This window comes from Vicia villosa, linkage group LG4, assembly GCF_029867415.1.
Source record: "Vicia villosa cultivar HV-30 ecotype Madison, WI linkage group LG4, Vvil1.0, whole genome shotgun sequence".
NCBI lineage: Eukaryota > Viridiplantae > Streptophyta > Magnoliopsida > Fabales > Fabaceae > Vicia > Vicia villosa.
Window position 1 is genome coordinate 145,326,795 of NC_081183.1, and position 72,089 is coordinate 145,398,883.

Genomic DNA, 72,089 nt, shown 5'->3' on the forward strand with positions numbered 1-72,089 from the left:
CTCAAAAGCTTCTTGATGTTCAGCACGTCATTCAAACTTTCCTTGCTTGAGTCGAAGTAAAGGGGAAAAAGCTTACGTGCGTCCACTCAAGTTCGAGATAAATCTTCTCAAGAAATTTATCTTTCCCAGTAAAGACTGTAACTCTTTCTTCGTGGATGGAGGCTTTGTTTCCATAATAGCCTTTGTTTTATTCTGATTGATTTCTATTCCCTTTTTATGGACTACGAAGCCCAGGAAGTCTCCAGCCTGCACAAATAAAGCACATTTAAGGGGGTTCATCTTTAAGCCATGTTTTCTCATTCTTTCGAATGATTGACTCAGATGATCAAGATGACTGTAATCTGAAACAGATTTTACAACAATGTTATCTATGTATACTTGCATGAAAGTTTCTATAAAATCATGGAATATAGAATTCATTGCTCTCTGATAGGTTGCCCCAGCATTTTTCAGACCAAAAGGCATTACAACCCACTCGTAGGTACCTATTACCCCTGGGCAACGAAAAGTTGTTTTGGACACATCTTCTTCTGCAATGAAGATCTGGTTATACCCGGAATATCCATCCAACATACTTAGATATTCGAAGCCTCCGGCTGAATCTACTAGCATTTCTGCCACAGGCATGGGATATTCATCTTTAGGCGTTGCTGCATTCAGATCACGAAAATCTATGCATACTCTTAATGAACCATTCTTTTTAATAACTGGCACAATATTAGCAATCCATTCAACATACCTTGTAGTTCTTATGAACTTACATCGTAGAAGTCTCTCGACCTCTGCTTTGATCTTCGAATGAATCTCCGGTGCGAACCTCCTAGGAGCCTGCTTGACGGGCTTTTTTCCTTCTTTTATTGGTAACTTTAGTTCGACCAAGTCTCTCCCTAAACCAGGCATCTCGTCGTAGTCCCAAGCAAAACAGTCTTTGTTTTCTTTGAGTAATGCTATGACCTTTGATTTCAAAGTTGAGTCTAGTTTTGCACTGATATATGTTACCCTTCTCTGACTTTCGTCTCCAAGATTCACTTCTTCAAGTGGGTCTTGGGCTAATATTTTTATGTTTGACCCCGTTGGGTCCTTCTCGAATCCTAAAGGTTCTTCATCGTAGATTGCGTCCAGCCTTTGACTCAACTCTTCTCCAGAGATCTTTTCGGCTTGGACTGTGTCTTCAAGGTATTGAGGGATCGAATGTGCCTCAGAATCCATAGTTGGGATTGCATCAACAATCATGTTTGATAATTCGGCTTTGAGAGCCGTCTTTCTTTTGTTCTCGGCTATGTAAGCCGAAATCTTCTCGAAGAAGGATGATTCAGACATCATCAGGGTCATTGTCCCAGCCTGTTGGCCATATTCTTGGATAATGCTCTATTGGTGCGGTATCTTCAGGACCGTCCATTATCTCTCTATTCCATTGGAATCCATTTGGGTGTAAAGACAAATAGTATAAAGCATTCTTATTTGGGGTGTATATGTCTTCCGCAGCATGGCAAGGCCCTATGTTTGCCAAGTTCCTGTCGAAGCTAGTTTTATTGACTTGATTAACTTCAGCCATGTACTAACTCTGATCCCCTTCAATGTTCTCCACTATACCATCTTCCCTCCAGATGGTTAACCTTTGATGCATTGTCGAGGGCACTGCAGCCACTCCATGGATCCATTCTCTTCCTAGCAAAAGATTGTAATTTGCCTTCGCTGGTATCACCATGAACATTGTTGGCCTTGTGACCGAACCCACAGTTAAGTTCACTTGAATAACTCCTAGAGTTTACCCTATTTTGCCTTCGTAGTTAGACAAAACCATATTATGTGGCCTTATATCAGTATCGAACATACCAATTCTCTTCAGCATGTATTGGGGCATTAGGTTCACTGCTGCCCCACCATCTACTAGGACTTTGTTAATGCCAATATTTTCAATCTTAGCCCTTATGTAGAGTGGTTTTAGATGATTTCTCATACCTTCGCCAGGCCTCTCGAAGAAAGCATTCTGCTCTTCAACTGCCTCGTTGTTTAGCACATAATAACACACAGGTCTGTGTCTTGCCATCTCTTCCACGTCAGCTTCCTCACAATCTTCAACTTCTGTTTCTTGATTAAACTCATGAGGGAGTATTGACACAACATTGCAATTGAGGTTTATAGATGATACTCCGTCTGAGTCGAAATCATTTGTCATTCTATCATCTTCTTTCCAAGGGCTGGAATGCATCTTTTCGTCTTCTTTCTCATTTTCAGAATCGAACAGCTTGCGTTCCACTGGAGGTTTACTTGTCCTTGCCCCCTGCATTGGAACTTGGTTGCTACTAGACTCTCCTATCTCCCTTGGTTTGTATTCCCTTTGAGCCTTCTTCATCCTCTAGTGCCTTCTCCATTGGGATCTGGACATAGGATTTTTGCCTTTGTAATTTTCCAACTTGTACATCTCTTGATTTGAGGTTTGGAATTGCTTCCTATATGCCATTGCAGTTCTTCCCCATTGGTCCCAACTTTGCCATTTGTTGGTTCTCGCACCAGCTTGCATCCATCTATCCCTAGGTATGTCTGCAGGGACTTTGAATGTGACCCTTCGAGCTCTAGGGTGTAGGCTGTCAGGCCTCTTCGATGGGGTCCATATATCGAAACCATACAGGTTGGGACGAAGCCCCTGAGTTTCTCTACCCATGTAGAAGTATACCCTTTCGAATGATCGTGCCAGCAGTTCGTCATAGACTGCTCCACATCTGGGACACAAAGCAACCTCAGTGTTTTCTTTGTGACATTTGACCAAGAAACCCACCAAGCTTTCCTCCATCTTTGGGTACACCTTCAGCAATAAGTTCCCTCCTCTCCAGGGTTGTTCCATTCTTTCTCGTAGGGCCCTTTCGAAGTTAGCCTGAACCCTTCTATTCAGCATAATTGAACACCTTGGGCACATCAGCTGTTTTCCGCCATTCTTCTCATGGCAATTCCAGAGATAGTTTTTCAAGCTTTCCCCTCTTGGTGGGATTTCAATGTTTCCCTTCTCCCTTATCAGTCATTTTTCTAGTTCTTCTATTTCAGACAAAGGTCGTCTCACATTGACCATGTTAACAACTACTGGAGGGGCTTCAGAAATCTGAATCTACTGAAGTTTCGCCCTGAGGTCTTCAGTGGCCTCACTGGTTTTTCCTTTCAGATCTTCAGTCATCTCTGCATCGAAGGATTCTTCAACATCAGCATTGAAGACTTTGTTGTCATTTAGGCTCTCAGTAGCCTGCTTTCCAGTTGAAATTATCTCTGATTCAGCAACATCAATTTCAGATACCTCCACCATGTTGACGTCAAGTGGTTCACACAGATTAGTGTCAGCAACATTCAAAGGGTCTGTGTCAACCTTCGTATGACTCTTGGTCTTGTCAGCGAATTTCAGACGTCCGTCCTTGATAGCATTCTGAATTAGATCCCTGAAAAGAAAACATTGTGAGGTTTTATGGCCTAAAAAACCATGATATTTGCAAAAGCCTCGTTTCTTCCGTTGTTCTAACGGAGGAATTTTGGAGTTAGGAGGCACTATTGTCATACCCCAAAATTTGCCCACACTTTTCAAAAATTCGAAATTATTTTCAAAAATTGAATTTTTATAAAATGTTGGGTTCATTTACAGTGATATCCTGAATTTTATAAATATTCGATTTGAAGTCTATTTTAAAATATAATGATTTACTCTTAAATTATTTATATTTTAAAAAATAGCAAAATGTTGGCCGATTCTTCATATACTTTCAATTGGCTTTTTATTTTGAACAAATAATATAGCACAATTGGTAAGGAGGTAAGATATGTAAGTACAAGGTCACGGGTTTGAATCCTGCGCCTAACACTTTTCACTTTTATTTGTTTTTTAACCTTAGTTCTAACTGTATTTTCACTTTTTATTCAAAAAATCACTAAAAATGTTTTTTTTATTAATTAAATTGTATTTTCATTTTTTTATTTTAGTCAATTTTCAAGAGTACCAATTTTTCATTTAAATCATGATTTCATGCTCTTTTTAGTCAAAAATCCAATTTTTCATTTAAATCTTGATTTCATGCTCTCTTTAGTAAAAAAAAATCCAAAATACAAAAATATTTGAATTGATTTTTCTCCCATCTTTATTTTAGGATAGTTTTATGAAATTAATCAAAATAATTACAATTTAAAAATCAAATCAAATTTGGTTTTAAGTTTCAATTATCGTTGGTTAATTGTCATCAATATGTGATTTCATTCTATTTTCAATTTTACTAATTCTCTACATTATAAATAAGACAACGAACAAAACCCTTACACACGGCACAACACATACAGAAACCAGTCCCAAAAGCAAACAAGCTCTTTCCACGTACAGTAACGACACCCGAACAAACCCTCATTCTCATACACAAGAGCCATCCTTTGTACATATAACAATATTCACCTTTTATACATAGTTTAAATTTTCCCAACATTTTTTCAATCAAACAAAGAACAACAACATCAATGTTCCCAAAGTTTGTTTTGAACAAAATAGTTTAATGACAAACCACCGCATTTTTTTTGTGTCTGTTATCTCTTTCAGGAACAACAACAATCAGCATCAAGGCGATTTTGACGATTCCATTACGGTGACGACGCTGAAACGGAAAAAGCTATTTCCGATGAGAGTCCTCCGAGACCGCGCACACCCAGCACGTGTTAGTCGCTCAGCTATCATCTCCGATCAGCCTCCACAACAGCACAACATCAACGAAGAACATTCTCAGCGCCACTCAAATTTCACTGTTTCTAATCAATCATAAAATGTTTCTTTTGTGTATTGTTGTCCCTGTTTTGTTTTGCAGGAAAGAGAGAGACGAATCAGGAAATAAGACAATCAAAATACACCATTGATCTTTGTTTTGCAGGTAAAAAAAGATGGGAACCATAACTGACGCGATTGGATCGAAGCTTTCGAAGCCGCAAAACTCATTGCCGATCTGCACGCGGATGGAACGCACCACCATCTGGCCGCGGCGCATCTCTTCGACGGAACACACCAACCCGCAGATGATCGGCCACCGTGAGAACACAGCCACGTCAGCGAATCCATGCAGCCTCATACTCAGATCTTTCCGCCGAATCGCCCACCAACGCTCCTCTCTTCCAGCGGCACAGTTGTTCAGGTATGGCCTTTCTTTTTTTCATGTTTGTTCTCATATGTTTGGAACTGTGGGTTTGGTTTGGAGAAAAGAGTATTTGAGAGATGAAGAGAAAATTGATTTTGAGAGTAAGGAGGATAAGAACGAATATCTGATGTGTGGGTCTAAATATGTTAGTTTTGTTTATTGTTTTTTTTGTTTAATTATTAATATAAAAAGCTACCTGTCAATGTTCTGTCAATATTATACTGGCTCCTTTGGAAGTTTGAATCGGTCAATATACTGATTGTTTGCGTTATAATGATTCTATGTCTTCATATCAAATAACAAATAGTGTTTCTTTTTACTGATAACATGTCACGTGTAGAGTTTAAGTTTTGAAAATAAGATGTGGTGGTTTTACATAGAAAGTTTGGTCATTTTTAATGTTAATCCAAAAGAAAATATGTACATTACTAGAATAATTAAATTAGTTAGGTTTATTTAATTAGGCTATTTTATTGGTTATTTGCATTATTTTCTTCTAATTAATAAAAAAATGCCAAAATATTATAGTTTATTCTCACATTAAAAACTCCAAAAAATGTTAATTGTCCTCTTAGCATTTAATATATTTATTTCTAGAATTGCTTTTATTAATTTTTTTTTTTAGTCATTATTTGTTCATATTTCTTTCATTGTTCATACATCATTTTAAGTATTTGTACTAACATTCTATTTTGTTTGCGAGGTACTACACTTGAGGCCTTCAGATTGTTTTCATGAACGTTTACAAGTTATTTAACTTTGCACACTTAATCGTTTCATTTTTATCCGAGTTTGTAATAATTTTCCTATCCCCATTTTTGGTTATGTAATCCCCCTCCCCGAAGCCTTGTAATAGCGTAGGACCTTATGTTTCTGCTTTTATTTTCCGCACCCTTATAACTGCTAGATGTATGTTAGGGCGTGTATGGCAAGACTAAAATCAACCGTTAGATCACTAACTCAAAGATTAACATAACTGTAATTAACACACTCTTCTCACACACTCACCTCTAAGGTACGCCCCTCTTGGTTGCCTTCGATCATATGGTCATGTCCCTCGAATATGGGGGTACTTTAGCAAACGATGACCCTCGTGAAAATATCATCATAAAAAGATCTTAGTCCCTAAACGTCCCTCGGAGTTGCCTACGGTAAAAGATCTTGTCCCTCTGAGCCCCTTCGGAAAATGATGATAGTCCCGCTAAATTGCTAAAGTATCTCTATTTGTTGCTTTCAATGACCATCGATGACCCTTCGATGTCCCTTAAACACGTCCAATATAACAGGGACTACCTACTCCTATATAGTATGGATAGTCCTGGGAACTTTAAAAATTATAGAAAAAGACCAATTAATTAGGGTAGTTCTCTTAAACTGCCTAGCTCAATAAAAATATCTTTTCAATACTATTTCAAAAGATTAAGGCTACGCATTTACGCTAAAGTCCTTATGCTCCTTTCAAAACAAACAAACAAACATGAGCTAAGCAAGTTAAGAGCCCGTAGATAACTACGGATGAAAAGGGTGCTTGCACCTTCCCTTTTCATAACTTACCCCCCGAGCCCGCTTTCTTTCAAAAGGGTCTTTTTCTGTACTTTTTACCCTTCCTAACATTGGACAAAATAAAAGTCGGTGGCGACTCGTGCTCACCGCAACATTGTTTGCGAAATAAAAATAAAAGTCAGTTCACCGTGTTACAGAACTGGCGACTCTGCTGGGGAGTCTTTAAGAGGGGTTTACCTTAGGGCTTAGTTCATTATAAATGTTTTTAATTGTTTGTTTGTATGCTTTATTTTTAAGAGTTATTGCTTGGGTTTGTTATTGTGTGAAAGGTCCCACACCCGGATCTAGTGTACCTTAAGTATGTGGCATGAGACCAGGGAAACTGTACGACATGTATCGTTATGGTTGAACTGGTGGTCACCGTTAGTGCGACGCTTTGGTTTGTTCTGATGGCCCTTGAACATGATCGAGGAGACATTTGGCTACCGCGTGGTGTCACAAGCACTAATTCGCCCTTAGAACCTTAGTTGAACTTGACTTTGGCCTATAGGAAGTAGCGAGATAGCTGGCTTTGGATTCCTGACTGAAGCCGGTTGATACTCGATGCTACACTCATTGAGATTGGACTCAAGGGATGCTTTTGGCTGGCCGATTGAGTGCTATGTTGAGACAATGCCCACGAGAAAGATCAAGGATATGAGCACCCTAGAACCCGATCTTTGTCTAGGACAGGTTGAACCAACTAAACTTCAGTGGGGAGGGTACTTACCTTTGAAATTCATGCAAGCCTTTAAACCTAAGGCTACTTGTGTGACTTGTTTGTATTCATTATCTAACCGTTTGGTTTCCTTGCAGGATTTGTTTATACACTAACCGTTTGGATTTGTTTATACCCTAACCGCTTGGTTTCCTTGCAGGATTTTTGTGTACGCTAACAACTTGAACTCTTTACCTAACTAACCTTTTTCAAGGATCTCAAGTATTTAGGGCGCGCAATTCCAGGTGCCATCCTCAAGAGCCAGATTCCTAACAAGGAGCAAGAGGATTTATTTTCCTCTAGCCATGTGTCTTCAATTTATAGGCACCATACCTATCAAGGGGCAAGAGGATTTATTTTCCTCTAGCAATGTACCTTCAAATTCATAGGTATCCCGAATCAGAGGCTATGACCCACTGGATATGGTGAGCCTGATTCTTAAAGAAGGACGTTCAAAGTCGGAAGCCGAAGTTCTTCAACAAAGCTGCAACTACATGTCAATGTTGCAAATTGGGTTCCAAAAAGATCCTTGAAAGCATTGCATATGCATTTGCATACATATCATTGCATAACAGGTTTCCAGACAACGAGCTTCTCATTTTCTACCTCAAATCCCTAAAGCTTGATACTTACAACTCCTTTGTGGCTTCGTCAGAATCTTCTTCTTAGAAGCAATCTGTAGTTCAGATACGAACGCTTGGTTTGGTTTCCTCTCTGGGGCACTTGGTCAGTCGATCGATAATTGCCAACCAGTCCGAGATAAGGTACAAGACCTGATTGATGCAAAGGCTATCACATTCACACCTGCAGGCCATATTTGAAGTTCTCCTTCGACTCAATGGACCTTCTGAAGTAATAAGTCCATACGGAGAAAATCTCCTCAATATTGGCAATTCGTAATTTCATGCATTTTCATGCGTAATCTTTCTTGTTCTTGTTCAATACTGTCTATATGCAATACTTGTTTGTTTTTGAACTATAATAACGATGCATTGGATATGTTTGTCTTGAAAAAATTCATTCGCTCTCGCTCTAATATGTTTTTATTTGCTTATGATACCAAACTCTCAGTGATAAAACATGATGACTCTGAAGGGAGAATGACGAACGCATAATACCAATAATCTCAAATGGTGTGCTTTCGAGTAAAACCCTGTTGATGATGTACAGGCATTGTTTCAAATTCCCAAACACTGGAGATATAAGGAAGTTAATCCCTTGTCAACCCCTTTGAGCCTTGAAGTAGGAGTTTCTTTTCTATACGAAAAAACCTCACATTTAACCTAGGGGCAAGGTAGTGTTCAGTTAACCTGATCGAGCGTTCAACATTCATCAGGAATACACATCCAAGGATACAACAATGGTTATCTTTCAAAAGATTGAGGAAAAGTCAATACCACAATGGCCATCCCTCGTCAATCAAGAAATGAGGCAGTCACAATCTTTCCAAAAAGACGTCTCAGGATCATACGACTTGCTCAAAAAATAAAAAGAACGAATTAAAAAAAAAAGAGAGAAAAGAAAGCCCGCTAAGTCAATAACTTGAAAACAAATGACTAAGGCAAAAGTTAGGGCATCCCGCTGGACTTCAAACTCAGAATTCAAAAGAATTTGTCCAGGCAAAAGTTAGGGAAACAAAAAAGATCCTCAACAAAAGGGGCAAATTCGTGTGTCTATAAATTCAAGATCGTGTGATCAGACGCCAAGAATAAAAGGTAAGTGACTGTCATGTCCAAACACCTTGTCGATTCCTCAATCGTCTCAAACTCCTCTTGAAGGATGAATGCTCGCGTCGAGTTAACTGAACTTAGGTTGGAGAACATCACGAAGGGGGTGGGCACCAATAAAATTTTGAGCCTATATATCTTTTTTTCTAAAACCATTAACCTGGCCACGTTACAACCCTCAAAAGTCCTAATTGAAGCAGGGTTAATTCGAAAGCATACTATAACGAGAAAACGGTAAACCGACTCCTAGGAGTTTTGCTAAAACATTTGAGTTGGTATCACGCCACTTTTCACAAAAATCGATGTTTTGACATCCTTTCAAAAAAAAATATTTCAAGACAAACATGAACTTTGCATTAGATTTATATTTCTCATACTAAACATTCTTTGCATATGAACAAGTACTTGACACCAGGAAAACTTCCATCATGAGCTGCAGATGAAAAGTTTAACCCTCTCAAGGGACAAGTTGTCTTCGGAACTCCGTTGAGTTCGAGCATGAACATCTCAAATTATAATCACCCTCAGGGTCACAAAAACGGTTGAAATACCCCTTGGACTAAGCGTTCAGATATTCGGGGCAATCAAGCCAAGATTCAAAGGATCTCTCAAAACTGCTGAAATTACCAGGAGCCTTCACCCAAGCACAACTAGAATTACCTCCAACCCTGATCAACCAGAGGCATGATTCCTAAGTTCATGATACAGGGGCATGTTGCTTATGATAGCACAAATATCAGAAAGTCCCCCGATAGATAAAGCTGCAGAGACGTCTCGTACGCCCGACTTAGTCAGTCAAAAGCTTGTATATACAAGGGGCATGACATATCTCATTCATCAGGGGCAATCAAGTCAAGATTCCGAGAATCTCTCAAAGATGCAAAAAACAATCAGGGGCATGTATCCAAGTAAATCTTAGTCTATTTCCAATCAACATGGGGCATTGTCTTGGGCCAATGATTACGATGGGCATGACGCCCATAGTGCACATCTCATAAAGTCCTCGCGAGGCGAATCTTTCCGAAGTCCCTACTAACTGGGGCAAATCTATGCAAGTCCAGTTTGACAGCTTGATCAATACTCAGTAAGGTGTCCTAAATCGAATGGTAGTTACTACAATACTGGGGGCAATTTTCAAGACACCCATGTCTCCCCACAGAGCCGGGTTCACAAGATCATATCCCCACAGAGTAATCCTCAAAGAAGATATCTTTGAACATACTCGTCCCGACAAAGACATGGCTCCCCACTAGAGTTTACATCTTCAACACCACCGGTTCTCCGACACGTTGCTCTTCTCCAACATGGCTTACTAATATCTTTATCTCCAGTCAGGGTACATCAAGTTACTGGTTATCCCCAAGCAAGAATCATAAATTCCCAGCTGAGCATCTTCAAAACAAGATCAGACATCAAAACCACAAAGGCATAGAGATTTATTTTCTCAATAAAGACAACATAAATCATATTCACATATCATATGGCATAAACATATTCATACATTGCATACATTACCTCATAATGAATTCATCCATAACATACAAAGTTTCTCTTTTATTCTGAGGGACTCATTACATAATACATGCATCATGACATTGCATAACTATACCTATTGCAGGATACAAGCACAGACAAATGAACGAAATCTCCAACTTTCCAAGATCTAATTCAGCTACTACGAATAGTACTGACACGGTCAACGCTCGAAGATCTAATTCATTTACCACGAAAGGTAATGACACGATCACTTTCAAAGATCTAATTCAGTTACTACGAACGGTACTGACACGGTCAACGCTCGAAGATCTAATTCATTTACCACGAACGGTAATGACACGGTCATTTTCAAAGATCTAATTCAGTTACTACAAACGGTACTGACACGGTCAACTCCCAGAGATCTAATTCTATCATCACGAACGGTGTAGACACGATCACTGACCTTCCTAGTCTAATTCAGTTACTACGAACGGTACTGACACGACAAGAGAATCTAATTCTATCATCACGAACGATGTAGACACGATTATCTCTCTAAGATCTAATTCGGTTACTACGAACGGTGCTGACACGATCGACCTTTAAAGAGATCTAATTCCATCATCACGAACAATGTGGATACGATCAATTATTTCCTAAGTCTAATTCAGTTACTACGAACGGTGCTGACACGACCAACTCTCAAAGATCTAATTCATCTACTACGAACGGTAATGACACGATCAACATTCAAATACTCCTCAACACAGGGGATCAGTCTAACGCACGACTTATCCTCCAACCTAACGCACAACTCATTCCTTCAACTTAACGCACGACTCATTCCTTCAACCTAACGCACGGTTTTCCAGACATCTGCTGATGCAAGCTAGACCCAGTCTAACGTACGACACATTCTGACTCTTAAGTATATCAAGTCAGATGGCATCTTCAAGCCCATCTCCATCATACATCTTCTCGACACACCTGGATGGCATCTCTAAGCCCATCTCAGACAGTTCTCTGTTAACCTCCGGATGGCATCTTTAAGCCCATCTCATACAAAAGTCCCTCCATCAACAAGGGCAAATTTCTGGGTATTCTAGTGTTCAATCCTCTTCCACCTTCAGATTCCGATAGGCACACAAGCCAATCTACATCCTCAGGTTTAAGAAGATTGAACAGGGGCAGCTGTCATACCCCAAAATTTGCCCACACTTTTCAAAAATTCGAAATTATTTTCAAAAATTGAATTTTTATAAAATGTTGGGTTCATTTACAGTGATATCCTGAATTTTATAAATATTCGATTTGAAGTCTATTTTAAAATATAATGATTTACTCTTAAATTATTTATATTTTAAAAAATAGCAAAATGTTGGCCGATTCTTCATATACTTTCAATTGGCTTTTTATTTTGAACAAATAATATAGCACAATTGGTAAGGAGGTAAGATATGTAAGTACAAGGTCACGGGTTTGAATCCTGCGCCTAACACTTTTCACTTTTATTTGTTTTTTAACCTTAGTTCTAACTGTATTTTCACTTTTTATTCAAAAAATCACTAAAAATGTTTTTTTTATTAATTAAATTGTATTTTCATTTTTTTATTTTAGTCAATTTTCAAGAGTACCAATTTTTCATTTAAATCATGATTTCATGCTCTTTTTAGTCAAAAATCCAATTTTTCATTTAAATCTTGATTTCATGCTCTCTTTAGTAAAAAAAAATCCAAAATACAAAAATATTTGAATTGATTTTTCTCCCATCTTTATTTTAGGATAGTTTTATGAAATTAATCAAAATAATTACAATTTAAAAATCAAATCAAATTTGGTTTTAAGTTTCAATTATCGTTGGTTAATTGTCATCAATATGTGATTTCATTCTATTTTCAATTTTACTAATTCTCTACATTATAAATAAGACAACGAACAAAACCCTTACACACGGCACAACACATACAGAAACCAGTCCCAAAAGCAAACAAGCTCTTTCCACGTACAGTAACGACACCCGAACAAACCCTCATTCTCATACACAAGAGCCATCCTTTGTACATATAACAATATTCACCTTTTATACATAGTTTAAATTTTCCCAACATTTTTTCAATCAAACAAAGAACAACAACATCAATGTTCCCAAAGTTTGTTTTGAACAAAATAGTTTAATGACAAACCACCGCATTTTTTTTGTGTCTGTTATCTCTTTCAGGAACAACAACAATCAGCATCAAGGCGATTTTGACGATTCCATTACGGTGACGACGCTGAAACGGAAAAAGCTATTTCCGATGAGAGTCCTCCGAGACCGCGCACACCCAGCACGTGTTAGTCGCTCAGCTATCATCTCCGATCAGCCTCCACAACAGCACAACATCAACGAAGAACATTCTCAGCGCCACTCAAATTTCACTGTTTCTAATCAATCATAAAATGTTTCTTTTGTGTATTGTTGTCCCTGTTTTGTTTTGCAGGAAAGAGAGAGACGAATCAGGAAATAAGACAATCAAAATACACCATTGATCTTTGTTTTGCAGGTAAAAAAAGATGGGAACCATAACTGACGCGATTGGATCGAAGCTTTCGAAGCCGCAAAACTCATTGCCGATCTGCACGCGGATGGAACGCACCACCATCTGGCCGCGGCGCATCTCTTCGACGGAACACACCAACCCGCAGATGATCGGCCACCGTGAGAACACAGCCACGTCAGCGAATCCATGCAGCCTCATACTCAGATCTTTCCGCCGAATCGCCCACCAACGCTCCTCTCTTCCAGCGGCACAGTTGTTCAGGTATGGCCTTTCTTTTTTTCATGTTTGTTCTCATATGTTTGGAACTGTGGGTTTGGTTTGGAGAAAAGAGTATTTGAGAGATGAAGAGAAAATTGATTTTGAGAGTAAGGAGGATAAGAACGAATATCTGATGTGTGGGTCTAAATATGTTAGTTTTGTTTATTGTTTTTTTTGTTTAATTATTAATATAAAAAGCTACCTGTCAATGTTCTGTCAATATTATACTGGCTCCTTTGGAAGTTTGAATCGGTCAATATACTGATTGTTTGCGTTATAATGATTCTATGTCTTCATATCAAATAACAAATAGTGTTTCTTTTTACTGATAACATGTCACGTGTAGAGTTTAAGTTTTGAAAATAAGATGTGGTGGTTTTACATAGAAAGTTTGGTCATTTTTAATGTTAATCCAAAAGAAAATATGTACATTACTAGAATAATTAAATTAGTTAGGTTTATTTAATTAGGCTATTTTATTGGTTATTTGCATTATTTTCTTCTAATTAATAAAAAAATGCCAAAATATTATAGTTTATTCTCACATTAAAAACTCCAAAAAATGTTAATTGTCCTCTTAGCATTTAATATATTTATTTCTAGAATTGCTTTTATTAATTTTTTTTTTTAGTCATTATTTGTTCATATTTCTTTCATTGTTCATACATCATTTTAAGTATTTGTACTAACATTCTATTTTGTTTGCGAGGTACTACACTTGAGGCCTTCAGATTGTTTTCATGAACGTTTACAAGTTATTTAACTTTGCACACTTAATCGTTTCATTTTTATCCGAGTTTGTAATAATTTTCCTATCCCCATTTTTGGTTATGTAATCCCCCTCCCCGAAGCCTTGTAATAGCGTAGGACCTTATGTTTCTGCTTTTATTTTCCGCACCCTTATAACTGCTAGATGTATGTTAGGGCGTGTATGGCAAGACTAAAATCAACCGTTAGATCACTAACTCAAAGATTAACATAACTGTAATTAACACACTCTTCTCACACACTCACCTCTAAGGTACGCCCCTCTTGGTTGCCTTCGATCATATGGTCATGTCCCTCGAATATGGGGGTACTTTAGCAAACGATGACCCTCGTGAAAATATCATCATAAAAAGATCTTAGTCCCTAAACGTCCCTCGGAGTTGCCTACGGTAAAAGATCTTGTCCCTCTGAGCCCCTTCGGAAAATGATGATAGTCCCGCTAAATTGCTAAAGTATCTCTATTTGTTGCTTTCAATGACCATCGATGACCCTTCGATGTCCCTTAAACACGTCCAATATAACAGGGACTACCTACTCCTATATAGTATGGATAGTCCTGGGAACTTTAAAAATTATAGAAAAAGACCAATTAATTAGGGTAGTTCTCTTAAACTGCCTAGCTCAATAAAAATATCTTTTCAATACTATTTCAAAAGATTAAGGCTACGCATTTACGCTAAAGTCCTTATGCTCCTTTCAAAACAAACAAACAAACATGAGCTAAGCAAGTTAAGAGCCCGTAGATAACTACGGATGAAAAGGGTGCTTGCACCTTCCCTTTTCATAACTTACCCCCCGAGCCCGCTTTCTTTCAAAAGGGTCTTTTTCTGTACTTTTTACCCTTCCTAACATTGGACAAAATAAAAGTCGGTGGCGACTCGTGCTCACCGCAACATTGTTTGCGAAATAAAAATAAAAGTCAGTTCACCGTGTTACAACTATCATCTGGCCATCTTTTACTAGCAAATCAAATATTTCGTCACAATTAGTGACATCAAATGTATAAGTTTTCTTAGGGAATCTATCGCTTTTATCATTTTCTACTGGATTTTTTCCATTAGCAGGGGTGAGCAATTTGCAAGAATAAGGCGGTGCTTTTTTTAATTCAACTAGATCTATTTCGACCTCTTCCACGCTGTATGATTCTTCGAAATATTCGTCGTCAACGTCTTCAGCCTCGACGTAAGCCACCCTTTTTTTCTTGTAATTCTTATTCGCTCTGGCCTTTTCTGCTTTTAGTCGTTCGACTTGTCGAACCCTGTCTGCCAACTGGGCCATGTCCCTTAGGTATTGAGTATCCAATTTCTTTTGAATTGAATAATCTAACCCTCCTGCAGCCATTTCGACTAACTCATGCTCTGGGACAGTCGTGAAACATCTTGATTTCAACAAACGGAACCTGTTTAAGTAATCATCTATAGGCTCCATAAACTTCCTCTTGATGCTAGCCAGTTCTTTAAGACTTATCTTGGTTTGGCCCATGTAGAACTGTTCATGGAATAATCTCTCCAAGTGTGCCCATGCATCTATCGAATTTGGGGGTAAGGTAGTGAACCACACAAAAGCATTTTTTGTTAGCGAACTAGGGAAGTATTTAATCCTTAAATCTTCGTTCCCTGCTAAATCTCCTGCTTCCGTTAAATACCTGGCAATGTGTTCCACGGTTGACTCACTGGTGTCCCCTGAAAATTTAGTGAATTTTGGTACTTTGGTACCCCTTGGTAATTCTGTTTGCATAATATATTCTGCTATGGGGGATGTATAATTTGGACATTGAAGTCCAGTATTTAGGCCATTATTGGCCATAATTCTCTCTATCATGGCCGCTAAGTTGTTTTCCGTGGCCAAATTCTCTCTTCTAACCCTTTGAACCACTTCGTCTGGGTGTTCGTTCCTACCTACTACCCTTAACCTGGGTCTTTCCTCCGCAATCTCTTGATGGACAGGAACAGTCCTTTGACTCGAACCCTCTAAGTCTATTACTCGGTTTCTTTCGATTGCTGCTGTCCTGGATGGAGGAACTACGTCAGCGGTGGTTGCCCTAGGTGGAGTGACTATATTTTGAACACGTTCCATGATGGCTTCACCCTCTCGATATGGGGGTTGGTTACTTTTTTGCTTAGGTTGTGGAACTCCCATGAAATCCGCCATTCGATTCATTTGAGATGATATTTTTTAGAAAGTTTCCACATTCTCCTGGTTAGTCCTGGCAATATTTGTTGCTAATGGATTCAAAATCGACCCCAATTCTTTAGCAAGGACTCCTAACATATCATGATTACTTGCATCCATTTCCTGTCGAAATGCTGCTTGACTATTTGTGGTAAAAGGGGGTACTTGGGCAGAGAAGCCAGTGTTTTGTGCGCTTCGACCTATCGAACTGACATTCGGCGAAAACGCCGTCGGGTTAGTTGTAATGTACGTAGGCCCTGCTCCTCGTAATCCTGCCATGTATGAATATGGCAATCCATATGGATTGTTTGGTCTCCATCCTTCGAAAGTGGATGATGGTCCCGGGGTAAATAAGTTACTTGCAGCGTTTGTCGAGAAAGGTGGTATCTCGCTTGCGCTGATGGATGGAGGCGCGGTAGTCGAACTCGAAACTGGAACAGTCCCTGTCGTTCCTGTAGTATTTTCGGGTATATCCTGGGAACTACTTGTGGGTCCAGATCCTGTCGAACCCGGTATATCTTGCGCTCCTTGAGTAGAAGTCGAAACATGCGTAGAATTTGCCGCTCCTGTTCCTGACCCCTGTGGGGGATCTTGATCTCCCCCAGCACTGGCCACATTGGCCATTTTCTTGTTGTACCTTCGTTTGGGAATCGGTTGTGCACTGTTGGTTAATTTACCGTTCCTAAGGTTCATACAAGGTCTTGATATTGTCTAGACAAAACAAAACAATCAATTAATAACAATCTGTTTGACACTGTCCCACTGGGCGTGCCAATTTGTTTACGGTGATTTCCGGTAAACAACCGTTAGTCCTCCAAACTATAAAATATACTTTGGTTACTCGCAGGATCGACTAGATTGATCCTAGGACATAGTCAAACAATTGTCTTTCGATATGATTTGATTCATGCTTGTTTGTTCTGACTTCGAGAAAACTTGTTTATGATATGATCGAATGAATGTTCACCTAAAAACAACACTTGTTATACACATAAGTATGACTTTCGACAAAGAAATATAAGTAAAAACGCGTAAAGTGCAGAAATGTAAAGTGCAAGAATGTAACATGCAAGAATATTAAATGCAGGAATGTAAAGTGCTTCGAAATGAAACAAAACAGAATAAAAGAAGTGCAGGAATATAAATGACAGGAAGTAAACGAAAGCAATACTATTGGAAAGATACTTTGCATAAAAATGAAGTACAAATGTATTAAACTGGTGTTGGTGTCATACGTACATTTCTCAGCGAACTCGTTCTCTAAACACTTGATACTTGAGTGATTTGTGAGTGATTTGTACAAAATGAACACCCCGAATCCTAACATTAAGACCCTTATTTATACTAAATTTGATCCTAACGGTCCTACACTAATCTGGTGCCACGTTACCCACAAGAATCCCTGGGATGCCATCTGTCCTTGTGCAGTTACACAGACTACTTCGAAATTCAAATCCTCCCGCCTGAATCCTCTTTCGACGCGTGGCAACGTGATCAGAACCGAGAATACCACGAAAACACGTTAAGCTTCAGTACCTTACGTATTTCGCAAAAACGTTTAAGTCCCAAAGGTGATTCTCTTTGAATCAGCTCTAATTCTGACTATTCTCGTTTCAACTTAAACCATCATTCTCGAAACATGGCCATCAGTAGCCATTTTTAAATCTCAGAAATGGTCATCAGTAACCATCTTCCTTCGAATTCTGACTCCTCAAAGGATATTCTTCCTGAACGAAATCTCCAGCTAACAGTATCTACGAAGAATCTTTAACAAATGTTTGTATGCCTCCTCATTAAACTTTCTCATCTCCCTCACTTCCCTTTCCCATGCTTGGGGATATGTTTCCTTGTCATTACTCATATCACCTAGTCCTGTCATTCTTCATAAATATTAAATCCATGTCAGTGTGAACAACATAACTTGCAATAGCTTCCTTGAACTCCTCATTTGTTGAAAACAAGCTTCCTAATACCCACTTATAGTCATTAAAATTCTTAGGCATAACAAATGATGGATGTTTTGCCTTCCCACCCCCATCTAAATAATCACTACTCATATCATCCTCACTTATTAGCTCTTCGGTTTGATAGTCAGAATCTGACAAACCACGACATACTTTCCTACCTCTACTCCTTTGTCTAAATCCAAAGTCAATAACATCTTTCTCACTTGATGTTTCAACACCAACTGCAGTTGAACTTCCTTTATCCACCCTTTTTATTTATTTGGTCTTCCCTTTTTTCCCTTTTGTGACTTGGATCTACCTGATGCCTTTTTTGGAGTTCCATTCCCAGCCTTTTTTGGAGTTCCATTCCCACCCTTTTTTTCTTTGGTCTTCCATTATTCCTCTTTTTTTAGATGTTTCATCTGGCAGGAGTTCATCAAGAGGTTGATCATTTTGGCCAGCAATGAACCCTTCTCCTACAAACAATTCACCAAACTCATAATTTAAAATCACATCATCTGAGTCATAAAACCTGACTCCTTCACAGTCATCACCATCATGTTGTTGCTTAATAATACCTGCAAGTTGAGTCTCGGTTAGTTCAGTTGAAACTATTTCACCTTGGGCCTCGGTTGGTTCATTTACATCATTTGAAATTATTTCGTGTTGGGCCTCATTTGGTTCACTGGACACCACTTCAGGTTGAGCCTCAGTTCGTTCAGTAGACACCACTTTAGGTTGGGCCTCAGTTGGTTCAGGTTGGGCCTCAGTTAGTTTAGTTACCTCTACTTCAGGCTGGGCCTTAGTTGGTTCACTTGACAATACATCAGGTTGGACTTTAGTTGGTCCATTTGAGTCTACTTCAGGTTGGGGTTCAGGTTGGGGTTCAGGTAGGGTAACTTCTATATCAGGTTGGAAAATAGGATGAACAATATATATCAACTTTTTCATTAGTTTTGGACCAGTTCAATGCTTCTATAGAACCAAAGTCATCTTCTAGCGCCTTTATTATTCCAGCAAAGTCGTACCAAATTTCAAGAACCACTGGATACTTCATCTCATTAATAACCCCAAAATCTCAAAGTAACTCCATTTATCACCATCACACTTCCAGTTTGACACTTTCCCTTCTTCATACTTATGACCAACGAAAAAACCCCATGATGAAAATCAACGTAAAATGCATCCATATCCATTTTGACCTAATAACAATATCAACATACAAACCTAACAACTTAATGAACATCAAACCCTAACGTTGCTACTATCAACAACAGACACACATATAATGAATACCACAATTACTTTAGAAAATGTGAAACGTACCCCAGTGTCCTACTGATAACGTGTGTGTGTGTATATATATATATATATATATATATACCCAGTGTAGTACAAACTTATGATAGAAACAATCCTACCGATAACGTGTTGAGAATAATTAGATATTTGAATCTAACTTAGTTAATATTTATGAACTAATATGATAATATTCATTACTAATCAAGTTATAATAGCAAAGTAAGAGAAAATAAAAAAGAAAGTAGAATAATAACACTTATATCTTTCCATGTAAAATTAATAGGGTAATGCTAACATGTGCCCTTAGAGCACATGTTAAGAGCTAAATGTAGAAATTTTTTCTTAGAAATTGTGCACTGTTTTTATAAAAAGTTTATAATTAATGTTTGGGAAATGCTAACGAGTGCCCCAGAGGCACTGGTTAAGAGTTTAAAAAAGGAATGTTTTGTTAAATATACTTGTAATTAATACATTAAAAATAGAAATAATTGACTTCTTTTAATGAGCAAAATTGCATATTTCATTAAAATAAATTGTATTCAGTGCATTGAAAATTGAATTGATTAATTTATTTAGACAATATTTTCTTTATATGAAAACCTTAAAGAGTGCCCCTGGGGCACTAGTTAGCATGACCCTTAATGTTTTTATTACGTTTTCCAATACAAATTTACTATATTTAGGTTTCTTAACATGTGCCCTGGGGGCACATGTTAGCTTTATCCAAATTAATATTATATTCTATCTTTGACAAATTATACATCACCAATAATTTGTCATTTAAGTTTGACAATTTAGATAGATATTTCTAAATAATATAATAATAATTTTCTTAATTATATATATATATATATATATATATATATATATATATATATATATATATATATATATATATATATATATATATATATATATATATATATATATATATATTTAGATTTTAATTAGATTCCATTTATTAGGATTCCTATCCATTTAGATTTTAATTAGATTCGATTTATTAGGATTCCTATCATAAAATTACTCTTTAACTTTGACTTTAATCGGTTGTAGTCGTTGGTTCTTCATTAATTTATCAATGGTTCTTCATTAACTTGCCAAGTAAACATCTCTCTCAAGTCATAAAAAAAAACCCTCACGAGAAGAGGACTTGTCACTTAAAAAAAGTCTATTGCGCAATTGCTGGCCTTCCATTTCCTCCAACCACACACATCCCACACTCATCATCAATTGCCATTTTGCCGTATAAAAGAAGAAAAAGAAAGCATAGTCAACAATTCATGCAATTTCCTCCCACCTTCCCACCTCCACCTTTTCCTAAACACTAGGCCACAGAATCTCCCCCCATCAACATCATTACTTTCTCCCCATTCCACCTAACCAAACCTAACCTATCCATTCCACTTCATTTCCATCCAAAAAAAAAACAACCCCTCTCCCAACAATGGCGAACATCCCCTCCGACCTCTTCACCGACATCCTCTCCTTACTCCCCGTCCTCCCCCTCCTCCGCTTCCGACTATCCTCCAAATCTCTCCGCTCCCTCATCGACAGCCACAACTTCATCAACCTCCACCTCCACAACTCCTCCAACTCCACCCTCATCCTCCGCCACAACTCCGATCTCTACCAACTCAACTTCCCATCCCTCACCACCTTAACTCCTCTCAACCACCCCCTCATGTGTTACAGCAACCGCATCACTCTCTTCGGATCCTGCAACGGTATCCTCTGCATCTCCAACATCGCCGACGACATCGCTTTCTGGAACCCTAACATACGTAAACACCGGATCATCCCTTATCTACCTATCTCTCCCCGTGCTGAATCGGACACCTCTCTCTTCGCCGCTCGAGTTCACGGATTCGGTTACGATCCGTTTGGTTGTGATTATAAGCTGGTGAGAATCTCTTATTACGTTGATCTGCAACAACGGACTTTCGATTCGCAGGTGAGGGTTTTCAGCTCGAAGACGAATTCGTGGAAGGCGCTTCCGAGTATGAATTATGCTCTTTGCTGTGCGAGAACCATGGGGGTTTTGGTTGAGAATTCTCTCCACTGGATTGTGACTCGGAAGCTCGAGCCGTTGCAGCCGGATTTAATCGTTGGGTTTAATCTTACACTCGAGGTTTTCGAAGAGGTTCCTCTTCCTGAAGTTGATAACAGTGAAAGTTTTGAAATTGATGTTGCTGTTTTGGGAGGGTGTCTTTGTATGATTGTGAATTATCAAGCTAGTAAAGTTGATGTGTGGGTGATGAGAAAGTATGGATCTAGAGATAGTTGGTGTAAGCTGTTTACTTTGATTGAACCGTGTTTTATTTTGCCTTTGAAATCGTTGAGGCCTTTGGGTTATTCGGAGGATCGAAGTAGGGTTTTATTGGAAGTTGAACGGAAGAAGCTAGTTTGGTATGATTTTAAGAATGGACAAGTTGTTGATGTTCAAGGAATTCCTAGTTTGAATGAAGGCATGATTTGTGTTGAGAGCCTTGTACCACCTTCATTGCCTATGGATAATTATAGGAAGGAGATTCAGCATAAGCTGAGATGCGAAAGTATAAGCAATAGAAGGTACTTGTTGTTTATCTGAATTTTTGCTATGTAGTATAAGTTGTATATGATATGATATCTCATACCTGTGGTTGAGCTTTACATTATTGTCAAACTGAATCCCCATTGTATAATTTGTATATATACATGTTGTTATAGTACAATGATTTGAAGTTTCTACCTTTGTTGATGTATATGTATATGTATTTGACAATTGTGTATGCTGGATTTCAAAAGAAACAAATGCTACTATGTTTGTCTGTAAGAGTTGACCTTGTGACTAGCTGAAGTCCACACTCTTCTCTTTAGGAAAAAAAAAGAATCAAAAGGATTTGCAGGATTGCTTTTCTGTGAATTGGGTTAAAAATGAATCTTGTTATGTAAGGAGAAGAATGTTGTTGTTTAGAAATTTTCTCTCCATGAAATTACTTGGAAATTTTAAGAAAGATCTTGAGATTAATGATTTGAATAGAAGTATAGTCTTGGATATAACATTATAGCCTATGTTTGTGCGGTGGATGCTTTATAAACGCACGTCTATCAGAAGCTACCATTTGTAGCTTATAAATTTCACATTAAAATACATTGAAACGTGCGGTAGCGGTGGGTAGATTTATTTCCAAACATACACATAGTGAAAGTTGATTCATGCGGTCGACCTCACTTAGTGGGTTAGAGTTTGGTTGTTGTTGAAATTACTTGAAGTTTATGTATAGTTTCTTTCAAAGATTTGATTTTTTTTATTACTATTCTATAAGAGATTTTTGTTTTTTTTTTTCAGGGATGACTTCTTGTCTCAAGGATTTAAATTGACACTGTAAGGGAGTGATGGAAGAGCCAATGATGTGTAGCTTAAACCTGAAGCTCCAGTTGTTTCTGGCGATGGAGCTGCACCATTTTAATCTCTCTTGAATTGTGTGAGATTATACTTCCCCCTCTCATGTAAAGATCTCACATAGGGGGTCCATTTCCGGTAGAACTGTGAAGGCATGATCTCCGGTGCAAAAAAGCCTACGAAAATGGCACAAACATCTCAAAGTCAGAATAGAATGTTGAAGATGAAGAAAAAAGGATACTAAATGTACATGACTTGTTTCCTTTAATTTCCGATCTTGCGGCACCTGCTATACACAATACAAATAAAAATGGCCCGAATGTCGTTTGGGTGTATGTTGTTTGGGTGTAACAAAGTGTAGTAAAGTGGCTTATATGTTGTTATGGTGTACAAAGTATTGAAAAACTTTATAGTACTATGTGATTCTGTATATATGCGAGTTAATCTGGTTTTACTGTCAACTATAATGAAACTTTTACATTTGGAATCTTATACGAAGTGTATATTTACTTTGTTTGCTTGTGAAAACTCTTGCTTGTGTTAATCTCGGTTATTTTTCAAAATTCGGCTATTACTTTTAAAACTGAATTTCAAGGATATTTTTATAGTTATTCATATTTTTATCAAAATTTCCGTGTTTTGCATGAAGGAGAGAATTTAGTCAACGGTGGTTTCAAGTGGAATGCAAGGTACTAAATTTATTTAGTTGTTCACATGGGGGAGCTACAGTCCAACGAGTCCGGACACGTGTCCGGGCTCAACTCCTCCTTTCGTTGTATATTTCTCATTTAATAGTTGATTTTTAGACAACATCAGAGATAAAATTAGTAATTTTTAGACAAAATCAAGGGCAAAATTAGTAGAAATAGAATATAAAATTAATAAAGATAAGGTGTAAAAATTTTGCCCAAACTCCGTAAAATTTTTGACTCCGCCACTGACCGGTTGTTCTTATGTTTGACCTGACCGGTTGTTCTTATGTTTATCAAAGACGCTAGAATTAGAAGCTTCAACATGAAAACTTGTTTTCATATACTTTTAAGTTATATTTATAGTCCATTTCTAACATATTTAAGACATGTATCACTTTTTTAAAACTAAACTGTGATTTTAATTATATCGATTTAATGTTTATAAATTAATCAGACTTTTAAAAAGATTTATTTAAATGAAAAGGACAAGTTGTAATAGCTTTTGATTTATTTTTTTAAAGTATGACAGGATTAACAAGAATATAAAATAGAGCAATTTTTACTTATAAACAAACAAAATATGTTAATTGCTTAAAATAAATATCTTAAAATGATTCAATTGAAATTTATTATTTTTAAATTAATTTGTTTGGATGAAATGTTAAAATGATTCTTTGTTAAATTTTTGGGATTGTTTTATAAATTTTAAAATTTTTGAGCGAAATTTAAAAAAAAGAATAATATAGACCAATTTGCAATTTTTACAAATTTGAAGGAATTAATTTATAAATTTTGAAAATTATTGAGGACTTATTTGCAATTTTTAGAATTTGTATGGATGAATTTGAAATTTTCATAAAATATGAGTACTGTCTTGCAAATTTTGAAAAAAATAATAATAAATAATTTAACATTTGCATTATATAGAGTGAAGGAGAAATTTTAAATTCTTTAATTTTTGGTGTCATTTGAAATTCCTTAAATTTAACTTGAGTAAAATATATCATAAATTTATATCATTTTAATAATTCTCTATATTTTTCATCCAAACAATAAATTTTGATCAAATCATTTTTAATTTTCTCAAGAAATTACGTTCCTTCACTAAAATGCTTCATCCAAATAATTCTTAAATTTGTTTTTATCTTTAATCATTGTTGTTTTAGTTTTAAAAAAATCTGCTCTTAATAAACTATCATGGGCAGTTATTATAAAAAGGTAATAAAACAATAGACCTAAGTTATTTTCATAAATTACAAACATAAAATAAAAGCAATCCACTTAATTTATGTTAATATTGATGTCTCAAATCTAGTTATTAATTGTTAGCTTTTATTAAATTTAAATCAAAAAAATAATTAATAATTAATTAAAATTATTGATTTTATTTTAGGCTTTTATAGAAAGACCTGGTTATATTTGGATCCACATATAAAACATGGATGAATAACCAAACTATTTATTAATAAAGTGAGTATTAATATAAGAAAAATTATTTTTTAAGTTTATTAAATAATTGATATATTTAAAGATACATTTTAAAACGTAATATTTTTTTATATTAAAGAGTAGAGAGAGTAGTATTTTAGATTTCACTACATTAAATTTGGTAATGAATGCTGCATGGAAATTTTTTTGGGACAACTTCTCTCTCCATCACAAAAAATTGGGTAATGTACCTCCAACCAATTACATGATTCCATATAATTTAACACATTTAATTATTTATTAAAATATTACAAATATTTATTGTTTTCAAAGCATTTTACAAATGAGGTAACCTTACCCAACTTTTTGAGTTTTTTGACCGAAACAAACTTAACGACTTTCATTCCTTAAACAATGATCAATACAAAGAGGTACCATATTAAAGAAACTACGCATAGACCAAAAATTGGCCGCCTTTGCTAAAGTGTGGGCAACCGAATTCGCTTGGCGCTTAATGAACTTTACTTAAAAGTTCAGAAAAAGAAGCAACAAATTCTGAATATTCTTAATAATAAGACTAAATTCAGAGTTACCTACATGTTTAGTGTGAATAGCCTTAGTGACAATTTGACAATCTCTTTCAAAGGTAACATGAGATAAATGAAAAGAGATGGCATTTTGGATCACTTCTTTCAAAGCGGTGGCTTCAGATTCGATGAGGGAAAGAAAACTCACATCCCAAGCCACTCCACCTGTGATAAATCTCCCATGTGATCCCTAAAGCACCAACTTCTATTAGTAGTACCGCAAACCTTATTGAATGCTGCTTTAACATTGCACTTTACTTGGTTGACCGTAGGTGGAACCCAAACCTCTGAGCTACTAGTAGCAACGGGAGAATTTTGCTTATCTCTAGCTAAAGACCAATCATATCAATTGTGATAGGCTTGTAGACCAATCTGTATAGGATCTTCACGAGTATCTTGCCACACCACATTATTTCTACTTCTCCAAAACGTCTCAAGATAAACCGCAAATCTACCCGCATCCCTACGGTCCTCGCGATTACAAACATAAAAAATAAGTGACTTAGCATCACGAAAGGTATGTAAACGAATTCTATAATAGATGACAAACCTGCTGCCCGCCAACTTTGACTAGTAGAAACACAGCCGAAGAACACATGACTAGTATAATTTATTCTCTTTCATTTTTTATTATAGTAAATTTTGACTTTTAAATTTATTAAATAATTAATATATATATATATATATATATATATATATATATATATATATATATATGTCACATACATTAGTTATTTAATAAATTTAAAAGTCAAAATTTATGTATAATAAAGAATAAAAGATGTATATTATAATAATTAATTTTAATTTTTTAATTTATTGAAAATTTGATATATTAAACTATATATAGTTCAATCACACTAATTATTCAATAAATTTAAAAAAATGAAAATTTATTTTATAATAAAGATGAAAATTTAGATTTTAAAAAAAGTGAAATTTATAAATACCTGATCATTTATTCAAATAAATTACCAAATATTTATAATAAACTAATAAAAGTTATTTATAATATTTATCTTCCTTATATATATATATATATATATATATATATATATATATATATATATATATATATATATAAGTATTTCATATATGATGTATGATCACATAATCAATTCGGAAGGTAATCATTGTGCTAACATATTAGCAAATTTAGGCTTTAATGTATTTTAACAAGAATTTGATAGGTTTACCTTATTATAGAATTAGATAGGTTTGAGGTGAGGTGCTGTGCTTAGGGGTGGCAAAACGGGCCGCCCGTCCCGTCCGCCGTCCACCCCGCCTTAAGCCCGCCAAAAAACGAGCGGGGTGGGCATGCCCGCCAAGTGAAATGGACATAAAAATCATATCCGCCCCGCCAAGATGGCGGGTTGGCGGGCGGCGGACTTGTCCGCCTATTTTTATTTATATATATATTTTTTATTAGATTAATTGGTTTTTTTAACCTTTTAATTAAATTTTTCACTTATTTTTCAAAACAATTTTTTTGTAAAAACAACTTTTTAACAACTTTTACTTAAAAAATATTACATATATTTACATCAAGAATTGGAATTACTAAAAATAACTAAAAAATAGGAAATTTTGGAGGAGGGGCGGGCTTTGGCCGGCGGCAGGCATTGGCGGGGCGTGCTATGGCGGGCGGCGGGGTTTGGCGAGAGGCGTGTCTAAAATTCCAACCCAACCCGCAATTTTGACGGGTGCGCGGATCGGCCCGCGGGTCACAGCCCGTTTTGCCACCACTAGCTATCCTGCCCTCCTTATTTTTGTACTTATGTTCTCTTTTTATATCATGGGTTTCTGCCCCTTTTTTTGAAAAAGAAAAAAAAAACATAATGAATTCATCCATTTGTTCTAACAAAATTACACAATGTCTAACTCAGGTATTATAGTATCTCTTGCATATATCTTCCATTCACATCTAAATGTGCAACATAGTTAAAAGAAGGAGAGGATGTCTCAAGTACATGAACAATGACACAAACTCCATACATATATATCTTTCATTCACATCCTTTTTTTTTTTTTTTTTAAATTCACATCTAAATTAGCAACAGAGTTAGAAGTAGGATAGAATATCACTAGTATATTGATCAGGTTATCCATCTAGTAAATTCATATATAAATATTGTCATTCACCATAATATTCGATAAAAGATTCTTAAGACCTCAGCGACACAAAGTTGACATCACCTGTTCACTTGTTCGGGTGATCCATCCAACAAATTTATAGATAAATTTTATTCACCGTGGTGTTTGATAAAGGATTCTCACGGCCTCAAAAATCAACTAACATGATAATAATTTAAATTTTATTTTATTTAATAACAATACAAAAATAAAAAGATCACATTGATCTCATTTAAAAGAGAAATTTGTAGTATGTACTGTATAATATTTAAACTTTTAATTTAGTTTCAAATGAATTATCTAATTTTTTTTAAACATGTTTATTTTAAGAAAAACAAAGACATTTATTTTGATAGTTCATTTGAAAGAGATATTAAAATATAACATTTAATTTTTGGTAAATAATTAAATATAAGACTTGGCACATGATGCGGGTAATCTTAGAGACGAATTCCATGTTCTTCACTTTAAATAGATTTTGGACGTAAGACATGTTTTCCGTTGACACAAGCGCACCAAGCTCTTCAAGAGTGAGGGCAAGCAGAGAGAAAAGAGCAATCATTTGCATGAAGGGGATCATCTCCTCCAAAACATCGTCCTCAGAAAGACGAGTTTGTTTAGGTGTACATTCTTCTCGGGAGGAATCTTAGTCTTCGTCCCAGTCTCTCTTTGTTAAGATTTGGGACAGGAGCCCTTCCTCCAGTGTTAAAGTGGTCGCGACAGTAACAAATTGGCCGACCCTTAGGACAACAATTATGGTTTCGATGGCCGAGGTCGGAATGATAGTCGGATAAGAAGCAGCGACCGTTGGGGAAGACACCACAACCTGAATGCCTTAAACACCAGCTAGTTCATTGAACATCTGAAACTTATACATGCTATTTGCAAAATGCAATCATGCGTGTAAAAAAGAAACTAAAGGATTATGTCCTCGCCAAAATTGCTCTTTTCTCATCCCGAATGACCGCACTCAAGATGTTATTAGTGTCGATCTGCTTCTTCCTCACATTGGAAGAGGACACCTCGTCAGGCCTAAATCCTTCTTCGTAACCAAGCCCTTGAAACCATGAATGCAAGTTTTCCTTCATAACTGCCTCCTCAGGGGAAAGAAGCTTTGGTTTAGTATGGTAGGAAAGGACATTCCGACATAAATGGAATAAAGACCAATACTTCAAAAACATGCCCTTGCAGAAGCAGGAAGCTTCAAAAGGTGAGTAGCTGAAGGTAAGATGAGCCTCTGGCGTAAGGGATTTCACCATCAAGAAACGCCTCAGAAAATTGCCTCAATCCTATATGAAGGGGTCGAACTAGTGATCATTCAGGTGGAAGCTAATACGTCCTTGGTCGTGGTAGTCGTCTTAAGAAGACTTACATGAGATCATGAGCAAAATGAGGGAGATGAAAATATGGGGATACCCTTCGACAATATAAGAATTTTCGCTCTGAAAATTGCTCACTAGGTTAACAATACTAGCACTCATCTTGACTAGAAAATAGAAAATGTTGAAAGAAAAGAAAGCTTGAGTTGAAAAGGGTATCTAGATACGAAATTGATAAAGCAAAGAGCAGATAACGAATGCAGAAACTCTGATCAAGGAACAAATAATAATCGGTGAATGCTCTCTGGAATGAAGAAGACGAAGGTGTTCCAAAACTTGAATGCCAAGGATTGTGAAAAGTTTTCCGAGACACTCAACTTCTCTCATTTATAGGCAAAGATAGGTGGACAATCACTACAAGAAAATTGACAATTTGCGACGGTTATTTTGGAAGATTACGACAGTAAAAACCGCCGCAATTTGCTATCTACGACAGTTGTTGTACTGTCGCAGAAACGTGTGTCCCCAGACTGTTTCGCGACGGTTGTAAAAACAGTCGTACCAACCGTCGTTCAAGTTCATGACGGGTTGGCATACAGACATAAATTGGAAATGGCGACGGTTCAATACCGTCGTGAATATCCTATTAAAATTTGTTTTCATTGTTGATTGCGACGGTATAAAACTGTCGTGAGTGTGATATCTTGACGGTTCAAACCGTCGTAATTTGATTTAGAATTTTTAGATATAATTTAATTGGTAGCGGTTTAAAGCGCTACTAATTATTGAATTTTTTACATTTAGCAACAATTTAAACCATTATTAATTTTTATCTATTGTATTATTTCTTCTATCATATATATATATATATATATATATATATATATATATATATATATATATATATATATATATATATATATATATATATATATATATATATATATATATATATATATATTAAATATAGTATTATTCTTTTTAATATTATTTTTTCTTTGAATTATTTCTATTATAATATTTTTTTATTTTCTATTACTTTTTAATGTAGTAAAATTAATTCCAATAAAAAATATTTAACATCAAATAAGCATGATAATATCAAAAAAAAAAAAAAAAGAATTTCATAATCATGTAAAATGCGAATTCCATAATCATATCATGTAGTATAAAAAACCGAAAAACATATCAAATCCTAATATTATAATAATAAGTATCATTATCTCAAAAATACATAAGAAAGTTCATTTGTCCCTCTTGAAGTTGCATTATCTGCATTTCGATAGCTAGACTAAGACGAACGTTTACCATTAGCAAGTGATTCCAATCTCTGGAAAAAAAGGTAAAATAGAAATTACAAATCCAATATCAAGTGACAAATTTTGAACAAATAAAATTTTCCACACTTTTATCATTATGTTATTTTAGAATGGATCATTATCATAGGAAGTACGATTCACAAGAATAACAATCCACGTCCAAATACACAACTCAGAAGGAATATATACAAACTAGGTGTCAAAACTAGAAAGCATTTGAAAATAGGAATGAACCTGGTCATAAATAAGGTTGGTTTTGTCAAGCATTTTCATACTTCCTGCATTAAAAAAATCCATTATAGTGTATAATTGACTCAGAAATTTTATTGTTGAAAAGTCTATATCACTAAAACAAACATGTATAAACTAAAAAGCTTAAAATGTTACCATGAGTCACACCTACATGTATAATCATATAAAGTAATGATGCTTACCAAACTTACTCAGATGTACTGCATATTTTGGCTGGATTTGTCATCACTCCCAAAGTTCTTACTTATTCTCTTATGTTTTGTATTCATCTGCTTGTCTAACTATGTCTGTAAGCCAATATCCTCATTCCTTTTTTTGTTACTATTAGCCTTATTCTAAGCCTATAATATCATTATACACAAGTTTGAGTTTGGAAAACAAGCCTAGTGCTTTTATCAAAAGAAAAGAAACCATGCCTACTTTACAAACAAAAAAGAATGAAATTTTACATCCTTAAAATGTGCATGGTTGCTTTTGACCTCATAACGCACCCACTATAATTATAGAAAATTTAGCCTTTTCAAAGTAAGACACTTTAATACAAAAATAAAAATTTACATTATGAAAAATAAGTTATGACATTAGTGATTAAAATAGCTAGTTTTTAGAGATATACAAACTTATATGTTTGATTAAAGAAGCTCGCTCAGCCTTGCTTTAGTTTTGTATGCATCTTTAATGACAACCAGCTGCATATATAAGAACCACACCGGAGAGCAGCTTCTCTGGCTGTATCTCGAACTTCAGGCTTCTCAACTCTTTTATTCTGAATGACTTCTAGGGTAGCACCAACCATGGACCTAGAGTATGGCTTCTTGGTGGCACATCGCCTCTTCTTCACAACCTCTTGGGCAATGTCTTGCACATCACATTCATAAAACTAAAGCATGAAATAAGTTGTGAAACTATTGGACAAGATGATCTAAGATAATAACTTGGTGCACGGTAAAATCATGTGAAACTCAACACAAGTAAACTAAAAATTCTTTACTTTGTAAATAAAGATTGATTGAAATTTTATGTTCAGAAGCTTAAATTTTTATATTGTTTTTGTTCAATCTAATTAAAAACATATCAGTTTATGTGTTAAACAATCACCTTCTTGTGCTGCTTTATGTACATGGCAGTCCATGTGAGCTTCAAAGGCTTCAAACGGTTGTGGGAATACCTCTTACATTTTGAGTTCACAAATAGAAATTCCTGCAACATCTAACATGTCACTTCTGCCTATTATATTGATATAAAGGATACAATATCCTCTATAGTCGTGCAAAGGATCGTGCAAAAATATTTGGGCTGCTTTACTCTTGACACATTTGTGTGTGGTAGGCTATTAATGAAGGTGATACTGAAAGAGCAGATGCCGAAATTACTTTGACACAGCTGAACATCATATCCTGCAAAGTCCCTATCAATACATTAGTTTCTACAAAAGTCTCTCAATAATTATTTATAGTTTCTCCTGCTTATTTCCGAGGTCCAGCCAATTTCGCGACGCGTTTCTAATTCGTTCTTTCAAAACATTGGACGTCACTCTACCGTAAAGAATCTTGACTGTGAAAGTAACTCTAAGACAATGAGATCAATCTCAGTAACAAACACTAACACTAAATTCTCAAATTAGTCGAAAAACTTATAAATCATTAGAAAGGAAAGGATACACTTATCTGAGTAACAACTATTGTGATCTAGATATGACCATGATCTTTGAATCCTGCCCGGTACTGGATTTCTGTTTTCTCTAGGAAGATTAAGTCTACTTGATGCTAAGACTGCCCTAATGGTTTATCTGACCCATAAACCCCTGTTTTGTCAGACCCAACAAGGCTCAGTATTATTGAATCTCCTCCCTACCCCGTACAAATACGGGTTTGGTTACCGGGATCATAGTCGTCATGGATAGAATGTCGACGAGTTACAATCCCTTTGGCTTACCCATAGAAGAAGATAAGCTCATAGACAAATTCATAAACAATATCGACAAGGACCTCAAGAGCATAAGCCAAACCTAAATCGTGAATAACCCTGCCATATTCACATAATATCCAAAACTGATGAAGGAATTTATAACTTCTAATTTACCAGGATTTTGTTCAAAATTAATGTAGGATCGAAAAAACAACTTATCTTTCATTGATGTATATCAGTGATGTCTCTTCGGGTGGGGTAAAAAGGCAAAGGATCCTCAAAGTTTCCTCTGATGCGAGGTGATAATCAATATCTGGGGTTCTTGAAAAGTAGGTCAATGGTTCTAACAAATAAGGGTTTCGCGAGAAGGTTTTGAAAATCAAAGTCATAGTTGAAACCCTAACCCTCAATTTGCAGAGAAGAGTGAAGGATGAAAAGGTGAGGGTGAAATTGACAATGGTGAAATTGACGGAGGTGAAATCGACAAGGTTTGAGATTGTGATGGCGAGGGGTAAGTTTGAGTACTCGGTTCGTGACTTTTGATTTCGTGAAATCGAGGGTAAGTTAGAGTTCTCAATTCTTGAAGTTGAATGTGATTTGCAACTCAGAGTTCGATCGTGAGGGTGAGAACGAGAAATATGAGTTGACAGAATAATATTAAGAAATTGGGTTTTTTTTATTTGGTAAAATATAAGTAAAAAAAAGGTGTTCTTTTAATAGGTTACATTACAACATGAAATAAAAAAGCGCTTATTTTTATTTGGAGGCGACGGGTGTTTTACTGTCGTGAAATGAGTTTTAGGACGGTTAATTTTACCGACGTGATATAACTTTTGGTGATGATGAAAGGTTAAGGGGCGCGACGTGTGTTTTACTGTCATGAAATGAGTTTATGGGCGGTTAATTTTACCGTCGTGACATAGCTTTTGGTGAGAAACTCGTGTGATGAGAGGTTAAGTGGTGCGACGGTTGTTTTACAGTCGTAAAAACAATATTAGGACAGTTAATTTTGCCGTCGTGACATAGATTTTCGGGACGGTTGGTGTCAACCGTCGTAACCACTGTCTCTATATGCCAATTACGACAGTTATCAAGCAACTGTCACAATTTTTATGTCGTAAAACACTAATTTTCTTGTAGTGAATCCAGATAAGCAAAGAAGAGGAGTTACGAGATTAACGATTGGATTTCTCCTTGAAAATACATGCAAACTCAAGTACACTCGAGTGCTCTGTAAGTCGCACTATATCCAAACTTGTTGCATCATCACACATGTTAGAAAAAGACAATGAAACTTTTCAAAGATGGAAGTGCGTTTAATGCACTTGTTCTCCACTCCTATCTCAAATGATTCCAAGCGTTTCAGTTCCAATTCCCATCAGACGACATCTTGGAGGCCGACCAACATCACTTAAGACTTCCCCGACCCTCTCAGTGCTCAATAAAGTCTCGAGGGCAACCATTCAGACCGACGAAAAAGGCCCAAATGGATGAGGCCAATTCATCTCCAATCCACTTCACTTGACTCAATGTATATACGTCAGTTCACACTGAAAACAAGATATCTCCACTTTTCACTACACTATTCTTGAATTTTGAACTTACTTAAGCAATGGAATGCTAACCATGCAAGTGTACCTCGCGCCGCTGTAAATCATCGAATCATCAAATTGTCCATTACATCTAAAATTGAAACATAATTATGAAATTTGAAAAAAATGAAATCTTTATTACAGTATTAGTACTTTTTCACATGGAAACTCAAACTGCATTATTATCACTGCCCAATTAGACTTGTACAAGACTACACACAACATATACTAATATAACAACAACTCAACAACTTTCATTTCATCACTCACTCACTGTAACCGTCACCGGTAACTTAGCTTCCTTCTCACTCCTCGTCTTCTCTTCCGTCACGGCGGTGAGGGTTAACGTCAATGTCGTCACCTTTCCAAACCCTCACCGTCATTGCTTTCCACAAACAGTTCATCGCCGACGCCACCGCCACCGCCGACCGCCACCCGCCACGCTTAATCAACGTCTCTATACCTTCCTCCTCAAAGAAGAACAAGAAACGTAAAACGAGGTCGTCGCGGTTACAATTCTTCGTCCGCATGATGTGGAAGTGTGACACGTTAGTGATTCGCGCTTCAAGAGAGGATACAGTGGAAACGCTTCTTGTGCAGATTTCGCGCAAGATCAAAGTTCCCGTTGTTTATCTAAGATTAATATATAAAGGAAAAGAGCTTCGGGTAGAGCAGAATCTTGGTGAATGCGGGGTCGAAAACGATGCGAATCTTCAATTGGTTGGACGTTTGAAGAGTATAGGGTGTCCTGTTGTGTGGAGAGCCACACAAGGAATTGTCTCGTTGATTCGCTGTCTTTGTAGAAATGAAGTGGTATGTGATACTTACGTTCTTATTGAAAATCACTTCAAGAAGTACATGGATAATCCTGAATATTTTGGTGTTTTTATGTTTATGAAAATTCCTGCATTGTTGGTGAATCTCTTAATGTCCCCTTGGGCTTCTAATAAGACTATTGCTGATTTGTCTATTAGGGGATTTGTGCAAAAAAGTTTAGAAGTTAAGTGCATAACGTTGCAGGGTTTGTACATTGAAGTTGTGTTGGAGTTTTGTGAAATGCTTAGAGGGGTAGGATGTAAGTCTGATAATCTTTTGTATGTTTATTGCCGGAATGGTTTTGCGACTTTGTTAGCGCATGTTGGTGTTCTCTTTAGGAATTCGAAGCGGAGGGTTTTGCTTCAAGGTGTTTCTTACTGTGTTCGCGAGGTTGCAGATGGGTTGTTGAAGTATTTGGATTCAAGTATGAGTTGTGTGAACTCCGGGGAGATTTCATGCTCTGATGTTCGGGGTTTTGTGAATTTCTCAACACCTTTGAGGGAGGGAATGGCCGAGCAAGAAGGCGAATTCAAGAATTGTGGAGTTCATTATGCGGAAGATCCCTCGCTTGCAGGAGTAGTTGATCAGCTACGTATTGTATTTATTCAGTTATTAAGCAAAATGGACGAGTGTCTTCAATTCATGGAGAATTGCTTGGCTAACAAGGAACAAGGAGAAGAGGATAGGGATGCTACCCATTGTGGGCGGTCTCATTATCTTTTCATCTTGACGGAATTGTATCACATCTCTAAGCTCTATAGCGGTGCAGAAGAGATGTTTTGGGGAGTTTTGTTGCATCGAAAAAATATGCTATCTTATCTTATTGTTTGGTACGCGGAGATAACTGATGATCATCGATGGGTTCTCGAGAACATCGGTGTGACCAATTTTGAATCTAGGAGGCATTTGGCGATGATTCTATTCCCTGTCTTAAAATATGAAGTATTAGAATTTGAGATGCTTATTGACAGGTCTCAGGTTTTGGATGAATCTTTCGAGTACATATCAAGAGCTAAGCCTGATTCTCTGGAGGGTGGTCTATTAGTGGAATTCAAGAATGAGGATGCTAGAGGACGGGGTGTACTGAGGGAGTGGTTTGTTTTGGTGTGTCAGGAAATATTTAATCCAAGAAATACTCTTTATTTGGCATGTCCAGATGATCAAAGTAGATTTTTTCCTAATGCTGGTGAGTTTCCCATAATTTTTCTCTTCTGCTTGTCATGCATTCGGAGTACTTTTGATGGTAATTACATTGTTCTCGTTTTCTTAATGCTGGTGACAGTTACATTGTTCTCGTTTTCTTTTGACAATGATATTTCTTAGGATAATAGAATGTTGATGCAGTGCTCAAAGGCATAAGACTCTTCTGTAAAATAATTACTCAATAAGTTAGGTCCCTACAGAACAAAATGTTAGTTCAAAGGTTAAACACAACCTACTCTATAAGTTACAAAATGCCAGACTTCAGCTGAAAGGCAGTAAACTTAGTGGTAGAGTAAACACCCCAATAATTTAGTTGAGGTTAGGTCATTTATTTCTCTATCAGTAGCAATGGTTCCTCTCGGTAGTAGAGGTGCTTTAATAACTTTCCGTTTTACAAGGGACTTCTCCCTTTGAAACCTCTTTCTTCTCCCTAAATAGAACTTCATATCTGGGCTGCCATAGGTGATTCAACTAAACCAAAACAGGGAGCTGTCCAGATTTGATCAAACTTGACAACCTTGCAACATAAGGTTGTTAGGAATTGATAGATTACCGCAGAAATTATGTCTGAATATTTTTAAGTTGCGTATGTACTATACTGTTTAAATAGACTATTTTAAATCCAATGAGTCTGAGTAATGAGCCCACTGTAGTGAGATAAAAAAGGTAAAAAAAGGAGTATTAAGTGGACTGGTGGTGACTGGTCAGTCCACCAATCAACTCTGGATTGTGTAAATACTAATTGTCTTAACTGTAAAACTGAATATATTATATATTTCGGTATGAATAATATACAAGCACTAATTTTTCTTATATAAAGTATTGTAACCTAATCAGCTTGACTAACGGTCTAAATACAAAATACTACTAATCATAGTAAAAATATATAAAAAGTACATTATTCACAACACTTGTCATTAGCATTTTGCCATAAAACTTGAGTTCCCATTGTTTAGGTTTGGATCGGGAGACATTGTATAACACTAGTATTAGTCTTTTTCTGTATATATTTAATCAATAGATATTATTGAAGAGCTTATGTGCAATAATATTTAGGATAAAATTCTTCTGCTTGTCTGCAGCATCTAAGGTAGATCCTCTGCACCTGAAGTACTTCAGCTTCTCTGGACGTATGATTGCATTAGCTTTGAAGAGTAAGGTGCACGTGGGCATTGTTTTTGATCGTGTGTTTTTCAAGCAATTGGCTGGAAACAATATTACTTTAGAAGATATCCGGGATGCAGATCCTATGCTGTATCATGGCTACAAGAAAATATTGGAGATGAATGCTGATTATATTGATACAGATGTATTAGGACTGACATTTTCTATAGAGGTGGAGGAGGAATTAGGACACAGGAGGGTGATAGAGCTTTGCCCTGGCGGCGAAAGCATTGTTGTGGATAGTAAGAATAGGGAGATGTATGTTGATCTTCTTATACAGAATCGTTTTGTAACATCCATATCTGAGCAGGTATCACATTTTGCTACGGGGTTTGATGATATTATATATGGCAAAAGGCTAGAATTCTTTCGATATTTAGACCTTGAAGATCTTGATCGGATGTTGCGTGGTAGTGAAAATGCCATTTCTGTTGAAGATTGGAAGGCACATACTGAGTACGATGGCTATAAAGAGATCGATCGACAAATATCTTGGTTTTGGGAGGTATGTAGAGCTGATCTTATGGAATTACATTGTCTTTACCTTTCTTTATCTTCACTTCTTTTTATTTTATTTTCCCCATTTCCTTATTTTTCAAATGGCGAGTGTAGATTTATTACAATTATTTTCATATTGAAGAACAAACTAAACCAATTTCCCCCTATATGAATTTTTATAGGCAGACTTTATTAGGCAACATATATCTGCTACATGATGCTCTCTAAGACTTTCCCTGTTTCCCTCTCCTCTAATCTTGATTACTTGTTAAGTTTCTCTACTTCCATGACCAAATTGTGTCTATTAAAAAAATAAAAAATCAAAGAGGTGCAGAAGCATCACTTTGCAGCGCCTAAAAGGAACATATTGTCAAAAACATAGGAAAAAGAAAATTTTAGACGGACTACAAAATCCAATGACACAGATAAAACAGACAAGGGCCTCATTAAAAACCTTATCAAGAAAACATGGTGGGATAAAACACGGCGAAGGAAAAGAGTGTTGGTGCACACATAATAAAAACTCTAATAAAATCTGAAGTTTGGAAGACCACATCTATTTCTAGTAAAGTCATCCCTAATACAAGTAGGTTAAGAACTCCACCAAACAAACTTTATTACTGAAATCTGCATTAGCAAGACCATCAACACAACCAATCTTTTCTCTAAAGACATGAGACACTTTGAAACGAAAACTGTGATTAAGTAGAGACAGTTCGACTAACGATTTTGAAACATTTAAGGCACAATTTTAATATTAGAAAAAACATGAAACACCATCATAGAATCACATTCAAGCAAATTACGCCAACCCTTAGCATGAGCCATTTCTCCCGCTAACACGGCAACAATTAATTCCAGCATTTATTGGACTAGCGATACAAGCGGTTGAGAAGAAAATCCTAGAAAAAAACCCTTGTAATCTCTGAAGATTCCAGCACTAGTAGATATGCATAAGAGTCTCTAGAAGTATCATCAGTGTTACACTTAACCCCTGTTAGGTTCAACTTTTGATTTGCTACATTTTGTATAAATGTCTCCCTTCAGTTCATGTATGCCTCCGAATAGTAACATGTTTTTAACTACTGCATTGAAACCATGCTTTTGATACCTGGTTTATAATAAAAACCAAGTCTTTTCATATGAGTGTGGTTGGATAGATGGATCAAATGACACTAATATATAACATAGTGCAGCCATATTTAACTTGGCAGAATCTTGTTAATATCAATGTTATAGCATGCAATTTATGTTATAGTTTTATGGCTTCAATTTATGTTCACATGCAATAAATCTGCACAGTAAGTTCTCATGACTTATATATCATTATTATTACTAAAAAAATAGTTCGAGTTATTATTTAACTAAAAGCAAGCTACTCAGTGTTTAATGTTTTAGCATTCTATTCTATCAAAAAATAACTTGGCAGATTGTTGGGAGAATGTCGGTGGAGCAAAAGAAGGTTCTTCTGTTCTTTTGGACATCTGTGAAATGTTTACCAGTTGAAGGTTTTCGTGGTTTGGCTTCCCATCTATCCATTTGCAAATCGAACGAACCTGAAAATCACTTGCCCACATCTCACACATGTCTTTACGAGCTGTCCTTTCCCCCGTATTCTTCTATAACTATCATGCAAGATCGCCTTGGACTCATCACTCAAGAACACATGAGCTGCAGTTTTGGTATTCCATAATGGTGAATAGAGAAGTGGTTTTGAATCTTTTGATTTCACTTAGAAATACCATTTCACACCTTTGTACAAATTTAGGATTTGAAACGATAGTCTAGAAGGCTTTTTGTTCTGCTTCTCAAATCAATTCTGGGTGGCACTGTCCTTGATCTCCTGTGCAGTGTTTATATGAGGGGGTCAAGAGTCAAGGAAACCGGATTGAAGAAAATCAGTTTTGGTGTTTGGTTATATTAGTATATTGCTATGGGTTAGCCATGCTCCAAGAGCAACTCTTGACATTATTAAGAATTAGCATTTCTATAAGTCCTACAATTAATTTATCATTCTTTTTAATTCTGGCGACAGCATATTTGTTCTATTTGTGTTCGAATAATTTATCTTTTATTTAATATCATAATCTCGTGAAATATATATATTTTAAGATGTGAAGGAAGCAATGCAATTCCTCTTCACTCTGAAGATTTATGGAGTGATATTAACTCATGACAGGCTCACTCTTTAAAAATCTGAAGTATGTCTGGTGAGTTATTTTGCCAGCATATCTCTCTCTTCGTTTCGAGCTTCAATTGTTTTGAATCTTGAGGTTGCAATGAAGAAAATCAATGTTATATCGAATATTTAACTTATAAATATATTACCTTTTAAAAAACCTTACACCACTTACACTTAGTCGTGTATTGTTAATATACTAACCCATTTTTTCCCTTCCGTTTCAACTCTAATGATTTTTAGAACCTCAGCAGGATGGAGAACAAATTCTTAAGAAGATTTTGTGAAGAAACATAAGATGATAAATTGTTGGGACAAAGACTAGAATATAAAATAAATATTATTTATTCAAATCTAGAGAGAAACACAGTAACACACCATGACAAACCTTCTTAAGAACTATAGCCCCTTAATAGAGTTTCACATGTCCACCACTCAGCATGTATATATATGCAGATGTGGAGCCAAGTGCCATACAAATAACCATATCCAAAAGCCTTACCATAATAACAATAATAAACTTTAATAAAGGAAAGGAAACTAAAGAAATAATTAATAGAAAAGCTTTTCAACCTTGATGACATGCAAAATGGTAGACCCGATCCCAACAACTAGAACCATTAATTTAAACTTCCTTTTTTTACCAGTTCCATTCACACCCCTTCCATTGGTTTAAGCTTCGGGATTCTCAGCTGGAACTTCCTCTGCTGCTGGAGCTTCCACTGATTCAACTGGTTTGTTCTCAATCACATCCTCTGCAGTTGCTGCTGGTGGGGCTGCTGACTCATTTTCAGTAGTTGCTACTGGCTCCTCCACTACTGCTTCCGCATCTTCCTTCACTTCTTCAACCGATTCCTCAGTTTCCTTAGGTGCTTCCGAGTTCTCTTCCTTTGCTTCCTCTGTTACCACTTCCTTGTTTTCAACTTCAAGTGGATCTTGGGTTTCTGGAGCATCTACAGTTTGTTCTGCTGCAGGTGTTTCTGTTGGTTCTTCGGTTGTTTCTGCTGTTGGTACTTCAGTGGCCAGAACTTCGGATTCTGGTTGTTCTGTAGCAGGAACTTCAGTGGCTGGTTGTTCTGGAGTTGTTTCCGCTGTCTTGATTATCTCAGGCTTTGTTTCATTTTCTTGCACTGTTGTTGGTGGTGCTTGGTGTGCAACCTGCAATTAAGTACCATCTTCATTTAACAAAATCTTGTAGTCTAGTAGTATACACAAATGAAACATCAAATAAATAAAAAACTACATATCCTCTAATGTGTTACTAAAATACAGTGTTAATTAGTATGACATTAATAGAACTTAAACTAAAAAAAAGTGGAAGAGATTTGCTAGATACGATGGGGAATGGTAGGTTTGCTGATCTGAAGACAACACAAAATAGACTGCTTAATTATAGAACAAACTTAAGATTTTGTACAAATAGAAAAATTTGAGTAATAAATTGTTCAAAGATTTTTGCTTAGGGTACAAGAATAAAAAGGTCTATATAGAATGCTTAGCAGCAGTATATTATATTATTTAGCATTATATAGTATATGTTTGATCTATGATATTGCCTTGTATGTGACTATGATCTATTAGATGTCACAAAGTAGCTATGTATCTTGGCTAAAAAGAAAAAAAGAAACTATGTATGTTATTGAGTTATTTTACCTCAACACTGGCCATTTGGAAAGGTGAGAGGGATTGAATAAAAGGTGAAGGGTGTGTGAATGAAGAATAAAAAGAGAAATTAAGAGTGGTAGTGAGTGAGATGAAGAAGTGATCAAAGTTAGGGTGGTATATATAGTTGCATAAAGTGATGAATAGTAGTAGAAATGTACATGTGTAGTGTGGTGTGTGTGAGTGATCACCTGTCAGAATCTTTTTCAACCAGATTGATCATGCCACTGACATCAATTAAAAGACATCAATATGTCTAGTTGTCAATGTTTTTTTCCTTTTGTTTATTTATCTCTGCAAATAAAAAATGCGATTAATAATTTTGATGCATGTATGTATATATTGAAATGAAGTCTTAATAAAAAAAGGAAGTATTTATTTGTATAATTGGATATTCAAATGCAGCATGAATAATTGGTTATTCAACATTATTGCTATGTTTTAGGTTCAGGGTTTTATTTGCACCAACTTGACATTTTCGTTTTTTTAAACGATGATGTTATCATTATGTTTAGTGTGAGGTTCCAACATTTTTCTAATCAGAGCTTCAAACCAAACTAATATTATATATTAGTTTAAAATAATATATATTAGATTAAGGGTGTATTTGTTTCAATATTGAAAAATAATTTTTTACAGTGTTATACATTTTTTTTTTTAAAATGGCTCCAAATGAAAAATAGGTTTAAATAGTTTTTCTTATAATGTTATTTTAAGCATTTTAATATATTTTTTAATAATCAATTAAATTTAAAGCTATTTTGAATAATTTTTTCAAGAAATTATTTTTAAAATGTAATCTTTTTTTGTTGAAATTTTTTGATTTTAACTATCTTTTAATTTTAATATTGTATATTGATATTATTTGATGTCAAAATTAATTTTTTAAGAGAAAATGGGTCATGCACTGACAATGTAAAATATTTTTACACTGTCAACCAATCACCACCATGCATCTAATTAAAACATTCTTTTATTTAAAAAAAACTTTAACGACATGGCACATTCATGACTTCCTATTAGATGACAGTGTAAAACTATTTTACACTGTCAGTGCACTACCTTTTAACTCATTTTTTAATTTATAAAAATGATTTTAAATATTTTTTAAAATAATTTTAAAACAAACTGGCCTGAAGTATTATATTTGCTTAAAAAATATTATATATATATATATATATATATATATATATATATATATATATATATATATATATAAACTGTAAATTTTTAATAATATTATATAATTTAATTTGTGTGTGCCAATTTTTTTCTAATATGAATTTTTTCAATCAATTGATCAATAATTCACTACTTCGACAATTAACTTAATTATCTTGACTAAACCGATAATATATTGATCTAAATTTTATAATTTTGCAATATATACAAGTTAGAAGAGTAGTATCTAACATTTATTATTTATATTTGAATATGTTTACATATTTTGGTCTTAAACCTCAAAATTGTATTTGACAGCCCCACCATTTTCACTTTTTATTGAAGGGGAAACTCTTTGTAGTTGAGTAGGGTTCTCATTTGTTGTTTGATGGTGAAGTTTCTTTGTGTTTATAGTAACACCTTAAAATATGTGTACTACACACTATATTAGAGTCCACTCTTCCTTTCCCGGACCATACTATAAAAGTTTAGCCAACTAGGCACCCAGATGCAGCATAAATAATAAAAAATAGATAAATAAACATAAATTCGAAAAACAAATTGGGTGAAAAAATTCAATAAAACACACCGATGGTGTGAAAACCGTACACAAATTTAGAAAATTAATTATAGTAATATTTCTAATGTTAGTATATTGATTGAATCTAGTTATATTAGGTAAGTGGCTATAGTACTAGTAATTAGATTTTTTAATACTGGTTTGTAATTTAGCTTTAGCAAGCAAAATTTGAAAGGACATTGAAGAGATTGAAAAGGCAAGAAAGAAACTAGGCCGGTGCATAATGAGGGACCCATGATGATTATTACAGTCCAAAATCGAAAAGAAAAAATGGACCCACTTGAGAAAAAAATAGGAAAGAAAAAACAAGAAAGAAAAAGAAGTTAATTGCGTCGATAACTTTTGGTTCCTTGAATTGAATTGATCTGTGTTATTTTTCATGCATAGCAGCATTGGGAACCTATCTTTTCGTAAAAGATGAAATATCCACGTGGTCCCACATGGCTATGCTTTCCACGTCGTACACTCGTGACATGGGCCCTGTTACAGCCGTTCGATGTGCCATGTCAGAAATCTTCACGAAATAACTATTGTTATTTAGCATATTTACTTTAGAATATGAAAAATAAATTTTCATTATAATTCAAAAAGTTATATGAAAGTTTTGAAAAATCTCAATTAAATAACTTCCTCTATTTAATATATTAAATTTAGAATATTAAAAAAATAAATATTTACTCAATTAAAAATCTCAATTAAATAACTTTCAGACAATTTTTAAAAGACATTATGAGAAATACTAAGAACACTCTCTACTCACTCTCTTATTGGTTGAAACATCTGTGGATTCTATCACTTTATGTGAGATCTATTTTTAAAATGAGAGACTCACACATATTTCAACCAATAAAAAAATGGGTGTTTGAGAGAGTGTTAAAAAGAGAGTGTTGCTAGCACTCCTCAAGACTTCATTTCAATCCATTCTCTTACTTAAATCATTACGTTTGTTTATCCGGACCCCAATTATAAGATCCAAATTTAAATTTAAAATATAATATTTATGAAAAAAAAAATATTTTTTTTATAATTAATAAGGAGTGCATATCTAACTAAATCACAATTTTAATTTAAAAATACTGAACATGACAGAATATTATAATTTAAAATAATTTTTTTAACTTATTACTATCAGTATAGTCTGATTCGGGGATATCCAAACTCTAATAGTCTAATATTAAGTGGGTCAAATTCTCTCCCAATTGCAGTTGTGAAGATCGAATCGTGATCTTTCCTACTAAATTCAACGTTAATTTCTACTGATCTAACTAACGATTAATGATGTAAAATTAGTTTACAGTGACTATGCATTATCTTTAGTTATCTTTAATCTCATAGCATTCATAGATAATATAAGCACTACTTTAAGGTCCAAATTTAAATCCAAAATATTATATTCAAACTAACAAAATCCTATTTATCGAAATATAACATTTATCAAATTGATATCTTAAAAATGAAAGAATTAATATCACAATTTTATAATTTACAATTGATAAATCGCGCATGATATGATCATATCACGAATCACGCTACTAATTTAGCCTTTGTCCTTTATTTATGTTTTTATTTCTAAGTATTATTGTTGTTTTGGTACTAGACACTAGACACCATCATGTTGGCCATGAAATAATTAAAAATTAAAAATATTATCTTGGATCTTCATGATCATGCTCATCGATCTAAAGTATCAATATATTTTTAATTCTATTCATAAAAAGGTTATTTGTTATCAGAAGCAAGGTTATAAAAAAAGCAAAAACGGCAAGATGCCAATACATTCATAGGTATTCATAATAATAAATTAAAAATAAATTATGATTAATTTACACTGCGACTAACATCACAACATCTGAACAAAAACTTTTATGCCATCCGCAATTCTTGTTAAAACCTTGATCAGATGGTAATACTATCTCAATTTCCAGTTCATACTATGTACTCTATTCAAGAATTTATAACTTATTATGACATTTTACCACAAAATATGATCTATTAAGCGACAAAAGTTAATCAAGTTTCAAGGGCGGTGGAGAGGCATCACTAATTAGACAGACAACGACATCTTGATGTTTGATTTAGAACCATTAACCTTAATATCAACCAATAAGAACCTTCCACATCAATGCTGACTAGGACCAACACATTGATGTCTAGCTGTCTAAAAACCCAACCATTATGGGCTTGATTCCTTTACGTGGTAGAACATGTTATAGTGAGCTTTCCAACCAGGTGACTGAATCATTCCAACTTGTGGGACCTTCACTCATAATCCAGTCTCGCAATAGATTCTTTTTCATGCATCATCTTCGTATATTCTATTCTTTTTATTTTTGTGATGTTGTTTTATTAAAGAATATTGGTTCCAGCGTGTAAACACGTAGTTTTGGGATGGACATAAGTGACTCACATCTACATCTTCACGTAAGCACTTCAATTTTTTTCTGACTCAAACTAGAAATTGTTGCTGTGGTCAATTGCAATTTGGTTTCAGACAGCGATTTCTGACTTGTCGTTTTGAAATTTGCTGCTTCTTTGTAACTGGAACAAGTAAGTGCCCAAGTACATGCTGATTAGATTAGAGCAAGGCTGTGTTGTGTTTTTGGACGGTCATAGAGTTTATCAATTGTGGTTTGATAATGAGATGACGAAAATAAATTTTAAACGAATTATTGTTTAAAAATTGATTTTGGTTAAAAATAAATTGATGATGGTTAATATAAGATTTTTTTTCTTTAGATTTGAAGGGTAACAATTGTTGGGGTATGCAGAGCGTATGAGAAAAGTAGAGACTAACATGTAAGTAATAGGCTTTTGAACTCTTTGCATATTCTCATGCGGCAATTATGTTAGAATTTTTTACCCATGTACCATCTTTTTAGAATATTGTACCCAATATACCACACTTTTCACAAATAATCTCAATATATCATTTTAAAAATAAATAAAAAACATGATAGCACATCCGCTCTTTGAATGGCGGAACCTTCAAGATGACATGGAACATCCGCCCAATGAATGTGTGGAGTAGTGTAAACCAGTTTTTTTTAATAATAAATATTAAATTTAAATAATATAGTAAATATTATAATTAATAATAAAACATTAATATATATTAAAAATATTATAATAATATATAATTTTAATTTTATAACATGTTTACAAAAATTTAGATTATTTAATAAATTTATTTTAATATATATTAATGTATTATTATTAATTATAAAGTTTAAATACACGTATATCACTATAATATTATTATTTAAATGATGCCCGTGTCCTCATGATGATGTTAAGACCAGATGATATTGTGTTGACGGTTGTAATCTCCTAGATGCGTTGATGTGTTTCAGTAATTATGTTTTTTAGATCGACTAATTAATGTTGTTGATTTTGAATGTTGATGTTGAGTGTTTTTATCTGTTTTAATATATGTTGTATGTGTTGTCGTAATTGTAATGTTATTTATGTTAAATGCGAAAGATCTGTGTGGTCTTTAAACATCATTAAATCATTGAAAACACTGAATTAATAATGGTGCATACAATTTAGAAGCTTAACAACAAAATGAAACACTAGTTATTACTGGTTCCAACAGTTGGACAATTAGTTCAGTTGTGACCAGGAAGACGACACAACGCACATTTTCTCTCCAACTTATCATATCTGTCCATTTTCGTTCTAATACATGAGCTCACCGGGCGGCCTTTCTTGTTCCTCCGCATCAATGGGTTGTGACAAATTTGATCTCCTTCAAAGGAGGGCCAATACTCATCTAATGGTAGTACTGGAAAACTTGTTTTGTAAACACCGAATAAGTTTGTGACTTTGTAAACGTCGGACAGCAGAGCATAAGCGTCTTGGCGCACCACAGAACATGCAGCAATAATGTGTGAACAAGGAACACGGCAAGCTTGATACTTTCCGCAGTCACACCTAAGATCTCATAGGTTTACCTTGTAATCTCCCATAGGCTTTCCTTCACCATGGTCCATTGTATCCTTCACACTGAAAGTGTTATGGTTGTAGTCAAATATTCTTACCTGATGCGTGCTGGATTTTGCCGTTTCTTCTTTCATCACCTTCATGCAACTTTCTGTAAATGTTTGTCTAGAACTCAAGACTGCACTCCACTTAGCACCCCTTTCAGCAAATAATGTTCCCATCCTATAGTATGTTAGACGCACCAACGCCGTAATAGATAGATTACGTGTGCCTTTGAAGACCGAGTTCATCGATTCCATTAGGTTTGTTGTCATGTGACCCCAACGCCGACCTCCATCAAATGCCCTCGTCCACTTTTCCAATGGAATATTGTCTAGCCATCTTAAAGCATCACCATTAGCCATACCAATTTCATTTCGGTAGTAGTGGAATGTTGGTTGGTTCAAAGTATACCCTGATTGTTACAAAAAATGGGTTACTAACATATAAATATAAATTACCAAACATAATACTAGGAAATATATACTTACCCATGTTGATCACTTTTTTTCGGAGGGTATGGTCCTTAATTTCCCTCATAAAATTTTGTGCGATATGTCTGATACAATAGACATGTACAGATGGAGGCTCATGCCAACCATTTTCTGGATTATTGTAAGCACTTTCAATTGATGCATGCCTGTCTGAAATCAAACACAAGCCAGGATGAGGGGCTACATGCATTCTCAAGTTCTTTAGAAAGAAACCCCAACCATCTGCGGTCTCTCCCTCCACAAGAGCAAAAGCAACTGGAAAGATATTACTGTTTCCGTCAGACGCATTTACATAGGTCCGCCCATTGAAGTTGCGGAAGTTAGAAATAATTTAATGCATCCGCCCATTGGATCTGCGGACCTTAAGGAATGGTCAACGAAAAATTTAAATTTCTGTCACCAATTAAATCCCATTCATTCCATTAAAATTCTTATCCAACTATTTTAAATTTGTCCTCTAATACTTTCTTCTTATACACTACAAATACATTTCTCAATTCAAATTCACACCCACTATATTTCTTCTCATACAATTATCAAACATTTCTATCTTATAATTTCTTACTTTCCTAACAAAAAATGTCTTTGTTAACACCCGGAGAAGAACATCGAGGCACACCGAGCAACATTATCGCATATGTAAGTATCTTCATTTTTTTTATAGTCTTCACTTGTTATAATTTTTGGTTAAACGACTTATTTATTGTTATTATTTTATTTTAGGATATAAACAAATTTCGTCCTCGTTCACATAGTTTTGTTGAAGTCGACGCAATGATTCGCCCGTATTTGGAACAAGCGGGATTTGACCATGTCATAAACATTACCTCCTATGGCGTAGATAGAAAATTTCTCCTCGCCTTATGCGAAACATGGCGACCAGAAACACACACTTTCTATTTTCCAACGGGTGAATGCACCATTACACTTGAAGATGTTCATATGTTGATGGGTTTACGTATTATTGGTTTTGCAGTAGCTGGATCTACATCCATGTCTTATTCTATTGCTGAAGAACTACTGGGTGAACCATTAACAAACACAAGTAGAAAGGGCCAATTCATTAAAATGACTTGGCTCCGAGAAAAATATGAAAACCATATGAGATTAACCGCAGATTCCACCGTCGAAGAAATTCTACAAAAAGCTAGAGTTTACATTTTGTTGCTTTTTAGTGGTTTATTATTTCCTGATACTAATGGTAACACTATACATCTGCAGTATTTACCACTATTGTCTGATTTTAATAAAACAGGTAAGTATAGTTGGGGATCTGCAACTCTAGCACATCTATACAAACACTTGTGAAGATGCGCCAAAAAAGAAATGCATAATTTTGCTGGTTGTGGAGTCTTACTTCAAGCCTGGGGGTGGTCGAGAATGCCGAGACTGGCACCAGTGAATCGTAACCCATACACTTTTCCATATGCAACCAAGTACGTTTTAAATATTTTTTAAAATATGTTTATTATTTGTTTTTTAGGTAATAATTATTTCTTTTTTTAGGTGGTCTACATATGAGATGAATTATGAAAAAACACCCCATCATTGTGCTCCTGGATATCGAGCTTTCATCGATCATTTCGAGCCAATTAATCTAATATATTTAACACTTAACTCAATTAATACTATTTCATATAACCATTTTTAACTAATCATTTGTATGTAACAGTTTACATGGAGGCCCTATCTCAAAGTCGAAGATCTGGAACCAACTGATAGTGACGTGTGGAGTTCAAAAACTTTTATCATTAGCTTCACCTATGTTAAAATGCATCATTCAGATAGGGTTAAGCTCCAGTTTGGCATTCCACAGGGCATACCGTGTCCTCCAACTTGCATGGAAGAGTATCATAAAAGTCAATCATCCAATCATTGGCCATACGAAGATTGGAAAGACCATTACAAGAATGAGCGTCGTCAATGGCATAATCGCCATAAAATTATCTTACAGGTGGAAATCATGCCTCAAGAATGTAAACCGAGCCAAGACTACATATCATGGTATGCCTCTGTGTCAAATTTGTATTTATCACCAAATAGATACTTGTTTGACCCTCATAGCCAACCCTCCACCTCAAACTTCCAACAATCCAGACCACCTATCCGTAACACCCAACAACATTTTCGTAACACCCAACAAACTTCCATTCCAACACAACCACCTTATACCCCAAGCCAAAATTATCATCACCAAAACCCATATACTTCATACATCCAACCACACACACCATTCTCACAACCTACCACTATCCCAACCTACCAACACCACTACCAAACACCCCAATACATCCAAACGCAACATACCACTACCCAACATAACCCATCTACATCATACAACCAACCACAACTACCAAACACCCCAACAACAAATGCCTTTTTCTCAATCACAACAATTTACCCCAAGTTCTTCACAAGAGAACTATGTCCCTTTGCAAACGTCAATGCATAACACCACCCAATAGGATTGGAATAACGAGGGAACCAGATTAAGTTATGGCAGTGCGACGACGAATGATTTTATCAATGAAAAAATGGTCGAAGAATTATATGATCGTGGATATGAGATAGAGCCTTCTACTCAGCCTACAAATGATGAAGTGCTTCGTAGAAGAACTACGAGAATTGGACATCCTCCTAACTGTGGAACCAACCAACAGTTACGCTGACCGGGTCGATGTGGCAATTAAATACCGTTTATTTTATCTTATTGTAATTTTATTTTTAATTGAATTGTAACTTAATTTATCAATTAAATATATTTTATTTATATAAATAGTATTTATTATAATTTATTTCAATTTATTTTAAAATTTAAAAAATTGATTACATTATTTTTAATATATAAAACAAAAAACATTTAATATATATTCATTTAAAAATTGGACTTTTTAGAGAAAAAATCATTCTAAGGGCATCCGCCAGTGCATTCGACAGAGCCTCTTAAATTTTGAACACATCCGCCCTTTCAATTGGCGGAACAAGAAAAGTTAACACACCTCCGCCCATGCAATTGGCGGAGCATCTATAACCAATAACCAATAACCAAACTTTTTTGAAAACATGGTATGTTGGGAATTTGGTTCAAAAGTGTGGTATAGTGGTAATATTATTCTAAAAAAGTGGTAGAACAAGAAAAAATTCAAATATTTAAACCAATTTATTGGAACGATACATATTCTCTAATTACAATTTCTTAATGTTCTAGACAAAGTTGCAATTGCAAAAGATTATTGACTGATTCACCGTCTCATAAAAATAATCTCACGTTCTTCAAAATTTTCACTCGATTGAATCCTATTGTGTAACTCTTGTCGAAACCCCCAAATCTACACCTTGATTTTAGAAGAGAAACCCTCACAGTTTTTCCAATGAAATCTCCAAAATTTCTCAAATCAATTACCCAATACACCTACTTAAATTGGACGTTATCAACCTAGTCTAGATGACACCGAAGAAAATAATGATTATATATAGTTTGCTTATGTGTTTGCAAGATGGAAGGTTGTAGAGGAAGAACAATATTTGTATTTGTATGTGTTTATAGTTTCATCAAATTTAAAATGATGCATATATGAAGTATTTATAGTAGTGAAAGTTGGAGGCAAAAGGGACACCTTGAAATTTAAAAAAGAATGCAATTTTTCAGAAAACAACAGCATGCGTTGGCAAATATAAGTCACGTGTCGACACATATAAATGCATGTGTCGACCTGTATCAGATCGTGTGTCAACACATTCAAACATAAGCTACATGCTTTAAAACAGCAACACATGTGTCGACCTGAAAAATCGTATGTGCTGACACATATAAGTAATTTCCTCAGTATGTGTCAACCTAAAAAACTGCATGTGTCGACACATAGAAATAGAAGCTAAATGCTTTATTATTGTAGTACATGTGTCAACCTATACAATGCATGTGTCGACACATACACTTGTGTTTTGAGCAAAAATTGAATTTTAAAGCTTGCAACTGATTTTTAATGTCATGTAATTCATTTTTTAATGCATGAATACCTTTTCCAAACATGTTCTAGGTGCATTCTAAGACCCATAATGCAAAGGTACACATAATGACTCGGAGATACCGTCCAACATACATAAATGCTAAGGTTTTCCTAAGTTTTAACATCATGCAAAAGATCTAAAGGAGAAGTGCACTCACATACTCCCCCTTTTTTATGATGACAGAACTTGCGACGATATGCATTTCTTGTCTTCATGAATGCTCCCCCTAAGTATGTGCATCTCAACTTCATCTCGCATATGCTTCTCCTCCTTTGACAATATCAAAAAGATACAAAGCAAGCCATAGGAAGTATCATATATCATACAAATACTAAATTTTCACACAGAGGCGTTTTGTAATAGTAAGAACATGCACTCACATATACCTATATACATGGAGTGATGCAAAAGTGAAACTTAAATTACAGGCAATGCAAATCACCACATATAAATGTCATGAAAGTTGATGAATTCAATGACAAGACAAACTCTTGAGTAGCTTCAAAAACGTCATGTTTATGTAACTCTTCACATTGGTGCTCCCGATGTTGCACACACATGCGCCTAGCTTAGTGAAATATATGTATCACCACTAAAACCAAAACCAAATATGCTAACATAAAATGTGACATGACTCAACCAAGAATTACATATGCACCAACATAGTCAATTTTATTTATGTTACAATAGATAAAACATACCAAGAACATAACACATAGCATGTGTATACACTAAGAGCATCTAGTTCAAATGTTAAACAATCAATAGTACGAAGTCACTATAAGCATATAAATTGAAACGTATCACAGTTAACAAATGAATTTTTGGAAGTGAACATTCATGAACAATATTATACATTAAATATATCAAGCAATTGGAACTTTAAAAAATTGTAATGGAAAAAGGGTTACTTTCAAGGAGAAAAATGGAACAATATTACCTCATAGATGAATGGAACAGATGATGCATTCGCATAATATGAAACTCTCACATAAAATTTTGGTCAAGTATGTATATAGTGCATGCAACAAATACATCTAAGAAACATTTGAGGTATCAAGTATCCCCAATTCCCTTTGAATATTGAAAAATGGTTCGGTTGCAAGAGGTTTTGTGAAGATATCCGCAATTTGAATTTTACTATCAACATGCTCAAACACAACATCCATTTTTTCAACATGGTCACATAGGAAGTGGTGATATATCTCAATATGTTTAGTGCGAGAATGTAGCACTGGATTCTTGGTTAGATTAATGGCACTAGTGTTGTCGCACAAAATGAGAATATGTGAAAGTTTAATATCAAAGTCTAATAGTTGCCGTTTTAGCCACAAAATTTGAGCACTACAATTACCGGCTACGACGTATTCCGCCTTGGTCGTTGACAAGGAAATGAAAAACTTGTTTCTTGCTATACGAACTAACAAAGGAATTTGAAAACATGTGACAAGTTCCACTAGTACTTTTCCCATCTGATTTGCAACTGGAAAAATCAGAATCGGAATAACCAACCAAGTTACAATCGCTTCCTTTGGAATACCAAAGCCCATATTTTGATGTACCACGAAGGTATCTAAGTATGTGTTTGTCTGCTTTTAAACTCGATTCCTTAGGAGCCGATTGATATCGAGCGCATATACAGACGCTAAACATTATGTCAAGCATTGAGAAATAGACCTCTTAGTCTAAAGGACAATTGAGAAATGATGATTTCACATGTAAATGAAATATCATCCAGCCTCGGCTACATGTCAATGCTACCACTAGTCGAATAGTCTCTAATCTTGCTATTGGAGCAAATACTTCAGAGTAGTCGAGTCTTGCTCTTTGAAGAAAACCTTGAGCTCCTAATCTTTCTTTACGTCTTGCCATCTACCCATCAGAATTGTGTTTCAACTTGAATACCCACTTTACTTTGATAGCCTTTGTATGTGTTGGAAATTCGAATAACTCCCACGTGCTGTTTCTTTCGATTGCTTGTAACTCTTCGACCATAGCTAACTTCCATTGTTGAATCTTTAAAGCCTCATTATAGTTGATTGGTTAAGCACCTGTAAGTAAAGAAAACTGAACTAATTCTCCATCTGGGGTGACTTCATCATCACCAACCATTTCAAAATCTTGAAGTATAGTGGACGAACTCTAGTTTGTTGAGGTCTTTGACTTGTTTCAGCCACAACCTCTTCGACTTCGATTGTGTCAGGAATGTCAGTAACTGCTTTAACTTCGAATTCAACTGGATGTGAAGATAAGCTTCTTCTTAATCCATGATGAATATGTTTTGATGAACACAAATTCAATAGCCACAAAAAGGCAAAGACGATCTTCAATGTTAAAGAATCATGATCAAGAATTTGGATTCAAGCAATTGACATTTCAAGAAGGTATAATAATAATTCTTACCAAATACTAAAGCTTTAGATGCTCAAAATATTTTATACATTTTCATCTCTAAAGCTCACAAATTATCATGCATAAAAATCTTTGATTCAAATGCATAAAAAACTTTTTTTAAAAAGCTGTCAACACTTTTTAAGTCAGGTATGGTTAACTGACTTAACAAACCTGGTGCTGTTTGAAATTTGAATAATTATTTGAAATTCATAAAACTTTATGCACTTGTTCAGTGAGGTATCCGTTAAAACCGACTTAACAAGTCCTGTACAAATTAAAAAAAAACAATTTTTTAACACCTTTTCATGCACTTTTTCATGAAACATTTTTATTTTAATTTGGCATTTGTTCATGATATTTTTGCATGACTCACCATGATTCATAAAGGTGTTATGCTCATTTAAATACATGAAATTTCAAATTACAATTCACCTCTTTCATACATCATTTTTACATAAATTCAAACAACTTTTCAAGTGTTCATAACTCCATAAAAAATGAAACTTTGTGTATAACTTTCATTTCAATGAAAAGAGTTTCATTTATAATATTTTGAGCACTTAAATATATATGGTTGGATTGTGATTAAGAGAAAGACAAGATCAATTTGTCATATTCTTGGAATTCACGTCAAGTCTTTAAATTACAGATTACCTCTTCCAATCAAACTTTTGCATTTTCAGAAATTCATATTTCAAACACTTAACCTTCATTCAAGGAATTTTCTGCATAATTTTCATATCATTCATAAAAGAAAACTCTTGAGCATTCTATACTTTTGTTGTTGTGAATTATTGTTATTAGAAGGGAAGATCAATTACATTGATATATTACTCAAAGTGATAATTGTTCCACAAACTTATATATTCAAAAACTCTTGTTGTATCACATCTTATTTTACTAGGATTATTGAAATTAATATTGTGTGAAGTGTATTGCTTGTTTTTCCAAGATCGTTGGAATCAAGAGAGTAGAAATGAAAGTATTATTTTCTTGTTCTACTTGTTTGGGTTGTTCCTTGCTATCCAAGACTGTTGGAAGCAAGAGAGTTGGGTTTGAGAGGATTGTTCTCATTTCAACTTAGGTAGTCACAAGAGGATTGTTCTTGGTGATTATGTTGGTCTTGTATAAGTCCTAATGTAATACGGTGAACTGACTTTTTATCGATCGAAATGTCGCGGTAAGCAAGAGTCGCCACCGACTTTTATTTTATCCAAACAAGTTAGAAAGGCTAAAAGAAACAGAAAAAAAACCTTTTTAAAGAAAACTGAGTTCGGGGGTAATTTATGCAAAGGGAAGGTGTAAGGCACCCTTTGCATCCATGGTTTTCCATGGGCTCTTAATTGCTTTGCTTGCTCGTTTTCAGAAAATGTAGATGAAAGAGGAAAAAATGGACTTTAGCTCGTAAAATGAGCGTAGCCAGTTTTTTTGAAGAATTTTGAGAAAGAATATAGAAAATAGAGCATGGCAAGGTAATTAGTGTCGCACGCTCGCGAAAAATGAACAGAGTCGCCACCAATATATTTATCCCATAAGGGAAAGGAATATCAGAAAACCTAACAAAGGAAGGAACAAGGTCTTGCGACCAGAGAATCAAGGTACGGGAGTCGGTTACGCAAGGGGAAGGTATTAGCACCCCTCGCGCCCATCGTACTCGATGGTATCCACCTATGTTTGTTTCTATCTAAAGGGTGTGTCTATGTCTATGCCTACATGCAAATGAATGCAAAAGAAGTACGGGGAAAAGAAGGAAATATTTACAAATGTGCTCGTTCAAGCCCCGCGACTTGATGCCTACGTATCCTTTTCAGGAATCAGAGCGCCGTAGTTCGGCTCACGATTTTCTGTTTGTTTTTGTGTTTTTTATTGGGCGGAGTTAACGCTCGCGCTCTTGCATAAGGGGACAGCCTAGGATGCAATAGAGCGGAGATAACGGTGCCCTTAAGAAAAAGAGATGATTGGTTTGTGTCTTTTAGGGTAGATGAGTGGTGAACAGTTCCCAATACCGGGCCACTCACCACTTTCTCTACTTTGTTTTAATTTGAACCATTGTTAGGTGTTTTAAGTGTTTTTGGTTAGGTGTTTTTTTTTTAAAGGGAGTTTACTTTGCGAATTGAATCACATAAAATGTATAATGATCGAGAAGCAGATTAGGGAATGAATCCCACTCACTTCTATCCCATTATGTAATGTTTGAGAAACAGATTAGGGAATGGATCCCACTCATTTCTCTCCCATTAATTAATGTTTGAGAAACATATTAGGGAATGAATCCCACTCATTTCTCTCCCATTAAGTAGTGACCGAGAAACAGATTAGGGAATGAATCCCACTCGTTTCTATGCCACTAAGCGATTGAGAAATAGATTAGGGAATGAATCCCACTAATTTCTCTATCACTTGCTTAATGTGATTCGCATCTTCCTTTTATTAATGTTTTAAAGAGTTGAAAAAGAAAAAGAATGAAATAGGGAACTAGATCTAACATTCTAATCTATGTTATTCTAGGTCTAAATTCTAATGTTAACAAGGTGATTAAAAGAAGCATACAAGTGGTATTTAACAACATAGGCCTAAAGCATGGCCAAAACAAGTAACAAAATCACACAACAATTATATGAAAAATAGCATGGAAATTGTGCGAAACATAAAGGATTTAGTGCGAAATTAATCTAAAAATTACTACTATTGTTTATGACCTTTTTAAATGTTAAGGGAATTCTAATTCAAGTCTAAATTGTACTAAAAATCCAAATTCTAATAAGCCTAAACTAGTATTTTTTATTGTTTTTATGAAGGAGAAACCTATGACTAAAATCTAACTGTAACTCGGTGAACTGACTTTTATTTTTATAAGCAACAATGTTGCGGTGAGCATGAGTCGCCACCGACTTTTATTTTGTCCAATGTTAGGAAAGGTAAAAAGTACAGAAAAAGACATTTTTGAAAGAAAACGGGCTCGGGGGGTAAGTTATGAAAAGGGAAGGTGTAAGCACCCTTTTCATCCGTAGTTATCTACGGGCTCTTAACTTGCTTAGCTCATGTTTGTTTGTTTCTTTGTTTTGAAAGGAGCATAAGGACTTTAGCGTAAATGCGTAGCCTTAGTTTTTTGAAATAGTATTGAAAAGATGTTTTTATTGAGCTAGGCAGTTTAAGAGCACTACCCTAATTGATTGGTCTTTTTCTGTAATTTTTAAAGTTCCCAGGACTATCCATACTATATAGGAGTAGGTAGTCCTTGTTATATTGGACGTGCGGGTCATCGAAGGGTCATCGAGGTCGTTTGAAGGCAACAGGTAGAGGCACCTTTAGCAATATTCGAAGGGACAATCATTGTTTCGTAGGCAACCGCTCGAGGGACTAGATCATATTACCGAGGCAACATCGTGGGTCATCGAGGGACTTATGATCTTTACATTGATTTTTAATCGAGGGACTTTGCTAATTGGTACCTCTACATTCGAGGGACACGACCTTTTAATCGAAGGCAACCGAGAGGGGCGTACCCTAAGGGTGAGTGCGTGCATGTGTGTTGGATTCGATTATATTTTATCTTATGATTTAAAAGTGATCTAACGGTTAATTTTATCTTCTCATACAATCCTAAGGCATACATCTAAGCAGTTAATATATATACAGGAAATAAATTGCAGAAAAGTAAAGGTTCCTACGCTATTACATCGCTTCGGGACGGGGGATTTACAAGTAATCGGGGTGATAAAACTTATTACAATCCCAAGATGAAAATTAAAGCAAAAAGTAAAAAGATTAAATATATAAGAATCAGTAACTTGCAAATGTCCACCATAGTCCTAAGGCTTAAGTGTAGTACCTCACAATAAACAAGAAAGTGTTAGCAATATAACAATGCTTAAAATGATATATGAATAATAATAATAATAATAATAACAAATATATGAACAAATAGTGACTAAAATTAAAATATAAACCATATTAAATTCTAAATAGAAATTATCACCAAGCAACATTTTTTTTGTAATTTTTTATATAAAAAAAGAAAAGCTTAATAAAATAAAATATCTTTTGTATCTTTATACTAAAAAACGAAATGAAATATATACATTACTTTTTTGTATTTAGTTAAAAAAAAATAATAACTAACAATTATATGAGGTGTGAATTATAATAATAAAATGAGGAAAAAAAAAGTATAGCCACATAACACATCATGTGCATCTCTCTGTTCGATAAGCACCAAAGCATGTACCAGTAACTTATAACAACAAATATAATAAACTAAGACCAAGACAAGCATTTTATTTCAAAGACCCTCATTTCAACAACACCACATACTTATTTCAATGTAATAGAAAGAATGAAAAGCAAGAGAGCAACAGTTGAACAAATGGTGACCGACCGGAGGAGTGGATACCGGCTGGATTTGATGGCCATCTAGGTGGTTGTACAATACGCTACGAAGATCGTGGAGGGCTCCGGCCGGTGGTGCTTTGCGTGATGACTGGTGCGGTGTGGTTCCGATTGAGACGGCTGGCACTGATTTTGAATCCTCTTTTTTTCACTTTTTTCTGTAAACACAAAAAAACTTATGCAAGTTGTATTGTGTTATTATTAGTAATGGCTTGTATAGTAAAGATGACAATATCATGTAATTTTATGTTCAAATTCTGTTTATGATTTAATATTGGGGTGGAAAGAGTTATGTTCATGAATCATGTTAATGGTAAAAACAAGTGGTGTTATGTGTGTAGTTTGTGAGTGATTATGGAGATGATAGAAGTGATGAATTGTATTTACAATGGTGGGTGGTTTGGAAGAGTGTATGAGTATTGAAAATGGTGATGACAGGCAAGTTGTGGTTTTAACGTGAGCAAGGTTAATAAGTGATTTTTTTTTGTGGGTTAAAAAGATAATAAGGGTTAGAACTTGGTGAGTGTATGTGCCCCCTCTATGTATCGTGAGAGAGTGCTTTTATAGCCTCAAAATCAATTCACATATGGTATAGAACAAACAAAATTATTGAGATTATGAGTGTTGTCCACCACTTTAATATTTTCCCATTTTTGAAGATTTTTTGTCTTGAGTTTGTTTTTAAACATAATTGGGAATATCTTTCTTTTTTTAAAAATTATTTTTGTGAATAAAATAGAAATATTAAAAATTAAAAAAAACGTGAAAAACGAAAATCAATATTTAAATAAATAAAAAAAGTTATTTTTTTTGGTGATTTTTTTTTAGTATAAGTACAAATAAAGTTAAAGTTACAGTTAGTTTTTTGGTTATTTTTGAATAAAAAGTGAATAAAAGCATAAAATTGAATATATAAAAAAAATGCTTAATTTAAAAAAACGAAAATTCAATTAAATAAAAAAAATGCATTTTTTTGTGATTTTTGAAATAGAAATTAAAATTAAAGTTAGAAAGAAATAAAAGAAAAAAATGTCAGAAGTGGGATTCAAACCCGGGACCTTATACTTGCAAACCTTACCTCCTTACCAATTGTGCTATATTGCTTTTTCTGAATAAAAAGCCAATTGAAAGTGTATGAAGCATAGCATTTTGCTATTTATTAAAATATAAATAATTTAAGAGTAAATTATTATATTTTAAAATAGACTTTAAATCGAATATTTATAAAATTCAGGATGTCAATGTAAGTGAACCCAAGATTTTATAAAGATCCAATTTTGAAATAGTTTTGAATTTCTTTTGAAATGTGTGGGCAAATTTTGGGGTATGACAGCTGCCCCTGTTCAATCTTCTTAAACCTGAGGATGTAGATTGGCTTGTGTGCCAGTCGGAATCTGAAGGTGGAAGAGGATTGAACACTAGAATACCAAGAAATTTGCCCTTGCGGATGTAGGGATTTTTAGCGGAGATGGGCTTAGAGATGCCATCTAGCTGAGTGGGGGGGTCATGCTTCCCAGCGTGTGTATATGATAGATCTTCAGAATGTTTGGGGTTCAAGCTTCCAAACGTATATCTCGGATAGAGATTCATAGATTTTCGGGGTTCGAGCTTCCGAAACATTTCTGTCGTAGATTTCAGATTATCCGGGGTTCAAGCTTCCGGAATATATCTGTTGTAGAATTCAGATCATTCGGGGTTCAAGCTTCCGAAACATATCTGCCGTAGATTTCAGAACATCCGGGGTTCATGCTTCCGGAACGTTTCTGTCGTAGATTTCAGATTATCCGGGGTTCAAGCTTCCGGAACATATCTGTTGTAGAATTCAGATCATTCGGGGTTCAAGCTTCCGAAACATATCTGCCGTAGATTTCAGAACATCCGGGGTTCATGCTTCCGGAACGTTTCTGTCGTAGATTTCAGATTATCCGGGGTTCAAGCTTCCGGAACATATCTGTTGTAGAATTCAGATCATTCGGGGTTCAAGCTTCCGAAACATATCTGCCGTAGATTTCAGAACATCCGGGGTTCATGCTTCCGGAACGTTTCTGGCGTAGAATTCAGATCATCCGGGGTACAAGCTTCCGGAACATATCTGCTGTAGAATTCAGATCATTCGGGGTTCAAGCTTCCGAAACATGTCTGTCGTAGTTTTTCAGAACATCCGGGGTTCATGATTCCGGAATGTTTCTGGCGTAGAATTCAGATCATCCGGGGTACAAGCTTCCGGAACATATCTGCTGTAGAATTCAGATCATTCGGGGTTCAAGCTTCCGAAACATGTCTGTCGTAGTTTTTCAGAACATCCGGGGTTCATGCTTCCGGAACGTTTCTGGCGTAGAATTCAGATCATCCGGGGTACAAGCTTCCGGAACATATCTGCTGTAGAATTCAGATCATTCGGGGTTCAAGCTTCCGAAACATGTCTGTCGTAGTTTTTTTAGAACATCCGGGGTTCATGCTTCCGGAATATATCTGTTGAGAATCTGGGGTTCAAGCTTCCAGACTGTATATTTGATAGAGATTGGTTTTGTTGATGATATTTTCCTGGCCAGTTGGTCGACCTGAAAGATAAAGTTGGTTTTATGCAATGTCATGATGTATGTATTGTATGTTTTTTTTTTAAATGAATGAGACTGTTATGCATATGCCATGAGATGTATGATGTATGAATGCAAATGTTGTTAATGATGACAATAAATTGTATCAGTGTTTTGCGGGGAAGATAAATCCCTGACTGTTCAGCGCCTTTGAGAGATTATTTGAATCTCGACTTGACTGCCCCAGATGAATTGGACAATAACATGTCATGCCCCTTATATATATCGGCGTTTTAACCAAATGAGTCATTCGTAGGAAATATTTCTGCTTTTGAAGCGACTCTGTCTATCGGGAGAGCTTCTTGAGATTTGTGCTATCATAAGCAACCCGCCCCCAGTATCATGAGTTTAGGAGCAATGCCTCTGATTGACCTGGGTCGAGGTAGTTTCAACTACGCTTGGGTGAATTCTCCTGGTTGTTCAGCAGTTTTGAGAGATCCCTTGAATCTTGACCTCATTGCCCCAGATTGACTGAACTATTACTCAACGGAGTATCCAACTGCTTTTGTGCCCCTGAGGGTGATCAGAATTTGAGATATTCTCGCTTGAACTCAACGGAGTTCTGAAGACAACTTGTCCCTTGAAAGGATTAAAATTTCATCTGCAGTTCATGATGGAAGCTTTCCTGGTGTCAACTACTTGTTCATATGCAAAGAATGTTTAGTATGAGAAATATAATTCTAATGCAAAGTTCATGTTTGTCTTGAAGTTTAAAAAAGAAATTTTTGAAAGGATGTCAAAACATCGATTATTTTATGAAAGGTGATGTGATACCAACTCAAACGTTTTTAGCAAAACTCTTTGGAGTCAGTTTACCGTATTCTCGTTACAGTATGCTTTCGAATTAACCCTGCCTCAATTAGGACTTTTAAAGGTTGTAACGTGGTCAGGTTCACGGTTTTTTAGAAGAAAGGATTTTTAGGCTCAAAATTTTATTGGTGCCCACCCCCTTCGTAATGTTCTTCAACCTAAGTTCAGTTAACTTGACGCGAGCATTCATCCTTCAAGAGGAGCTTGAGACGATTGAGAAATCAATTAGGTATTTGGACATGGCAGTCACTTTACCTTTCATATTTTGTGTCTGATCACACGACTTGTTCTTTGAATTTATAGTCACACGACTTTGCCCTTTTGTTGAGGATCTCTTTTTTGTTTCCCTAACTTTTGCCTGGACAAATTCTTTTTATTTTGATGTCCAGCGGGATGCCCTAATTTTTGCCTAAGTCGCTGGTTTTCAAGTTCGTTGACTTAGCGGGCTTTCTTTTCTCTCTTTCTTTTCGATTCATTTTTCTCTTTTTTTTTTTTTTTGAACAAGTCGTATGAGACGTCTTCAATTTATTATCATTGGAAAGATTGTGACTGCGTCATTTCTTGGTTGACGAGGGATAGTCGTTGTTGTACCGTCATATTTTGACCTCCTATTGTGCGAGAGATGACCATTGCGGTCTCGACTTTTTCTCAACCTTTTGAAGGATAACCATTTTTGTTTCCTTAGGTGCGAGCTCCTCCTGAATTTGGAACACCCAATCAGGTTAACTGAACACTACCCTGCCCCTAGGTTAAATTGAGGGTTTTTTCGTATAGAAAAGAAACTCCTACTTCAAGGCTCAAAGGGGTTGGCAAGGGATTAACTTCCTTATATCTCCAGTGTTTGGGAATTTGAAATAATGCCTGTACATCATCAACAGGATTTTACTCGAAAGCACACCATTTGAGATTATTGGTATTATGCGTTCGTCATTCTCCCTTCAGAGTCATCACGCTTTATCATTGAAAGTTTGGTATCACGAGCAAATAAAACATATTAGAGCGAGAGCGAATGAATTTTTTCAAGACAAACACATCCAATGCATCGTTATTATAGTTCAAAAACAAACAGGTATTGCATATAGACAGTATTGAACAAGAACAAGAAAGATTACGCATGAAAATGCATGAGAAATTACGAACTGCCAATATTGAGGAGATTTTCTCCGTATGGACTTATTGCTTCAGAAGGTCCATTGAGTCGAAGGAGGACTTCAAATATGGTCTGCAGGTGTGAATATGATAGCCTTTGCATTAATCAGGTCTTGTACCTTATCTCGGACTGGTTGGCAATTATCGATCGACTGACCAAGTGCCCCCAGAGTGGAAAACAAACCAAGTGCTCGTATCTGAAACTGCAGATTACTTATAGGGAGGAGATTCCGACGAAGCCACAAAGGAGTTGTAAGTATCAAGCTTTAGGGATTTGAGATAGGAAATGAGAAGCTCGTTGTCTGGAAACCTGTTATGCAATGATATGTATGCAAATGCATATGCAATGCTTTCAAGGATCTTTTTGGAACCCAGTTTGCAACATTGACATGTAGTTGCAGTTTTGTTGAAGAACTTCGACTTCCTTCTTTGAACGTCCTTCTTTAAGAATCAGGCTCACCATATCCAGTGGGTCATAGCCTCTGATTCGGGATACCTCTGAATTTGAAGGTACATGGCTATAGGAAAATAAATCCTCTTGCCCCTTGATAGGTATGGTGCCTATAAACTGAAGACACATGGCTAGAGGAAAATAAATCCTCTTGCCCCTTGTTAGGAATCTGGCTCTTGAGGATGGCACCTGGAATTGCGCGCCCTAAATACTTGAGATCCTTGAAAAAGGTTAGTTAGGTGATGAGAACGAGTAAGTCCTATAAAGAGTTCAAGTTGTTAGTGTACACACAAATCCTGCAAGGAAACCAAAAAGTTAGGGTATAAACAAACCCTGCGAGGAAACCAAATGGTTAGGATATAAACAAATCCTGCGAGGAAACCAAGCGGTTAGGGGATAAACATATCCTGCAAGGAAACCAAAGGGTTAGCAGCACATACAAACAACTCACACAAGTGTCCTTAGGTTTAGGGGCTCGCATGAAGTTCATAGGTAAATACCCTCCCCACTGAAATTTAGTTGGTTCAACCTGTCCTAGATAAAGATCGGGTTCTAGGGTGCTCATATCCTTGATCTTTCTCGTGGGCATTGTCTCAACATAGCACTCAATCGGCCAGCCAAAAGCATCCCTTGAGTCCAATCTCAATGAGTGTAGCATCGAGTATCAACCGACTTCAGTCAGGAATCCAAAGCCAGCTATCTCGCTACTTCCTATAGGCAAAAGTCAAGTTCAACTAAGGTTCTAAGGGCGAATTAGTGCTTGTGACACCACGCGGTAGCCAAATGTCTCCTCGATCATATTCAAGGGCCATCAGGACAAACCAAAGCGTCGCACTAACGGTGGCCACCAGATCAACCATATCGATACATGTCGTACAGTCTCCTTGGTCTATTGCCACATACCTAAGGTATCTCGAGATTCGGGTTAGAATCTTTCACTCAGAAACAATCTCAAACAAACCCTTAAAAATAAAGCACACAAACAAACAATTAAAAACATTTATGATGAACTAAGCCCTAAGGTAAACCCCTCTTAAAGAATCCCCAGCAGAGTCGCCAGTTCTGTAACTCGGTGAACTGACTTTTATTTTTATAAGCAACAATGTTGCGGTGAGCATGAGTCGCCACCGACTTTTATTTTGTCCAATGTTAGGAAAGGTAAAAAGTACAGAAAAAGACCTTTTTGAAAGAAAACGGGCTCGGGGGGTAAGTTATGAAAAGGGAAGGTGTAAGCACCCTTTTCATCCGTAGTTATCTACGGGCTCTTAACTTGCTTAGCTCATGTTTGTTTGTTTCTTTGTTTTGAAAGGAGCATAAGGACTTTAGCGTAAATGCGTAGCCTTAGTTTTTTGAAATAGTATTGAAAAGATGTTTTTATTGAGCTAGGCAGTTTAAGAGCACTACCCTAATTGATTGGTCTTTTTCTGTAATTTTTAAAGTTCCCAGGACTATCCATACTATATAGGAGTAGGTAGTCCTTGTTATATTGGACGTGCGGGTCATCGAAGGGTCATCGAGGTCGTTTGAAGGCAACAGGTAGAGGCACCTTTAGCAATATTCGAAGGGACAATCATTGTTTCGTAGGCAACCGCTCGAGGGACTAGATCATATTACCGAGGCAACATCGTGGGTCATCGAGGGACTTATGATCTTTACATTGATTTTTAATCGAGGGACTTTGCTAATTGGTACCTCTACATTCGAGGGACACGACCTTTTAATCGAAGGCAACCGAGAGGGGCGTACCCTAAGGGTGAGTGCGTGCATGTGTGTTGGATTCGATTATATTTTATCTTATGATTTAAAAGTGATCTAACGGTTAATTTTATCTTCTCATACAATCCTAAGGCATACATCTAAGCAGTTAATATATATACAGGAAATAAATTGCAGAAAAGTAAAGGTTCCTACGCTATTACATCGCTTCGGGACGGGGGATTTACAAGTAATCGGGGTGATAAAACTTATTACAATCCCAAGATGAAAATTAAAGCAAAAAGTAAAAAGATTAAATATATAAGAATCAGTAACTTGCAAATGTCCACCATAGTCCTAAGGCTTAAGTGTAGTACCTCACAATAAACAAGAAAGTGTTAGCAATATAACAATGCTTAAAATGATATATGAATAATAATAATAATAATAATAACAAATATATGAACAAATAGTGACTAAAATTAAAATATAAACCATATTAAATTCTAAATAGAAATTATCACCAAGCAACATTTTTTTTGTAATTTTTTATATAAAAAAAGAAAAGCTTAATAAAATAAAATATCTTTTGTATCTTTATACTAAAAAACGAAATGAAATATATACATTACTTTTTTGTATTTAGTTAAAAAAAAATAATAACTAACAATTATATGAGGTGTGAATTATAATAATAAAATGAGGAAAAAAAAAAGTATAGCCACATAACACATCATGTGCATCTCTCTGTTCGATAAGCACCAAAGCATGTACCAGTAACTTATAACAACAAATATAATAAACTAAGACCAAGACAAGCATTTTATTTCAAAGACCCTCATTTCAACAACACCACATACTTATTTCAATGTAATAGAAAGAATGAAAAGCAAGAGAGCAACAGTTGAACAAATGGTGACCGACCGGAGGAGTGGATACCGGCTGGATTTGATGGCCATCTAGGTGGTTGTACAATACGCTACGAAGATCGTGGAGGGCTCCGGCCGGTGGTGCTTTGCGTGATGACTGGTGCGGTGTGGTTCCGATTGAGACGGCTGGCACTGATTTTGAATCCTCTTTTTTTCACTTTTTTCTGTAAACACAAAAAAACTTATGCAAGTTGTATTGTGTTATTATTAGTAATGGCTTGTATAGTAAAGATGACAATATCATGTAATTTTATGTTCAAATTCTGTTTATGATTTAATATTGGGGTGGAAAGAGTTATGTTCATGAATCATGTTAATGGTAAAAACAAGTGGTGTTATGTGTGTAGTTTGTGAGTGATTATGGAGATGATAGAAGTGATGAATTGTATTTACAATGGTGGGTGGTTTGGAAGAGTGTATGAGTATTGAAAATGGTGATGACAGGCAAGTTGTGGTTTTAACGTGAGCAAGGTTAATAAGTGATTTTTTTTTGTGGGTTAAAAAGATAATAAGGGTTAGAACTTGGTGAGTGTATGTGCCCCCTCTATGTATCGTGAGAGAGTGCTTTTATAGCCTCAAAATCAATTCACATATGGTATAGAACAAACAAAATTATTGAGATTATGAGTGTTGTCCACCACTTTAATATTTTCCCATTTTTGAAGATTTTTTGTCTTGAGTTTGTTTTTAAACATAATTGGGAATATCTTTCTTTTTTTAAAAATTATTTTTGTGAATAAAATAGAAATATTAAAAATTAAAAAAAACGTGAAAAACGAAAATCAATATTTAAATAAATAAAAAAAGTTATTTTTTTTGGTGATTTTTTTTTAGTATAAGTACAAATAAAGTTAAAGTTACAGTTAGTTTTTTGGTTATTTTTGAATAAAAAGTGAATAAAAGCATAAAATTGAATATATAAAAAAAATGCTTAATTTAAAAAAACGAAAATTCAATTAAATAAAAAAAATGCATTTTTTTGTGATTTTTGAAATAGAAATTAAAATTAAAGTTAGAAAGAAATAAAAGAAAAAAATGTCAGAAGTGGGATTCAAACCCGGGACCTTATACTTGCAAACCTTACCTCCTTACCAATTGTGCTATATTGCTTTTTCTGAATAAAAAGCCAATTGAAAGTGTATGAAGCATAGCATTTTGCTATTTATTAAAATATAAATAATTTAAGAGTAAATTATTATATTTTAAAATAGACTTTAAATCGAATATTTATAAAATTCAGGATGTCAATGTAAGTGAACCCAAGATTTTATAAAGATCCAATTTTGAAATAGTTTTGAATTTCTTTTGAAATGTGTGGGCAAATTTTGGGGTATGACACTAACAATTAATTTCTAAACAAAATACCTAAAATCAAATTAGAAAAAGATGAATTTTATTATGTTTATCACCTAAAATCTACCATTTTTAATAGTGATTACTACCTGTTTTTATCTATACAAAGATTGGAACAAAGCTATGTTAAGCAACCTAAATTCTAATGGGAAAATAATGGAGTCAGGGAGTTTAAAACTGAATTATGGTGTATGAACTGAAATTTACGCAGGCCCAGGGATGAAGGCCCACAGACATTTTTGTTCAGAATTTGTATCAAACAGAGAGGTGCGTGGTCTACAGGGGTGTATATGGCAATTCGATGGAGCCCAAAGAGATAGATCCAAACACAGATTTTCACTATTCGCATGGCAATTGGTCCAGTTCATCTCAATTAATACCAATTATGCTATCAGATTTTCTTTTAATTGACAATTAATAATTAATCAATTAGCAAGATTTTCCAATAATATCACAATTAAATAAAAATAAAAAATAGGAACAAAAGGGATTAGGGTTACCAAGAGTGACGATTCAGCTTCTCCTCTCAGACTCAACTCTCTCTTGTTCACTCTCGAGTGCGATTTCCGGCGGCATAACCACCGTGAGCCACCGTCTCTAATCACCCCGTAAACACAAATCCCCACTCGTTTCCGATCCTATTGTGACTCCTCAGCTTAACATCGCTCTCGCCTCTTTCGTCTTCGTTCGGACTCTCTCTCTCTCTTCGTCTCGTCTTCTTCTCCGATGCGATCTTGCTCTCTCTCGATCTCGCGCGGTTTCTATGATTCAACCTCTTAAACGGCCGGTATCACTCCGATGTCTTCTTCAAAAGTCAGATAAGTCGTTTCTCGTTCCGATTCCGTCTCTGACTCGGTGCTGCAATGATGAAGCTTCACGTTGTTATTACGTTGAAATTGTGGCAGGTGTGATGTATTTCTCTGTTGCAATTGCAGATGATGAAGATGAAGGTTCTGTGTTGACTGACGATTCTCTGTAGTTGCGATGGAGGATGAATTGCGATGATATTGCCTCGTGTTGCTGTTGATGATGAAGGATGCGCAAAGAGGTGATGATGTTGCTGTTATCGTGAATTTGCGAATCGTGTTTGACAAGAATTGAAGATCGCAGTTGAGGCGTGATGATGAGGTGAAGATTCTTCGAAGAGCGACGAGACCGAAGGTGGATTTCTCAGAGATGAAGATGATTACCGTGATGTGATTTCAAGATGAATCGTGACTTTTGTTTTTCTATTTTGCAGACTTTGTTGCAGAACGAAGGGAGAAGCTTGGAGAATGGATCGAGAATGCTTCAAGTTTGTTACGGTTTGTTCCTCTCTCAATTTTCTTTTTCTGTTACGTTTTCTAGTTTTTTTTTCTCGATTCCGTTACTGACTTTCCTCTTGTTTGATTCCCCTTTTTTGGTTTCTTAAGATATGGTGGAGATAGAAAGATGAAGAGCGTTGGAGGTTGAACCATGGAAGTTCTGAGATGATGCAGGTGGTGACTCGGAAGGTGGTGAAGAAGGTGATTCGGAAGGTGATGAAGAAGGTGATTCGGAAGGTGATGAAGAAGGTGATGTTGTGGTGAGTTTCGTGAGATGATTTGGTTCTGAGATTTGGAGATGGTGAAGATGAAGAGAGTATTGAAGATGGTCGGAAAATGGTGAAGTGAAGATTATGGATGAATGAAGAATCGAGAGAATGAAGGTTGATCAAGGTGAGTTTCTTTCTGTTGGATTCTGTTATGTAGTTTAACTGATTTTTTTGTTATGTGAATGAAAGTTAGTTAGGGTTAAAACTGAGTTAGTTGGTTAGGGTAGTTAGGAAATTAGTTAGGGGACTGTTACAATCTGTTTTTGCAGTTATGGTTAGGGAAGTTAGTTGTGAATTGAAGCTGAGTTAGTTATTTGTGGGACTGAAATTGAAGTTAGTTATGGAAGTTAAAGAATGCTTTGGATTTATGGTTTATATGGATATGTACAAGGGTGAAGTCTAAATAAGTCAGAGCTTGCAGTTGAAATGTGAATGGTCGTTTTTTGTGTTTGAATTGGATTTTCTCAAGCTGACTTCATGTGCGTGTTATGTTACTGCAAGTATGGAAGAGTGATGACTGATGAAAATCACCTTAGTGTGTGTTGATTGGAAATTAGTCCTTGACATCTCCTACTGTAGGTATGCTGAAAATGTTAGTTTGATCTCTCTGCTTTGAAATTGTTTTTGGTAGGGATTAGGTGCTGTTTTGGTTTTGGTTTATTGATGTGTATATGGTTTGAATTTTGTTTATGCAGGGCTGATTGTATTTATTTTTTGTTGACAGATTCATAAAGAAAGAGAACGAAGTTGAATTCTGGTGCTGAGCTGGAAGATGAAGAAGCAAAGGTCTATTGGACTTGAATTGAAGATTCGAGATTAGGATAAAGGCACCAAAACTCGATGTTTGGATATTTTGTAATGGATTTTTGTATTGTATGATTTTTGTAATGAGTTTATGATGTAATGCATGGACTCAAATGTATGAATAATTGGTCTTTTTGTAATGAACATGATTTGGATAATGAGGGAAGTTTGTGTTCGGATTGTGACAACTTGATTTATTTGAATCATGAATTGTTTGAATGGTGTAATGTAATATACTTGAACTTGTGATGGATTTGGTTGAATGGGAGTAATGAAAATGGCTCTTTTTTGTAATGAATGTTGGATAGAAATTTGGAAGGGCTTTGTAAAATGGATTGGACTTTGGAAATGTAATTTGACCTTTGAACCTTAGAATAGTGGAGTGTTGACTTTTGATTTGAATGTTGACCTTTTCAAATAAACCTTGACTTTTCCTTGTACTTGTAACGGATTTGAATACATGACTTCACTCTTGTACTTTGAGTAGTATATGATTCTTGCATCTTCTCTCATACTCATTTGAATTTTAAATTCAAAACATATACTTTCTTAGATTTCCATCTTTGCAAACTTAGTGAAGCAATCCAGGTGGAATAGTAACCCCAGATATGGATCAACATGAATTTAGTCAAAAGGTCAACTTTGCTTGATGTAGTCCACAACCTTGCAAATAATCTCCACATGTCTTTTTTTTTCCAATAAATCAATAACATCTTTAATTGACTTGCAAGGCATTCTTAAGCATGTCGAGACCACCAAATGCCTAGGGAAATAAACCCTAGGTCAAAACATTCCATGTGAATAGAATTCCTCTCATCAAGTACCTTTCAAGATCTGAACTAATCATAGTCTCGATCATGTGCAAGACGCCATCCTTGAGGAGATAAATAACCTTGCAAAGACCTAAGTGAAACCTCAACTTGCTTTATGACCTTTGATCCCATGCTTTTATATGCTTTATTTAATGAATGAATGCAAAGCCGTGCAAATGCCCTAATGAGGGTATGCAGATGAAATGGGAAGCTTAAGCCAGTTAAAAGTAAAGGGGTAGGACAAATTTGGGGTATGACAGATGCCCCTATTTAATCGTCTTAAACCTGAAGGCGAGGTTGGCGCTAGCCTTTCGAGCATTTGAGGTAGAAGAAGATTAAATATCAAAGTACCAGAAATTTGTCCTAAAGAGAAGATGGTGTGAGTGTTATCTTATTTTTGTTTTGATGTCTGCTGGGGAAAGAGAGTTTTGTTTTTCTTGATGGAAATATTTACAGTGAGTAATTGGAAGAAGGGTGATAGCTGGTAACGTAGCCCAAGGTGCCAATACAAGGTTCCCATAAGAAATGTTACATGAAACAATGACTGAAAGGAAATAGATCTCGTGCGATCTACGACTCAACATCAGGAGAAGACCTTGTACGATCTTCAAGACAGAAAGGAAATAGACCTCGTGCGACCTATGACTCAACATCGGGAGAAGACCTCGTACGATCTTCAAAACTGAAAGGAAATAGACCTCGTGCAATCTACGACTCAACATCAGGAGAAAACCTCGTACGATCTTCAAAACTGAAAGGAAAAGATCTCGTGCGACCTATGACTCAACATCGGGAGAATACCTCGTACGATCTTCAAAACTGAAAGGAAAAGATCTCGTGCGACCCATGACTCAACATCGGGAGAAGACCTCGTACGATCCTCAGGACAGAATAGACCTCGTACGATCTAAGACTCAACATCGGGAGAAGACCTCGTACGATCTTCAGGACAGAATAGACCTTGAACGATCTAAGACTCAACATCGGGGTTCGGTTTTGAAATGGTTTGCCAAGTTGAAAATTGGGCTTCGAAAAAGGTTTGCCAGGTTAGGAACTGGGCTTTGAAAGGGTTTGCCAGGTTAGGAACTGGGCTTTGACAACACGGTGGTTGGACTTGAAAAGTTTTCCCGTACGGGGGAAGGGACCACGGAGACTAGTGACGACTAGACT

At 35.5% G+C, this 72,089-nt stretch overlaps 3 protein-coding genes and 2 long non-coding RNA genes across 6 annotated transcripts; 3 read left to right on the forward strand and 2 right to left on the reverse strand.

The window, feature by feature from the left end:
* Positions 1-20,822: 20,822 nt before the first annotated feature.
* On the forward strand, positions 20,823-23,476 carry LOC131595395 (F-box protein CPR1-like). Its single transcript, XM_058867739.1, has 2 exons — positions 20,823-22,170; positions 22,931-23,476. The coding sequence occupies exons 1-2, from the start codon at positions 21,047-21,049 to the stop codon at positions 22,968-22,970; spliced, it is 1,164 nt and encodes a 387-aa protein (XP_058723722.1). The 5' UTR covers positions 20,823-21,046; the 3' UTR covers positions 22,971-23,476.
* A 6,776-nt stretch (positions 23,477-30,252) lies between these two features.
* Positions 30,253-33,295, reverse strand: LOC131595396 (uncharacterized). Of its 2 annotated transcripts, none has more exons than XR_009281849.1 (4): positions 31,813-33,295; positions 30,897-31,594; positions 30,697-30,736; positions 30,253-30,473 (listed from the first exon to the last, which is right to left on the reverse strand). It is a non-coding gene; the product is annotated as an uncharacterized LOC131595396 (long non-coding RNA). The 2 variants fall into 2 exon arrangements; XR_009281848.1 differs by having other exon boundaries at positions 30,697-30,740.
* Positions 33,296-34,428: 1,133 nt separating this feature from the next.
* On the forward strand, positions 34,429-39,983 carry LOC131595397 (E3 ubiquitin-protein ligase UPL5-like). The gene is made up of 3 exons (XM_058867740.1): positions 34,429-36,216; positions 37,316-37,902; positions 39,325-39,983. The coding sequence occupies exons 1-3, from the start codon at positions 34,566-34,568 to the stop codon at positions 39,586-39,588; spliced, it is 2,502 nt and encodes an 833-aa protein (XP_058723723.1). The 5' UTR covers positions 34,429-34,565; the 3' UTR covers positions 39,589-39,983.
* A 413-nt stretch (positions 39,984-40,396) lies between these two features.
* Positions 40,397-41,885, reverse strand: LOC131595398 (fruit protein pKIWI501-like). The gene is made up of 2 exons (XM_058867741.1): positions 41,728-41,885; positions 40,397-41,232 (listed from the first exon to the last, which is right to left on the reverse strand). Exons 1-2 carry the CDS (start codon positions 41,740-41,742, stop codon positions 40,747-40,749), a joined length of 501 nt encoding a protein of 166 aa, XP_058723724.1. The 5' UTR covers positions 41,743-41,885; the 3' UTR covers positions 40,397-40,746.
* A 26,350-nt stretch (positions 41,886-68,235) lies between these two features.
* Positions 68,236-69,289, forward strand: LOC131599858 (uncharacterized). The gene is made up of 4 exons (XR_009282935.1): positions 68,236-68,891; positions 68,971-69,034; positions 69,143-69,223; positions 69,260-69,289. It is a non-coding gene; the product is annotated as an uncharacterized LOC131599858 (long non-coding RNA).
* Positions 69,290-72,089: the final 2,800 nt, after the last annotated feature.

What these genes read in the sequence shown, in the direction of transcription:
- LOC131595395 (XM_058867739.1), top strand. Translation starts at nt 21,047, where the DNA reads ATGGCGAACATCCCCTCCGACCTCTTCACCGACATCCTCTCCTTACTC. An exon ending in GAAAGTATAAGCAATAGAAG is followed by an intron (nt 22,171 to 22,930) that starts GTACTTGTTGTT and finishes TTTTTTTTTCAG; the next exon opens with GGATGACTTCTTGTCTCAAG.
- LOC131595397 (XM_058867740.1), top strand. Translation starts at nt 34,566, where the DNA reads ATGTCGTCACCTTTCCAAACCCTCACCGTCATTGCTTTCCACAAACAG. An exon ending in TAGATTTTTTCCTAATGCTG is followed by an intron (nt 36,217 to 37,315) that starts GTGAGTTTCCCA and finishes GCTTGTCTGCAG; the next exon opens with CATCTAAGGTAGATCCTCTG. An exon ending in AAATATCTTGGTTTTGGGAG is followed by an intron (nt 37,903 to 39,324) that starts GTATGTAGAGCT and finishes ATAACTTGGCAG; the next exon opens with ATTGTTGGGAGAATGTCGGT.